Source organism: Urocitellus parryii, chromosome 14 (genome assembly GCF_045843805.1).
Source record: "Urocitellus parryii isolate mUroPar1 chromosome 14, mUroPar1.hap1, whole genome shotgun sequence".
NCBI lineage: Eukaryota > Metazoa > Chordata > Mammalia > Rodentia > Sciuridae > Urocitellus > Urocitellus parryii.
This window is the reverse complement of record NC_135544.1, coordinates 57,872,218-57,940,501: the sequence shown is the minus strand read 5'-3', so window position 1 is coordinate 57,940,501 and position 68,284 is coordinate 57,872,218. Positions and strand designations below refer to the sequence as shown.

The following is a 68,284-nucleotide window of genomic DNA, read 5'->3' as shown; positions in this document are numbered from 1 at the left end:
TACGCTGTGCAGACTGCAAATCTGCAAATAAGCAGTTGTCCCAAGAGGTCTTCCAGAAAAGTGCTATGAGTTCAAGAAGGAAAAGTCCATATTTTTTTTTTACCTTTATTTTATTTACTGATTTTTATGTGGTGCCGGGGATCAAACCCAGTGCCTCATATATGCTAGGCAAGTGTTCTACCACTGAGCTACAACCCCAGCGCCCCACCTCGAAAAAAAAGTCCAACTTTTAATTGGTTAAAAGAAGTGGTTGTTGGGGCTGGGGATGTGGCTCAAGCGGTAGCGCGCTCGCCTGGCATGCGTGCGGCCCGGGTTCGATCCTCAGCACCACATACCAACAAAGATGTTGTGTCCGCCGAGAACTAAAAAATAAATATTAAAAAAATTCTCTCTCTCTCTCTCTCTCTCTCTCTCTCTCTCTCTCCTCTCTCACTCTCTCTTTAAAAAAAAAAAAAAGAAGTGGTTGTTCTTGAGAAGGACTTGAGAGGTATTTTGTAATTGTCTGGGAGTTTTGTAGTTTTCAAAGCTCCTTCATTGACATTAACTGAATATAAATTCTCACAACACTATTGTTTGGTATTCCTATGCCCATTTTTACTTTTTTACATTTATTTATTGAGATACTGGGCATTGAACCTAGTGAGTTTACATTGAGCTATATTCTCAGTACTTTTTATTTTTTTATTTTGACACAGGGTCTCGATAAGTTGCTTAGGGCCTCATTAAATTGCTGAGACTGGCCTTGAACTTGCGATCCTCCTGCCTCAGCTTGGGATTACAGGTGTGCACCACCATGCCTGGCCTTATGCCCACTTTTTAAAATAAGACTCTAAGTCCCTGGAAGCAGGAGTGATTTGGCCAAAGTCCTGCTAGCTGGTAAGGGGTAAGCCAGGATTCAAACGCTGGCCTTTGGAGCTCAGATCCTTTGGGGCTCTCTACCGGGAGCCTGCTTCCTTCCAGTGTTCAGTCTTTGCCTTTAAACTAAATTTTACAGCAAGGCATTGAAGCAAAATAAAAATACCATTTAAAAATATTGGGCAGGTTGCTGTATGCAGATGTAGATCGAAGAAAGGGAGAGCGCACACCAGGTGCTCTGCTGACAATGAGGATGAATTGATTACATTTGACAGCATCCATACATCAAGGATGAGGGAAAGAGCTGGAAGGAGAATGGCTTAGGTTAAGAGACTATAAGCTCAGGCTGTGAGAAAGTTATTGCTGCTGCTGGACACTTGGACAGGGCCGGTCTGCAGAGACGTGACAATACCCTGTGAGCATCAAGATGGCATTGAGCACCGGAGTCCCAGGGGAGGCCAAGAGAGACCCCCCGGGAGCAGAGTCATGAACACACATGAGCTCCCATGTGCAACCTGTGAGTAACTCAGCAGAGGGGCTAGCAGAAGCGGGTATGTGCACTGGGTGGAGCATAGGCGTATTTCTGGGAGTTTATGGAATGTAAGAATATCAGAGCCAGTTCCCCAGCATTCGGATCAACCGCACCATCCTACAAAACTTTCCAGGAAGATGATCTGGCTTCTGAAGTAGCTGGATGCCTCTTACTCTGCGCACAGCATTTCCTAACCACCTACTATCAGGATACAGCTCCTCATAGTGACAGAAGGCTTAGATGTCTCCATGGGGCTGCACGAAATGGACACACTGTGATATGACCAGGCAGGGACACACTGTCAGCTTCTCATCTGTGAAACCAACACCTGGGTTTGGAGACAGAGGGTACAAGAAACATACGATGACCATTTTTCAGCCAATGTCCCAGAGTGATCCCTTGTTCCCTCTCTGGGGTTGTATCCCCACAATCTGATGGGCCCAGTTTCATCTTCCTTTTTAGAGACGAACTTGACCCCTTCCCCAGGTCCCTATGCTGAAGCCCTGCCCCTGGTACCTTACAATGTGACTGTCTTTGGAGACAGGGCTTTTGAAGAAGGAGTTAAAAGCAAATGAGACCATTAAGATGGGCCCTAATCCAATATGACTTGTGTCCTTATGAAAAGAAAAGACTTAGGCACAGACACCCAGAGAGATGACCGCGTGAGGACACAGGTCATCTACCAGGCGAGGAGAGAGACTTCAGAGCAAACCAACCTTGACCTTGGACTTGTGCCCTCCAGGATGGTGAGACAATAAATATCAATGGTCAAAGCCACCCAGCCTGCTACCTCCCTATGACAGCCCAAGCAGACTAATCCCTGCACCTGCCAGTATCAATTCCAACCTGCCACTTTTGTGCATCAGAACCTGCAATTTGTCCTCAGCATCTTAGCATTTTGTTCAAAAAAGACAAACATCGTGTCATCTTTCCTCACTTGAACTTCTCCTTCACCTCCAGTCTAATCTACGATGAGCACCTTATTGTCTACCATCTGGTTCTCTGATCACCTGGGCCACCACAGTGTAACCTGCACTGGCCTCCATTCACTAGCATATCTCTCGTCACCAAGACCACCGGCCTCTCCAAGGTAAGGACTCCTTCTGTTCTCACAGCACCCCTTCTCAGCTGGACACTGGGGTCATAAGTCGTACCTGTGCAAAAGCAACCACTGGCTCTTTACATTGAAATGGGTTGAGGATATAGCCCAGTTGGTAGAGTGTTTGCCTCGAATGCACAAGGCCCTGGGTTCAAACCCCAGCACCACCAAAAAAAAAAAAAAATGTACTCACTCTTCACCTTAAACCTTGCTCTTATGTCCTCTCATTCCAATAAGAACAGCCACCATTAAAAAAAAAACAGAAAAAGCATCAAGTGGTGGCAAAGATGCACCATGGAAATTAGTACAGACATTATGGCAAACAGTACTGAGGTTTCTTAAAAAAATAAAAATAGAACGACCATGTGATCCACAATCCCATTACAATGGTTATCAATTCAGAGGAATTAAAATCAGGAAGTGTGTTTATCACAGCAGCCAAGATTTGGAATGCATGCAAGTGTCCGTGGACAGGTGGATGGATAGAAATGCTTGATGTGTATATGATAGAATATTAGTCAACCCTAAAGAGTGCAATTCTGTCATTTGCAGCAATGTGGATGGACGGGAGGACATTGTGTTAAGTGAAATAAGCCAAGCAAAGAAAGTCAAATCCTGCATGTTCTCACTCATATGTGGAAGCTAAACAAGTGGCTCTCACAGAAGCAGAGAGTAGAATAAAAATTACAGAGGCTAGGGAGGTGGGGGTTGGGGACGGAGAGGGCTAGTCAACAGCTACGAAAACAGAGGGGAGGGTTAAGTTCTAGAGTTCTGCAGCACAAGGGTGACTATAGTTAAAAAAAAAAATTACTGTGGTTTTTAAATTTTTGAGAATATTCCCAGCACAAAGGAAAGCTGTTTGAAGTGATGGGAAAGCTAATCACCCTGAGGCAGTCATTTCCCATTGGATATGTGTATCAAAACATCATGCCATACACCATAAATACACAGTTATTAAGTATCAATTTTTTAAAAACAACCTACCTCTTATTGATCACTGAATTCCTCTTGCTGTCAGTGGTCCGAAAGCCCGCCCATATTTTGATGCAAAGTTAGGAAATGTGTCTCTGTATATTCTCGCCACTTGTGTTCCAACTTAAAAGTGTTTTTGAATGTGAAGTGTGTTGTCCTCTTTGGAAATAAGAAGCAGCGTTTCCAGCTGGGACTCTGCTACTCTGGTTACTAAGGAGACCGGTTGGATGTAGGAGCCATAATTAATAAGTAAATCAAGGCCTCCTGGACCCGGGAGCGAGATGCTCCCTGCCTCGAGAGGGAAGATCGCTGGGTGAGTGGAGAGCGTGGAGGTCCACGTGGGAGGTGGGTCTGGCTGCCTTCTCCCCTGGCTCATCCTCCCTGGAGATGTCTGAGGACCGTGCTAAGACCCTGCTCCTTCTCCTCCAAGTGCACCTGCGGAAACTGATGGAGTCACACTCTGTCCCCCAGCACGGGCTTTTCTGTTGCCACAGGAAGACAGGCTGCTGTGGGCAAGAGCGAACCTCTGCCCCCTCAGAATAAATCCGACAGTGTGACCTTCCCGCCAACTATTTCAACAAGTGCATCTTGTCAAAGAGCAGAGAGCAGCTGGCCCCTCCCTGACCAGTAAACAAGCCAAAGGGAACCTCCAGGTCTCCGGGCGCTCAAGGTCTTCCCAGGATCCCAAGGTTCTGGCCCTTTCTAGTATTCTAGAAGCACATGCTTTCCTGTGGGGCAGGGCTCAGCGCCTCCCCGCTCTCTGTCACAGGACACAGCCTGTCACGAGATCCGCCTCAGCACTTCCAGACCACCAAGTTCCATTCCTCCACTTAGCGAGCGAGGAAAGAAAGGTTCAGAGAAATGGCTTCTCACTCTTGCTTTTTCTTTCCCTCAACTGCAAGGGTAGAAAATCAGTTGCTACCAAACATCCCAGGGATGACAGGTAGGTCAAGGACATCGTGTAGGATGATTCTCCCTTGACGGGACCGAAAATCCAAATGAGTAGCTTCAACAAAAACATGGAAGGTTTTAAGTGTTTGGTTTTAGGTTTTGGGGGGGGGGGGGTTGTTTTTGGTTTTGTTCTTGTTATTTTCATGATATTGGGGAGTGAGCGCAGGAGCACTCTACCACTGAGCCACACCCCCAGCCCTTTTTATCTTTTGAGACAAGCTCTCACTAAGTTGCCCAGGCTGGCCTTGAACTTGCTATCCTCCTGCCTCAGCCTCCCAAGTCACTGAGGATACCAGTGGGCACTGGCACGCCCAGCGTGGGTTGACGTTTCTGATGACCTCAATGAATGGGATCTGTATAGCTGTCCCCTTTTGCCCTGTGACCTGGCTCTGGACAGCCTGGCGATGGCCTTCAGCCAGTAAATGCAGCCAAAGACAAGGAGCCCCTGCACCGAGGCCTGGGGAAGCTCTGCTCTGTGCTCTCTCCCTTAATGACTGTTTGCTCCTGCTGCACCTCGGCCTTGCCCAGGCAGCATGCTGGGAGCCGGGGAGGAGAACCAACACAGCCCCACTGCAGAAGCCTGAGAGCCCCGGTGAGAGCAGAAAGTCTGAAGAATGAGCCAGACGAGGGGTTTGTTGTTTAAGCCTCTGGCTTTGGTGCAGCTTGATATGCAGCAATTCGTAACTGAGGTTTTACTGATATCAGAAATGAATGCTTGCAATTTTTTTCTCAAAAGAGAGAGAGAGACAGAGAGAGAGAGATAGATATGATTGAAATCTAGGGTTAATGTGGTAGTTTCATCATCATAGGGGACCGGAATCCTTCTATCTTTATGCTCCATCATCCTTAGCTCTCATCCTCAAAGGTGTCTCATGATCCAATGTAGCTGCTAGAGCTCCAGTCAACAGATTTGTATTCCAGGAAGGAAGGAAGGAGGGAAAAGAGAAGGCCTCTTCTAGCTGGGTTAGCTTCCTTTAAAAGAACCTTCCTAGAGGACCCATCCAAGGACTAGTATCTTGATTCCCATTGGCTCCTTCAGATGACCAGGAAATGTACCAGTCTTTTAGCTGAGCACTTGGCCCCCTAGAGTAAAATCAAGGGTCGTGGTTAGTAAAGAAGAACCAGGAAATGGGTATTCACTAGGTAACCAGCACAATCTGCAGAGGAATGTGTGAGAACAGACTCCAGACCTCAAACCCCAAAATACATGGGGATGCAGAACAACCCACGTCATGCAGAGAACAGGCAGGTTTCCCAAAAGGCTCGGAGCGGTAGCCTTGATGTGCTGGGGAGGAGGGTAGCATCTAGGCAACGACAGCCACAGAGGAGTCGGGAGTGCCCTGATCTCCTGGGCCCTTTCGCTGTGAACACAGGCACAGAACTGTGGTTCCTAACGGGGGCGATGCTTTCATCCTTTCTGCTTCCTTTTTATTGAGATATAATTCCCATCACTTCAAATTCACCATTTAAAGTGGGAGGGATTTAGTATCTATTGTACAAACGCCAGCACAATCTAATTCCAGAGTGTTTCCATCACACTAAAAAGAAACTCTGTACCCATTAGCGGTCAGGGCAGATTCTACCCTTCATCCTCCCCTACCCCGTCCCAGGTCCACAAAAGAGCAGGACTTGCCCCTTGAGTGAACGCTGCTCTTCTTAGACGACACAGGCTCAGGCCCTGGGCTTCTGAGATAGATCAGAGCCTCTTGGGAAAACCAAGGACAAGGTCACAGTGCAAGTCACCCAAGTCGGAGTCTCCAGGGATGCTCCAGGATGTGAGCACTGCAGCCCGGGCTGCCTGGGCATTGCCTCCTGCAGTCTGCTTCTCCGCCTGCCCTGCAGCAGAAAAGGAGGCTCCATGGCCCGCCCGGAGCGGGACACCTTCAACAGCTTCCGGGCCCCTACACCCCAAGGTGCAGAAGCCGCTGGCCAAGCCCCTTGTGACCTGCTCTGGGAGGCGTCTAGACTCAGGGTACCAGTTAGTGTGGAGAGGGGGCGGGGGAGAGCGCAGCGCTAGATTCGCCAAGGGCCTCATTGTCCCCCTCTCCGCTGTCCAGGAGGACCACACCCATTTCACAGAGGAGGGCCTGAGGTTGGCACAGAGGAGGGAGAATTTCCGACACTCCTGTCTGAGCCCCGGCTGCGCTTTGCACTGCGCCACGCTGTGAGCACCTGTGGGAATGCCTCCTGACCCCGCTGTGCAGGTGGAGACACCTCCGCCAGTGGCCTGGCCCTTGCCGCCTGTAGGGCCCTGACATTGGGAGGGGGCTTGGCTTAGCTCAGCCCTGCTCCTGGGAGCCCTGGGAGCCGGTGGGAGCTTGGCTGAGCTCTTCCTCCCTCTGCCTGCTGCCTGCTCTCCACTCCTCAGGCAAAAAGGTTGCTCAAGGAGACTCCAGGATTGGGGTCTGCCTCATCATCGCTGCCGCCAGGAGTCTTTCCCTCCGACTGACTTGCCAGAGCTCCCGTCAGTCCTCGCAGTGCCTCTGGAAGAAGGGGAAGGCAGCCGAGGGATCCTGGCTGCACCGAGCCCAGGTGAAGCAGGCTGGAGCCTGGGTGGATGGGGGCAGGCATGTCACAGGTCTGCTGGCGGAGCCGGGGGGGAGGGGGACCGCAGGAAGGACGGCAGGTTGTGCTGTCTGGTTGATGAAGGGGGTCAGCGTGTGTATGTGTCATCGAGGTGGGCAGGGAAGGGGAGGGCTGTGCGTGGGGGAGGATATATATGCTGGTGTGGCTGACACGGAGGAGCCCAGCTCACATCCGAGGGAGCCCTGCGACTGACAGCTCTCAGGTAGGCAACTGCATGCGGCCCCCAGCCCCGACCGTGACCAGCTGCTGGAGTCTCCCGAGAGCAGGGCAGCCCGGGCTGGCTCCTCCACCCCTGTCCTTTGTCCAGTGTGGCTGCTGCTGGCCTCTCGTGAGATTATTTCTTCATTCATCTGCTTTCCAGCGCTCAGATGGTGGGGAAGGGGGAGGGCTGAGGGTTTCTCATCTTACAGAGGCATGCAGAAGAAGAAAGCTGAAACTTGCAAATGAGGAAAAGTTTTGCTTCCCCAGTTGTGGCCCCGACTTGGTGGTGGCTATCTGTTGAGAAGAGGTGGCTGCAGGAATGAGGTCAGGCGAGGAGCAGCACTTGGAGGGCGCTTGTCTCTGGGGGCAGCCCCCAGAGAGCCCCTGGTTCTCTCTCCGTATGGCTTTCCTCCTTCCCTGGTGTTGCGTTCAGGCTGCTCCAAAGGCATCACTGAACTTAAAGCCATTTGGCTTCGAGTTCTTAGTCTGGAGGGAGCCCTTCTCCCTTCCACCCTGCATAGAATCATCACTAATGATGCGGGAAGAGTCAGATCTGCAGGTTTGCTCCACCTGTATACACTGCCGAAAGCCGTGGCTGTGAGTGAATTTCCTAGAGCATGTCGGCAGGCTTGACCTTGGTCTCCCAGACCCTGCATCCTTCCCAGGTCTCCTTTCCTTCTGGGCATTGTTCCCCTCCTGCCCGGGTCCCTGCCCAGGGCACGTGGAATACTCCATTCACAAGTCGCAACAGAGAAACTCTCGCTGCTGGCTCTCAGCCTCATCTTTCTCCTCCTCTCTTTGTGCGTCTCCTTTCCCCTCCCTTCGCCACCCTCCCCTCCTCCCCTCCTCCCCTCCTCACTCAGAACGGGCAAGTTCTGGGGGAATTTCAAGTAAGGCAGGATGATTCGGGGAAGGGACTATTTAGAGCGAGCTGCTTTGGACTTGAGTACCCTGATCCTGGGCTCCAACATCTGCGTTCGGCTTCCTCGAGCAGCCCATAATTGTCCCAATTATAACCAGTAACATTGTTCGGCAGACTAACAAAAGATGAGCTTTGCACGGTGTTTGCCAGCAAGCCCAAATCAGAGTTTTCAACACAGAGAGAAAAAAGTAACTGCCTGGCTTCTTATTCAAAACCTCCCAAAGACAACACTGCTCCTTCTCCCTGCCTGTGGGTGGCTGCTGCACGCACCCCTTTTCCTCATTTATGAAGTCTGGCAGGGACATATTCTACAAGCTTCTCTGATGCCATGATACCAATAACAGAAAGAATTCGGGTTCCTTGGGCTGGTGGAGTCTTCGGCAGGGGCAAACATCCAAACTTCACCTTAGTAAAAGCATCAGCTTGAAAAAAAAAAAAAAAGCATCAGCTTTGGTTTTCCTTATGTGGCCTGATGCCTCCTGTCCAGGACACTGTGGTACAGCCTGGGGTGCAGTCCTGTTCCCCAAGGGGCACTAGCCCCTGCTTTATCAGCTGAAGGTTCTTAGGGATTTAGAAAATGCGGGAGGTTTTGCATTGCCAATGAAGGGAGTAATTGCAGGATTAAGCTCAGACCCAAGCTCCCAGGAGCCTGAGACGGGAGCTGTCACCAAGCTATTCCATCTTCAATCAATCAGGTATTTATCAGCTACATCCCACCAGGCAGGGAGGCACTGGGTCTCTGTAGATTCAACAGGGGTGATAATAACAGCACTTGACACTGTGCAATGATTTAGGTGCTTTCACACCCATTATCCAGCCCCAGCTCTGGGAGATGGAGTCATTATCTCAGAGTTCGCAGTTGAAGAAACAAGCCGAGAGAGGTCCGATGATTTGTTCAGCCAGTGGCCCAGACAGGGCTGAGTGCAGCTGTCCTGGCTCTGGCACACGTCCGTCCCCTTTACAGTCAGGGGTGTTATGAACTAATAGCAGGGACACAACACAAACACACCCAAACAATTAGAGGACAGTGTGGGGCTGCATGCAATTAGCCCCAAACTGCAGAGCACAAGTGCAGAGGAGGTTAGGGAAGAGATGCTTCCTCTGAGGATTTTTCTTTTCTTTGGTACCAGGGACTGAACCCAGAGGTGCTTGACCACTGAACCACATCCCCAGCCCTTTTTTATTTATTTATTTATTTTTTATTTTAAGACAGGGTCTCCCTAAGTTGCTTAGGGTCTCACAAAGTTCCAGAGGCTGGCCTCAAAATTGAGTCCTCCTGTTGTAGCCTCCAAAGTCACTGGGATTACAGGCAGGCACCACGGCTCCTAGCTTCCTCCGAGGATTCTGAGGATTCTAACTGGGTTGGGAAAGGGTGGGATTTGGATGGATCAAGAGCTTTAAGGAGGAAGGTGGCAGATGGGACAAAAGCATAGAAGGAGGGCAAAGAGATTACTGTTTCTTGGAGCCTACTGTAAGCCAGGCAGAGAGCTTGTCTACATGCTTGTTTCATGCCAAGAACATCCACGTAGGAAAGAGAAGTCCAGATGTGCTCTCCAGGCTTGCATGACACAGTTCAGTGGTTCTTTACTCCCAGCCCCCAGAGCCCACGAGGGACCTTGGAATCTTGTGTGTTCTGAATTGTGGGCTTTGCTGCTCATCAGGAATCCTAGGAAAGGCTTTGGCCCCTTCTCAGAAAACAGTCATCCATCATGTCAATCGTTTATAGCAGCTTGAATTGCTGGGAGCTCATTAGGCAAACTGGATTTTTTTCAAACGCTTTTATTTAATGCTACAGTTGTTCCCACTCTCTAACATAAAGGCTTCCTTCTAACCCACCAGCTTGCTGGGAAGTTTGGGGTACACCAATTTGGGGAGGTGGGGTGGCCATCTTCCATGCAGCTGCAATCACTTTCCTTCTGGACTTTCTGTGAACCCCCGCAGCTGCTCTGGCGTTGCAGAAGCAGGAGCTCGCCAGCCCTCAAGGGGCCGGCCTGGCTGGTGACGTGCGTAACTGGCCTGGCCACCCCACTGCCAGGACTCTGCTTTCTGCAGAGGCTCGGTGCCAAGCCCCCCTCTGCTCACACTGGTCCTGCGATCCTCCCCACCCCCACCCCCATTCATCTTTTCATTCATCCAGCCAGAACGTGAGTGGAGTTCCCCAGAGGAGCCGCGAGGAGCAGTGCCGGACGCACAGCCTGCGGAGTCCTCGGTTAGCTCCGACTCAGTCCATGTCACAAAATGTGCACAAGCTAGGCCAGCTGTCTCCAAAGGGGCTCGGCTGCCCAGCTACCTACTGGGTTCCCAGAAATGGAGACGTTGATTTTGTTTGATCTTTCCTTTTGGAATTAGCGCTTTAGTGAATTTTTATGATGTGTATAATTTGTGAATAAATAAATTGGGAATGTATGTTCAAAAGTGACTGCTCTGGTGGGGTAACTGTGGTTCATGGCAATTATTAATTACTTATTTCAAAATAGCTAAGAGAGAGGGTTTTGAATGTTCCCAACGCTAAAGAATGAGAAATGTTGGAGATGACAGATCTGCCAATTATCCTGATCTGACCATCACAGGTTGTGTACATGTACTGAAATGTCACAATGCACCCTGTAAATACATACAATTATTTTGTCAGCTAAAGGTTTTTTTTTTCTTTTAAAAACTGCTTGTTAAAGGTATAAATTTAAAACTTGAAGATTGTTCTACAGTTATTGTTCTCTTATCAATATTTTCCAATTTTTTCAAAAAGAACATCGAGTTTATAAAAGTAAATAAAAGCTTTTAAAAGTCCATTTAAATTATCTTGATGGTACATGTGGGAGCCAGAACCAGGAAGATGAAAGTCTAGAGTGCTTCCTTCCACTTTGTAGCCGCCACAAAGGCACATGCTCTAGGGCCCTTGGCGGCCCTTCCTGAAACCCCCATCCCCTGCTGCCCTGTGAAGACCTGTTTCTTCTGCCCCGTCCCTCTTTCCTAACTTGTCTTACCAGGGTAGGTCAAATATCTGGCCATTCCGAGAATCAAATATTAACCAACTAGTTCAGCTGCCTCTCTTACAGAAGGAGAGGCTGAGGCCCAGAGAAAGAAAGACCCTTGCCTACAATCCCACGTGTCTAGAACCCAGGACCCTGTCTCCACACAGGGCTCTTGCTCATTCATGGCTCCCCGCCTGGCATCCTGGCCCTGCATGCAGTGGGCAGTTGCTTAGTCCCCACCACCCACCCTATGCCATTCCCCTCTTTCCAGGTGGAAATTTAGGGAATGGAGACCTTTTTAAAAGTGTATCCATCAGGGGAGGAAAAGAAACTGAAGAAGCCTCCCTCGGTAATAACTGGCGAACACGCCAAGCCCCGTGTTGGAGCCCTGTCTACCGTGGGTCCAGGAGCCAGGGCACAGGAAGACCCAGCTTCCTCCCAGGGCTGTGCAGCTGGAGGGAATGACAGATCCCACTAGGAGCTGAGGAGAGGCCCAATTAAGAGGCCGTAATCAGACGAGGGGAGTCCAGGGCTTGGGACCAGAGCAGGTCCTTAGAGTGGGTTCAGCTCATGAAGACAAGCAGGGCTGGGAAGGTGGTCAGAGCGTGAGCCTGGGGAATCAGACAGGTGGGAGCCCCATCTGCCACTTAGATTCTGTCTCCTCCACTGCAAAATGGGGATAGTGGTACCTACACATAGGGTGGATGCTCATAAAGCAATGAGCACCAGGCCCAGCACACATGCTCTAAATGTAATAGTCACGGGATTTCTGCTAAACACAGATCCCATCCAAATGAGATTCCACCAGAATCCATCCCCTCCCCAAAGCAGAAACATGGTGTGGAGTTAAAGGCTGCCCAGAACACACAATTTGGAGTCAAAATACCCAAGTTTAACTCCTGGCTCTGCTCTTTAATAACTGGGTAACTTAGACAAGTTGCTTAACCTCTATGAATCATGTGTATCCGAGAAAGGGGGTAAAATCAACCCAGATCACAGGGCTGCGTGGGAATATGGAAATCATCTGTCCTCTGTATAGAACAATATTCTATTCATGTAGTTGATGAAGAGTAAGGGAACACACTCCTAGAGGGAGAACTACTTCTTCCCCTCTTCCCTTCTCCACCAGAAGCCCCCAAATCACAGACTTCCACAAGGTGGTGAAACAAAATTCAGGGTTTAGCATCAGCTAGAGCTGCATATGTAAGCCTCCAACAGGAAAGAAAAGCAACTAATTATATTGCCCTTGGAAGCCAGAGTATGTGTGAGTAGGTTAAGGCTAAACCATAATAGTATTTTATCTTTATAAACAGTGAGACACAATCAAATTTATGAGGTGTCATTATCCAAATAAGAGGTAATTAAACATTTCTTTATTCAATACAAAATGGCCTGATTATAGTATTGCCACACTGAATGGTTAGCTAAGCTTGGCTCAGAGATGAAATGCAAGCCATGTAAAATTCAAAACATACTCAGGTAAATTGTATTTACTGATGGTCACTGTTGCTGAGTAATAAATGAAAAAAAAAAACTGTCTTCATCCCCATCTTGCAGTTGAGAAGACTAAGGCTCTTGGAGGTGACAACTTTAGTTGTCTAAAGTCATACAAAGTATAAGGCTTGAACACAAATATAAGTCATGAGTTAACTAATCACTCACTTCATTTTAACTGCCTTCATTGTATGTACAGAGCTTTACGCCAGCGTAAGGAAGCAGTGAAGGTTTTTAAAAATCAAAACTCCTGCTGAGTTTTCAAAGTTCAAATGATCCAACTTAACGGAGCACACAATTGCACTCAGGGTTGTGAGGAGAACAAAGGGCACAGGATGTCCCCATTTAGAGACTGCAAACCCACCTGGGCCTTGGGACAGTGCTGTCCTGCCCACTTTGTGGATTCTTTGAATTGCAGAGAATGGATAATACCGAGTGGGTGGTTTCTAAATAATGGGGGGGGGGGGCACGTGTTCAGAGTGAGTGTGGAGCAGAGAGGAGATTGGGGACTGGAGGAGAATGTGTCACTGACCAGCACGGGGCTCCTGGCCAAAGCCCAGGAGAGAGGCCAACGGCCAACTGAAGGGGCCTCATGTTTTACACGCAGCCAGGCTATCAAATGAGTACGTGCTGATAGTCTCAGGACCTGTCCCCTCTCTTCTCCTCACCCCTAAATCCCATTTACCCAGAATTTGAGATAACAAATATCAGCCGAGCCACCCAGCACTTCCTGAACACGCAAGTCGCCTCTGTTAATGAGGTTTCATGAAAACCCTCAGCAGGAAAGCGTTTCATTAACATCTGTCACCGCTTATCAGCTCAGTTTAGGCCCACATTATGCATCGCAATCTCCTGATGGGAAGGAAAGGCCGCCCAGCCCTTCCCTCCTCGCTTCCCTTTCTTCTGTGACATACTGCCACTGCCATCATGTGGCTGCAGCCGGCACAGCCGCTCCCTTCTAGACAAATCCTGCAAACTGGTCTTAGGACTAGAAAGATCGGAATAAGTAATGCCTGGGGCTGGGGCTGGGGCTCAGTGTAGAGCACTTGCCTCGCATGCAGGAGGCCCTGGGTTTGATCCTCAGCACCACCCAAAAATAAAGAAATATAAAGACATTGTGTCCATCTACAACTAAAAAGAAATTTAAAAAAGAAAGAAAGAAATGCAAAGGCACTTCTCAAAGTAAACCAAAGGAAGTCTCCAGCAGTCTCGATTTAAGACTGGCTGGTGTTCTAGGACTGTATTTTCGTACAGTGGCCATTTGGAACTTGAGACGCATTTCCATCTCAGAAGAAGAGCAGGTCTCCCGCGCAGACCTAGCACAGAACTCTGTCCCAGGCCTGCCTAGTTGGCCCTTTGTGACCTCTTCTCCCAGCGGTGCACTGGTCTTCCAGCTTAGGATGGCCTCTTGCCTTGCTCTGCAACAAAACTTGTTCCCACCTCTTCTTGCTCCAACTAGACATTTTTCTCATACTTTGTGGGTAATCCAAGTCCTCAAGTAGCCCTGTGCTAGGAGCACCTTGGATCCCTGATGAGGCAGCTGCTCCCAGACATTCCTCACTCTCCATTTGCTGAAGAGAAGGAAGAAGGCTCCCAAGATCTGCCACTCTCACTAGGGAGCACATCCCAAGTGCTGCGCCGGAAATACAGAGGATCCCAGGACAGGAGTTCTGCCTTCCAGGGAGCCAGTCCAACAGGGAAATGGATGAATAAGTCCAAGGTTACATCAGAGGCTGCCAAGTGCTGAGAGACATGGTGATATCCTGGAGAACTTCGTGCGGCTCTCTCTTCTGAAAAGGGCTTGTGTATGCCAGGTGCTATATTAACTGCTAACAAACACGAACCCACTACTGGTCATATAAGGTAGGAACCAGAATTATCCGTTTTACAGATGAGGAACTGAGAGGCTAAGCAGAGCTAGCAAGACACAGGACCAGGATGAGAGCCCAGAGTCATTAGAATGAGCAGGTGAGACAATCAGTGCGCATCCAACTCTGGCATGGGTCTGGCGGGCCTGTGTGACAGATGAGGAGCCTGTGTGGTGGCTCGCTCTGCTGTGAGGGGCCGCTCTGAGAGGCCAGAGCAGCAGAAGAGACCGACAGAGTTCAAACCAGGGGCCGGAGATGGTGTCCCAGACAGAGAGTGTACGAGGCACGAGACGGAGAAGTGTATTCTAGGCAAAGGGATCAGATCGGCCAGTGCCAAGGGACAAAGACAACACGAGCCTGGTGTAGTTGGAACTGTACCCTCTGGGATGAGACTCGATACAAGGGTGATTGACAGGCAGTGAGCCTGTCAATTGGAGCCAGTACTCAGCCAAGTCCTTGTAATTCCTCCTGGAGGCCACGGGCATTATAGAATTAAGTATGAAGTGACATCATCGAATTTGGAGATAGCTTGGAGAGGGGCCAGATCTTAGATGGACTAATTAGAAGGTTATTACGAAAATAAGGCAATAAATCTCAACTAAGGCACCCACCCTTGGGATAGAGAGGGAAAAATTGAATTTGAGATGCATTCCTGGGTATAGATGTTTGTATTCGTTGTTGCTGGCCCGAGACAGCCCATCACCTGAAGGAGAAAGTGCGCCTCTCGTAGGGCAAGCAAGACCTATTCCACCTGGACCCCACCCCATTCTACAGGGACCTGCCTCAGGAGCGTGGGAGTGACCCAGTGCCCACATCTGCTTACCATCCACCTGGGGCTGTGATCCTGACTCCCAGCTCCTTTGGAATTGCTGTTTCCTGGGTCTCCTGGATGCCCTCCTGGCAGACTCTTTTTCAAAACCCAAGTCAAATGCCAACTCATTGGCTTAACAAGCATTTACCGAACATCCTGACAGTCTCCGTCCTCTTGGTCTGAAATGCTTCCATGATGCGCCAGGTGATTTCCCAGCATGGCCACTGGGTCATCTGCAGGTCCCCCCTCTGTCCAGTTCACATCCTTTTCATACCCACCCCTCTCAGACTTTGTCCTGCATATGCACCACCTGGGAATCTTCCTGAAAACACAGATTCTGGTTCCCTGGCCAAGAGGTGGGGACAGAGAGTCTGCATTTCCAACAAGATCCCTGCTGGTCTGCAGATACATTTGAATAGGAGGACCAACCGTATACATTTTCTTCAGATAGACCAATGAAAAAGCAACAAAAGCAATTATTTCTGACAATGAACTCTTTTTTAAAGGAAAAGTTACTTGAAATAAAATGCACAGAATCTAAATATTCAATGTGATGGTTTGACAAATGTATTACACCCTTGTGACCTCGAGAATGTTTATATTTCCAGAAAGTTCCCTCATTCCCCTTTCCATTTAATCTTCCAAATAAAGGTGGTTCAGTGGGGACCCAAAATAGTGTAGTCCAAGGAAGTAGCTTTCTGATTCAACAAGTTTGAGCCAAGGAAAAACATGTAAAGAGGAACAGGAGAAACTCCACACATCCGCAGGCCACTCTGCAGGAAGAGTGTAGATCCCCATCTAACTAATCATTGGAGCTACTGTCTTACAATAGTTTCTTTGTTTATTTTCCAAAACTAATGCCATATACCAGGCCCTGTGCCTGGTGTGGAATGACAAGGTGACCACCATGGCCCCATGGTCAAGAGGCCCACCCACTCTCTTGGTCTTTTCTGGCTGCTATGACAAAATGCCTTATCAACAACAGAAATGCATTTCTCGTAGTTCTAGAAGCAGGTTCATTATCTAGGGAGGACCTGTTCCCTAGGTCACAGATGGTACCCTCTTGCCTGTCCTCTCATGGTGTATGGGGCTACCGAGCTCTCCTGGTTCTCTTCCATAAGTGCACTAATCCCATTCACTAGAGCCCCCCCACACACACATGACCCACCCACATCCCAAGACCCCACCTTCTCTACCATTACACCCAAGGTAATCCTTGGGGGTTGGGTTTTCAACATATGAATCTTGGAGAGACCATAACATGGGCTCACCTTTGGCAGGAGCAACAGACAAGGAAACCCAGGAAGCTCCCTAGAAGAGATTTCAGGGGCATGAGCATTTGGGCCATCCCAGGAAGAGCTGGGGAGGATGACGGGAAATCCCTGAGTCGTTAATAAATGTCAGATTTTCCTCGCCCTTGCAGAGGACTTTATAAAACCTCCCTACCGATCTCACTTCATCGTCCTAACAGCCCTGTGACAAGTCAGGTGGCACTGTTCCCCTCCCACAGCAGTGGACACTGAGGCTTGATTAAAGTCACCTGCTGGACAGCTGCAAAGCAATGCCTTTAGCTCCCTGGAAAACTGTCCCTACCACCCCACAGCGGCTCCCTGAATGGAGTGGCAGGAATCTTGGGGCACTCTCCTCAGGAACCCAGACCCCAGCCTGTGCAGGGACATTAGTCCTGGATGACAGGACCAGACACGGGCACCCCCTGACATCTGCCCCCTCCTAGAAGATGAATCTCAGACCCCGGCACTATTCCCCCTGGGGGTGACTTTCCTGCATCCCCTGGGTTAGGAAGCCGCGCCCCGGCCAGCTGGCCTCCCCAATGGCTGTACTAATCGCCACCCCTTCATGTGTTTTAGCATCTGGCTTCCTGCATCTGCACCATGAAAATCATGCTTTGTGACCTCCTGCTGCTCAGCCTCCTCTCCAGCGTGTTCAGCAGTTGTCCGAGGGACTGTCTCACCTGCCGGGAGAAGCTCCGCCCAGCTCTGGACGGCTTCAACCTGGAGGTAGGTCCAGGAGGTGGAGAAGCCACCTTCTCCCCCTCCATCTCCTTCTGTCCACTGGAAAGCAGACCCTGGGTGAGAATCTCAAGCCTCTCCCAGAGAACAGAACTTGCCCAGTGTCATGTCACCAGGAGGAAACAGATGTGGACACTTTCCAGCCAGGAACCCCATGACCTTTCTACCTTAGCACCTTCAAATAAAGACCTGCTGATTGATGGGTGCCACAGCACACACCTGCAATCACAGCTGCTCCGGAGGCCAAGGCAGGAGGATTACCAGCTGGAGGTCAGCCTGGGCGACTTAGCAAGACCCTGTCTCAAAAAGTAAAACAGGTTGTGGGTGTAGTCAGTGGTGGAGCACTTGCTGAGCCTGTGCGAGGCCCTGGGGTCCATCCCCAGCACCACACACACTCACACCCCTGCTCATACTGCCCTACTGTTCCCAATATTAAAGTAATGCATTTCTTTAAGTTGTTTTATTTGTTCTTTTTAGTTCTACATAGCAGTAGACTGCATTCCAACACATCATACAAATATGGAGTATAAGTTCCCATTTTTGTGGTTGTACATGATGTGGAGTTACACAGTTGTGTATTCATGAACGTGGGAAATTTATGTCCAATTCATTCTACTGTCTTTCCCATTCCCATCCCCCCACCCTTCCCTTCATTCCCCTCTGTCTAATCCAGTGAACTTCTACTCTCCCTCACCCCCCAGTGCTGCTCATTGTGACTTACCCACATATCAGAGAGAACATTTGGCCTTTGGTCTTTTTGGGACTGGCTTATTTCACTTAGCATGATAGTCTCCAGTTCCATCCATTTATTGACAAATATCATCATTTCATTCTTCTTTATGACTTAGTAATATTCCATTGTGTGTATGTACCACATTTTCTTTACCCATTCATCTGTTGAAGGACACCTAGGTTGGTTTCATAGCTCAGCTATTGTGAATTGAGCTGCTATAAACATTGATGTGGCCATGTCACTGTAGTCTGCTGATTTTAAGTCCTTTGCATATAGTGAGGGGTGGGATAACTGGGTCAAAAGGTGGTTCCATTCCAAGTTTTCTGAGGAATCTCCATACTGCTTTCCAGAGTGGTTGCACCAATTTGCAGTCCCACCAGCAATGTATGAGTGTAATGATGCCTTCTTATTTCAGAGAATTTGGCAAATTTAGAAAAGCATTATTAAAAAATAAAATCTAAATCACCATTAATCCCAGCAGAGAAAGAATTGCATCTTTCCCCCATTTACTAGAGTCCACCAGGATAGTGCTCCCATGTCATGAAGTTATTTCTTTCTGTGAATGTAGCACAGCTTGTTTAACCCTTCCCTGCCTAGTGAACATGCCCTCCATTGTTGACCCTGCAGACCATTCTACAGTGACCATTCAATGATCTGAAATGTTCTGATAGATTTTAGATTTCCAACTTGTGGTGCAAATCCAAGGTTAAGCTATTATCCATTAAACTAATTTCTCACCTCCTCTGACTTCTGTCTAGAGAGTTATTCCTCTCCTGTTAACACCAGCATAATTCAATTACCGCTTCCTTTGAAGTCAATTAAAGCGTCTTTCAAGCTGCCAAACCCCTCAGCCTTTCAAAACAATCAAAAGCAGCGACTGTTCCTGGGGCAAATGTGCAAGCGTGGAGCCAGGGCCATGCTGGACTATCATGGGCCTGCTCTCAGCTCCAGCTCCTCCGGCCCCAGGCCAAGGCTGTTTCTGACCAGTAAGAGCCACAGAGCAGCCCAGGGGACTCACCCTCATTCCTCCTTCTCATCCGTCAGGTTTTCCCCAGAGACGGACCCTGCGCAGGGTCCGGCTCCGCCCACTGTCTCTCACTCAAGAAGGCCGTCCTCTCTAGGTTCTCGGGCCTCCTTCACCAGCCTCCTCCCTGCTCTGACTCTCCTTATCCCACTTCCTAGCCTGCCTTCTCTTCCTCTCTCCACTTGATAATCACAAGGAATTGCCGGGATGGCCGCTTCCCGGCTCCTCCCTCCCTCTAGGGTCCCACCTCAGTCCCCACCTCCTGGTCCCCCCAGGCTGCAGGTAACTCCCAAAGGTCCAGGTCACCTGACCGCCTCTCTCCAGGCTCAGCCCCACATGACCATTACCGGTCACTTTCCACAGCTCCTGGGACATCCTGCCTTCCCTTCCCTGCCATCTCCCCCCTCCCCTTTTGATAAAGCCTGCTCACACCTCAGAGCCCTGATTGTCTCACCTCAGAGGAGAACACTGTGCTGACTCAGCCTCGAGGTGGGTTTTCCTCTGACTAAGGCCAGAAACATGAGGAGGAGATTTAGGGGTGAAGCCAAAACACCAAGAAGGAAGAAAAGTTGGAGCCAGAGACTTCTAGGAGACCCAGCCAGAGACAGGAAGGTCAGGACCAGGCAGGAAGCCTAGACAGGTGTCATGACCAGGCTGGTGGCCTCCACCAGAGGCCCTGTTGCTTGGGGAGGCAGAACAGCAGCAGACGGTGGCTGGAGGTCTGCCTGGCTCCTATCCGATGATGGCATCCCTTCCCCACCTTCCACTCATGCCCACCTGCCCCATACCAAAGGCCCTGGACACTCACCTGCCACAGATGATGGACAGCTAGAGATGGCTACTGTAGAGCATGGAAAATCAACAGCCCCAGGGCTGATGGCTACACCGTGACCTTAAAACACACGAGCAGATTTAACCACTTACTTTCACATCCCCAGTTTCCTTAGCCAATCTGATCTTCCCCAAGCCTGATGAGAGAAGGAAATAAAGTTCTTCTTTCTGGGTGATGCTCACCAGCTGTGCTTGGCTGCCAACCCCAACCCAGTGGGTTCCGGTTGTTACTGGCACCTGCAGGTCTAGCTCTGACCCCCAGGTGTGAGCTCTGTGTGCCAACAGATCTGAGTTTCCCAGCACATGGCCTGGTGGGTGGCACAGAGGCTGCTGTGTAAAATGTCCCCTGGAAACAGATTCTAGGACACTTAGTCCTGGTGGGCACATCCAGTGTGGAGTTCTGACTTAAGAGACAATGAAGAATATGGAGCCTGTTTCCATCTCTTCATTGCATCTCAGATCTTCAGGGTCTAGAATCACTCATAACTTTACTTCTTTGAAACTAGTCAGAAAATGAAACAACAGACATCTCACAAGCAAGGGCAGATGCTCAGAGTGTCTGTGCCCCCCGCCCCTGCCCCACCAACCTGGCTGCCCACTTGTTTTCGTTTCTAGTTTGTGTCCACTTTTAATCTATTCTTAAGTTTAATGAAATGCCAAGAACACAGGACAGCACATCTCATTCCCAAACCTGGCAACCTTTGAGTGTGTCCACTCTGAATGATGGGGGAACTCATTTCAGCCAGGGTCACCTCACGGTCTCTCCATCAGATTATATAATTCTGAGCTCTTCCCAGGATCCTTTGGACTTTTGGCTTCATCAGAAATTTTTCTATTTCTATTCCTGGTAGTTGGTCCAAGAATGGCTGGCTTTTTTATTAGACTATAATTTTGGTTGGTAAATGACTCACACACCCAAACCCATTGCAATGTCTTGGCCTTTTACCTAATCACGTCAATTCATGAAGAAAAAAAAAAAGTAGATTCATTGAGTTGTTTTAGAAATGAAGAATAATGCAACTAACCCCTCCCCCCGAGACACAGTCTGGGGAAATATATTTAAAACTTCTTAAAACCCTACTGCAAAACAAACCACTTTCTGGTGGACCTCTCTTCATGAGATGAACATCCTTAGGAGATGATTTGTTCTTTGTGTGGTCTTCTTGTTGGCTGTGCCTCTGCTGCCCTACCAGTGTTATCCCTGGAATATTCTAGCAAAGCCTCCTAGAGCAAGTAGCTACCAAACATCTCTTGGACAGAAGTGGTTGAAGTCTAGCTCATGGCAGGAGCTAGACTGTCTCTGTGACCTTCTTCTTTTCCTTCCAGAGAGCTCCTGTGTCTGTTTCTCACACATGTTAGGCAAGTGCTCTACCACTGAACTACACTCCCAACCTGTACCCTCATCTCTGATCCAGACATCCAAATGGCCCTTTGCTCTGTCTCCTCACAAGCTCGCTTTGCAGATCAATTTGGCACCAATCTGGGACTCCAGATGCTCATGCAAACTTTGGCTTAATATAGCAATGTCATCAGCACGGGCTTCGAAAATGCATCCAGCTCACTTAATAGGCCATTAACCCATCTCTGGAAAGCGGCTGGTGAGGCCCCCAGACCACAGGGTTAGGCATTCAGCTCGTATGCCCATCTGGTGCTACAAATGCTGTTGTGAATTTGGATCCCTCCTATTAGGCCCCAAACCTTCTCCTAAATCAAGAATTGGGATGATTTGGTTAGCATCTAATTTACCTAACAGTGTCCAGTCTGCATATGGACTGTGGCATCTGGTTTGATCATAAAATTTCATTTTCTCTGATTGACACCAAATCTAATTGCCATCTGGGCTTACAAATCCAGGAGCTCACAGCAGATCTAGTCATATCTAGACTTATCTCTCCCACCTGTGTCTGTTCACAGAAGGAGCAGCACAATTCAATAAGCATTTGGGGTCCTACTCTGAGAGGAACAGGCCAAGCATGCCCATCACACTTTTGTGATGCTATCCACACGTCCCTGATTTCCCATGGATATAGTAGAGCAGGGATTTTTCAAATTCACCATTGAGGTCCACTTGTGGGGAACTGTTTTAGTGAGTTTCTTCACTGTTGTGACTAAAAGACCTGACCAGAACAACCGTACAGGAGGAAAAGTTTATCTGGGGGCTCCCGGTTTCAGAGGTCTCAGTCTGTAGATAGCCAGCTCCATTCCTCAGGGCTCAAGGTGAGGCTGAACATCATGGAGGAAGTGTGGCAGAGGGAAGCAGCTCACATGATGATCAGAAAGCAGCGCGGGAAGAGACTCCACTCTCCAGATATAAAATATGGACTCCAAAGCCACGCCCCCAAGGCCACCTCCTCTAGCCACACCGTACCTGCCTTCAGTTACCATTCAGTTAATCCCTATCAGAGGAGTAACTCACAGATTGGGTTAAGACTCCCACAACCCAGTCATATTTCCTTTAAACCTTCTTGCATTGTCTTACATGGAAGCTTTTGGGGGACACCTCACATCCAAACGGTAACAGGAACCATTCTCTGCATTGAAGGAGTTTTACTCATGCTTGGCCTCTAGGTGGCGCTAGCAGACACACACACACACACACACACACACACACACACACACACACACACACACACATAATGACGACCAAAATGTCTCCAGGTGCTAGAATGTCTACTATTTAATAGAAGGTGAAGACTCCTACAAGGCACTTCAATATAAGCGAGATGTGGCCCCTCGCTTGTTATACTCGGCCTTAGGAGATATTGCAATTATTTATATTAAGCATTAAAATTAAGAATTAAGAATTTTTGATGGGAACACGGAGGAAGGAATGAGCAATTCTTCCAGGTACAGTACCTAGAAGAAGGTATCATATAGGGGCAGCACTGGATTGTGGCTGGGTCCCCAGGGATGGATGGAAGGAAATCATTCCATCAGAGAATAAACAGTGACTAAAGGCAGTAGGAGCAGTCCTATGTACCTGGGGGCATGTGCATGGGAGGAATTGGAAGCAAGGTGTGCGCTGGGCCAGGTGCTAGAGGGACTGATCAGGAGTCTGGAGTATTTCATTTACAAAATATCAGACAGTTGTGAACGAGTTGTGATTAGAGTTATTTCTCAGGAAGAGTATTCTCCAGGGACCTAAAATGGACTCGGGAGGTAAAGCTAGAGATAGAGTGCTTAGCTAAGGAGCCACTGTGCCCTCAGAGGGAATGGAGAGGAGAAGCCGACCTGAGTTACTAAGCAGACGGAGGTGGGACGAGAGAGGTGAAGATATGCCCAGGGTTTACATGTCTGTCAACTGGGGAATAAGGAACCATCCAGGGAGAGACAGAGAAACCACGCAGAAGGGCAGACTCAGGTGGGGAAAAGATCAGTTAGAAATTGAATTCACCTGCTAGTACCAAAGACCTAAAGTAGCAGTGGCCTAAATAAGACAGAGAGTTGGTTCCTCATACGGAAGGGATTCCAGGGCTAACAGGACAGCTCCAGCTCCTGCGTCTTTCTGCTCTGCCTGCCTATGGCTTCCCATGCCTATGACTCCACCCTCCACAGCACCCCATGCTTTCAAGATGGACAGCTGAGAACCAGCCAAGATGTCCACATTGCAAACCTGAAGCTGGAGGAAGGGGAGGACGGAGGAGAAGGGGAAGTTCTTCCCAGCTCAGTCAGCCCTGCTTTACTGGAGGCTGCATCTGATCATTTCCATTCTTGCTGCTGGTCTCCTCATTCTGTAGGGAAGATTCAAAACTTACCTGTTGCCTTCAGGAAGAAAACAGTGTTCTGTTAGTAATGGAGAAGGGAGATGGATCCGGGTGGGGAGTTAGCAACCTCTGCCCCTGAAGGTGCCCAGGGAGCCAGGCCCAAGCTCCATAAGAGTCAGCTGAGGGCTGCCCAGCTGCCTGCTTGCTCACCCTGTCAAACATGGGCTGAAGGGGGTTTTCTCTAAGGCCAGAAACATGAGGAGGAGATTTAGGGGTGAAGCCAAAACACCAAGAAGGAAGAAAAGTTGGAGCCAGAGACTTCTAGGAGACCCAGCCAGAGACAGGAAGGTCAGGGCCAGGCAGGAAGCCTAGACAGGAGTCATGGTCAGGCTAGTGGCCTCCACCAGAGGCCCTGATGCTTGGGGAGGCAGAACACCAGCAGACGGTGGCTGGAGGGTCTGCCTGGCTCCTATCTGATGATGGCATCCCTTCCCCACCTTCCACTCATGCCCACCTGCCCCATACCAAAGGCCCTGGACACTCACCTGCCACAGATGATGTACAGCTAGAGGTGGCTACTGTAGAGCATGGAAAATCAACAGCCCCAGGGCTGATGGCTACACCGTGACCTTAAAACACACGAGCAGATTTAACTACTTACTTTCACATCCCCAATTTCCTTAGCCAATCTGATCTTCCCCAAGCCTGATGAGAGAAGGAAATAAAGTTCTTTTTTCTGGGGCTGGGGTTGTGACTCAGTGGTAGAGCGCTTGCCTAGCACGTGTGAGGCACTAGGTCCGAGCCACATAAAGATAAAACAAAATAAAATAAAGGTACTGTGTCCATCTACAACTAAAAAAAAAAAAATACTCTTTTTTTTAAAGTTCTTCTTTTATCTGATGCTCACCCAGCTGTGCTTGGCTCTGAAAACCTGACTAAGGATATAGCAGGGCGTAGTTTGGGGTGCCTTTATTCTGTGTTAACTTACTATTAACCTGGAGTGAGTCAGCCTCACCTCTGATCCCTGATTTCTTTGTTGGTAAAATGATGGAACTGGGCCAAATGGTGCTGTGTTTCTTTGCAATTCTGAAATTCTATGAACCTAAAAAAAAAAAAAAAAAACACTTTACATACACTACTGCATAGTTCTTGAGAAATGATGCTTCAGAAGCGTTTGCATCGGTGCGGACACAGATGACCCAGGGACTCAGCTCCTCCCTCACCTTGAACTCACAGAGGTTCCTGTTTCTTTTTCCCTTCATCCCCTCCTCCCCCATTTTTGCAGGTGTGCATTTTCGAGTGTGAAGAGAAGATCTTCCCCAGCCCTCTCTGGACTCCATGCACCAAGATCATGGCCAGGGGCCCCTGGCAGCTCAGCCCTGCTGACCCAGAGCACGTGACCGCTGCTCTTTACCAGCCAAGAGCCTCGGAGATGCAGCACCTGAAGCGGATGCCCCGTGTCCGGAGCCTGTTCCAAGCACAGAAAGAGACAGAGCCTGGCGTGGACGAGGCTGGCGAGGCAGAACAGAAGCAGCTGCAGAAGAGGTTTGGGGGCTTCACCGGGGCCCGGAAGTCGGCCCGGAAGCTAGCCAACCAGAAGCGGTTCAGTGAGTTCATGAGGCAGTACCTGGTCCTGAGCATGCAGTCCAGCCAGCGTCGGCGCACCCTGCACCAGAATGGTAATGTGTAGCCGGAAGGGGAGCCCCTCCCAGCTGCACTGGCCACTGCAACCCATGAGTGAGTTGGGCACCGATGAGCTGGGGGCAAGAAGAGACCCCACACACCCAAATGTCTTAGCCTTCCCCCAGGCCCAGAAGCACCACACACACACACACACACACACACACACACACACACACACTCACACACATACACACTCCAAGACTCCAGCTCCTGGGAGACTTGAGACTTGAGAGGGAAATTCACCTCCCTGCCTCCTGCCCACCCTTTTCCTGGGGAGCAAAGATTTTCCTAAGATTGCTGCTTGAGGCTGACCACTCCCATTTGGAGATTGGTTACCATGGGGATAATAGTAGTATGTTAAGATAACTAATTCCTCTATAGCTCTCCAGGAGCTTAGTTACTATGGGGACAGATAAGTGGACCAATTCTCTTATCCAGTTGCCATAGCAACCATTCAGCTCACCTTTCCTCAGAGACTATCTCTAGAAACCAATAGCTGAACCTACTCTTAGCCATTCAGAGGCCGATTTCTGTGGCTGTGATGTCGCTGTTTCACCTTCAGAGATGGCTCACGTCTCTCCCTTTCCTTGACACTGTCTCAAGGTGTCTGTGTTGACTCCATGAAAACCATCAAACTTTCCCATTTCCCCTGCCAAGGATTTCTTGTTAGAACCAGGAAGTTAATGCTTTCTGCTTTTCTTTCTTCCGTAAGCCATTTGTCCACCCTATCACCTTGCCTGGAAGATGTGGTCATTGGCATCATCACCAAGCAGGACCTCTAGAATTTGGCCCAAACTGAGCTCTTAGTCTGAACAATATGGACTCACGGATGTCTCTTCCTTCCTCCAATTTGCTTCTTTGTAGGGTACCATTTTTTTGTTTTGTTTATTTTTGTCTCTCTCTTTTCTCCCTTGTTCTCTCTTCTTCACCCCGGGCATGCTCATCTAAGTAAATATAATACGTATTGGATAACATACACCAAAGTCCTAATTAATTGCCCAGTCATTCCAAACTCAACCCTTTGGGCCCATTAACAAATACATAACTTTGAGTGGCTCTGGGAACTAGCACAGTAGAATTTTCTGAAATTTTAAGAAAAATCTTGACCGGGTGCCTTAATTTGTGTATGGGAATCTGATCATGTACAGAGTCCCACATGCCTTCTTAAACAGCCTAGAAACTTGGCCTAAAGCAAAGAACTAGCCGTATCAATAATCTTCTTCCTTCAATGTATGTTAATCCATATGTTAATCTATGGCGCAGCAGCAAACTACATGGATCTTTGCTGGTAGCCAGCTTGTTTGCAACCAGCCCATCCCCATATGGACACATGTATTACAAGTTGTGAGAAGAAGGCTGGCATGCTTAGTTACCAGAAGTACTAATCTCCCAAGGTGCAGAGTAGACCTGCACTGTGTTCAAAGTCATACTCCTGAACCGTTCACAAGAATTATGTTTCTTTCTAAGCTGTATTTGCACAGAATCTAATGACATTTCTTTCAGAAGTAGCATGGATTATTGGATTCTTAGAAATCTTAAAGACATTCTTTAAAGTGGCTCTTCAGGGACACCAAAGCCCATATCTAATTCTGAACCATCATAACATTTCTCCTTACCTAGACAGTTTAAATCAGTCCTATTAGCAGGAATCAATTTATTTGGTTAAAAAAAAAAAAAGAAAAGGAAAGAAAGAAAGGAACTACCCAGGCGATCAGCTTTTCTATTGTCCTTCCAACTGAGGAGCTAAACTAAGGCTGGTAACCAACTTCTGTCCACTGCTTTGCAAAGTCCTTGATAGAGATCTGGCAACTTTACCAGCTCATTTGGGCGTTAGTGATGGCTGTCTTTTCTCCCTGTACAGCCCTGTTTCTTATTTCTGCAGGTGCACGGCTGCTGAGTGCAGAATGGACACGTTTTACAAGTCAAAACAGGCAGCTGGAGTCTTGTTTTTATCCACAGGCACCCCAACCTGGCCTGTGTGCGATAGAGTCCACCATCTTGGCCGACTTTCATTGCCAAAATCGTTCTTGACTTCTAAGACATCCAGTGGGAGAGAATGGGGCTCCTGAACCCTGAATGGGATTAGGAGCCTATTCGAAAAGTGCAATGGGGTCCTAGAAGGCAGGTGTTGGGAAGCAGGCCCTGCCCTAGACAGCAAGGTGCCAAGGGACAACTGGTCTCGGGGATTCCCTTCCCCTCCCCTGACCCTATGCCTTTGACTCTTTCCCACCGCCTCAGGACTTGACCCTTGAGACAGTGGGAAATCAGCAGATTCCTTCGTGGCCAGGTATGAGTGACATCAGGCTTAAAGAGCCCTTGTCCTGTAAGAGAACCTCAGATGAGGACACAATTGAGCATGCATTCCGAATACCAGGGAGGAGGAGTTTCAGGGTAGGGGGCTTGTCACTCTGCCTTTCAAGTCAAAGCCCACTGACCTCCCTTTATGAATCCTACCAGCGAACTCAGGTGGGAGGACGGAGTGACATGTGGCATTAGGAACCTTGGGACCGTAGGAATCGGGTTGATTGCTGTCCCTGGCCTCCTTTTGATGGCTCTAGTCATTTGGGCAAATAGGATCAAAGGGACAAGAAAGCCATCAGGTTTGCCATTTTCGTTATTTCTGTCTCCCCAGGTGTCCAGGTGATCCCCAAAAGAGCATGTGTCCAGCCCCAGACCTGCCGGCTGGGAATCAGGATTCCTTCATCGCCCAGGCGCTGAGCACGCAGACCCGCGGGCTTTGCCTCCAGCTCCTCCCGCCCGGCCGTCTCCCCTCCCCACGGCATGTTTCACCACCGCCCGGCCCTCCCCGATGCTCCATCAGAGTGTATTTTTGTAACTCCTCCAGCTACATTCTAACGGCCCCCTCTTTCCTCCTCACCCACCTCTTGGCCTTCTAGCGCCGGGTGAGAGGAATATGGAATCAATTCTGGGGCTTTGACTCATCACTGCCATAACTTGTTTGTAAAAGAGCTGTTCTTTTTGACTGATTGTTGGAAACAACTATTTCTCCATTAAACTTCTACTGAGCAAATGGTTAATAAACTGGTTTGCTGCTTTTAAGTGACATGACTAAGAAGCACAGACTCCACAAACACGCTATAGGAGCCGCCTCTCCCAGGAGACAGAGGCAGAAGCTCACAGTTCTGCATCCTATAAAGTAGGGCAAGAGGCACTAGCAAAAGCAGCCCCAGGGCACTGTGCCAACGGTGGGAACTGAGGCACACAGCCTTGTGAAGGCACAGGCAGGAGGGACAAAGGGCCAAGGGTTCTCAGACCTGTGTGCATCTGCACCAGGAGGGGTCCAGGCTGCTGGGGTGCAGCCTGGTTTCTGAGTAGATGGAAGCTTGCATTTTTTAGCAAGTTCCAGGTGATGCAAATCCTGCCAAAGCTACTTTTGTCTCCCACTTAACACTAAACATGGTGAAGTGTGCGACTGTCAGAACCCGGCCAGGAAACATGGGGAGCACCCAGTAACTGAACATCTACAAAGACAGAAAGCAGGTCCTAGTCTGGGTTTTGACCCTATAAGAAGACACAATTAGTTGTCCCTCAGTACCCACAGGGGACTGGTTTCAGGACCCTTTGTGGATACCAAAACCCAAGGATGTTCAAGTTCCCTACAAAAAGTGATATATCTGCATAAAAACCTACACAAAACCTCCAATATGCTTTAAATTGTCTCCACTGATAATTCCTAATACAACGTAAAGGCTGTGTAAATAGTTGCAGAGTTGTATTGTTTGGGGAATAATAAGAAGTCTGTACATGTTCAGTACAGATGCAATTTGTGGGGGGCAGGGGGTGGCAGATACCAGGGATTGAACTCAGGGGACCTCGACCACTGAGCCACATCCCCGGCCCTATTTTGTTTTTCTTTTTTTATTTAGAGACAGGGTCTCAATGAGTTTCTTAGCGCCTCACTTTTGCTGAGGCTGGCTTTGAAATCGTGATCCTCATCCTCCTGCCTCAGCCTCCAGAGCCACTATGATTACGGGTGTGAGCCACCACGCCGGCAGTACAGATGCAATTTTTTAAAAATGTTTTCAGCCTGCAGTTGATTGAATCTTCAAATGCGGAACCCACAGATATGGAGGGCAAACTACCACAAACTGAGAACATTATGGGGTTTATTTGGCTTATAGTTCTGGAGGCTGGGAAGTCCAAGACGAGGGGCCACACCGGCTGCATCCTAACATGGCAGCAGGAAACGCAAGACAGAGGTAGGGGGAACTTCCCTGTTCATCAGGAGCCCACAACCACAGGAACTAACCACAGTCCACTCATGAGGCTGCAGCCAGGACCTAATTGCCTCTAAGAGGCCCCACCTCCTAATAAGATCCTTACATTCGCTATTAAATTCAACACTCAGACCCCATCTGCTGACTTCCTGTACCCAGAGGTACAGGAAGTCAGCAGATGGTAAGGCCTGTCGGGAGCTAGGGTAAGCTAGGGTAAGCTGGCAGGGGTAAGGGAGTTCTAGAACTCCTAAGTGCATCTCTCTGGAGCTTGCAGCAGAGGACAGTCATTCACACATGGGGAGCCGTGCAGTTCGGTACCCCCACTTCCCTCCCCTTCCCACTTCCCAAATTTGTTCTGGTGTCTCCTGCAGACCCCACCAGGAGCTGGAAAGCTAGAGATCCCCCTAATGCCACCACAAAGACCCCTATCACCAAGCCTCAAATGCATAAACCAGTCCCTGGGTGGGATATTTTTCTGCTTCAAACCCCTGCCCACTGAGGCCAGCTTTGCCAGCCTGTGGGCCTCCACAGCACCCAGAATCTATGACTTTAGCAGGTAGACCATGCTCAGAGTAGAGTGCTACTCTTTGGACATGTCTGAATATGTCCCTTAAAGGTGCCTGTGTTGGATGTGTGGTCCTCAATGGGGCAACTGGGAGGTGGCACCCAGCAGAGGGCCCTAGGTGTGTCCTAGGAAGGGACTCGGGGACTCCAGCCTCTCTGGCTTCCTGTTTTCCCAATGTGATCCATCTCTCTCTCTTACAAGAGCTGCCACCATTGCCATCTGCCATCAGGCAAACAGCCAAGGGGTGCCCTGCAAGAGCTTGACCAGGAAGTTTGGATTTCCAGTCCCCCAAACTGTGAGCTAAATAAACCTTTCTTCCTTTATAAAGTTAGCCTGCCTCAGATATTTCATTATAGTAAGGAAAAGATGACTAATACTTAGGGTATTAGACTTATTTTCTCCTATATCCCAAGCCCCTTCCTCAACACACTTGGGAATATGGTCCAGAATATATTCCCTTTGTCAACATGAGCAGTTCAAAATAGTTGCTGCCTGGATCACAGCCCTGGTGCCATTATCTCCCCATCTGTGATCTGGGCAAGATATTTAGGCTTGGTGCCTCCCTCTCCTCGTTTGTAAAGTAGCAGCAACAGCAACGCCCTCGCACAAGCAGCTGGCCCAGTTCCTGGCAAATGTCACCTACTGTTCCAGAGGGTGACATGCTAGCACTCGTCTAACACCAAGGACACTGAGACGCTTACTCTTTATAGGAACAGGAAGAAGAAAAAACACACCAAGTCAGACAATGTACCATTTTATTCCTTATAAAATATATTTCATATTGTTGCTGTAAAAACATTACATTTCACATTTTTTTAAAAAAATTTTAACAGTAAAAATAATACTTGGAAGACAGCTGGGCGGGGTGGGGGGGCGGGGGGTGCCAATAAAACAATTCACAAATGGGATTTATCTCCCTTTTTTTTTTTTTTTTTCTTTTTACCCCTGGTGAAGTCAGAACCTGGAATGACCAGAAAGGAACAGGACAGACTTCTTCCAACAGAGTTCCCATATCTGATACTGTCCTTCAAAAAGTCACTGACTGCTCACAAGTCGTTTGAGATTACACGATGGCCTTCAGAGAGGGGTTAAAAGTCACCTCGTTAACTCTAAGCTGTGTTACTGGAGAGTCCTTTGACCCTCCACCCGAGCCCTGCCCTGACCGCAGACAGGGTCTGGACTCTGCACTGAACACACATGGCGGACACCCAGCCCCACTGAGGCTGCTCCAAACACAGCCCCGGCTCTGAAGGCACCTCAAAGAGAACCCGAATACAGGGAACGTCACTGGACACCTTCCTTAGATAACTGCTTTGCAGATGAGTCCTGTTACTTTCAAACGCACACCTGCGGCACCTTCCTCCAGCCAGATTCTGCGGCCCAGGGGGCTGGGAAGCAGGGAGAGATCGCCAGGTGGACTCACCAGCCACCCCCACCCTCCCAGGAGAGACAAGCGGAGCAACCCCAAGGACAAGCCGCACGTCAGGAACCAACATAAGAGCAACAAGACGGAGAAGTGGGTGGACGGAGGGCCCAGGGGGCCCGCGCCACCGCAAAGGGGGAAGGAGCCGATGCAATAGGGAGGCCGCGTGGAAAGGAGATAAAGGACAAGAACAAGAAAGCCACCTCTGCTTTTAAAGTGTCCCATCAATTCCTTCTCTCTCTCCTCCTTTTCTGTCTTGGGTTCCCACGGCATGAGAAGCCGGCCTCACATGGAGAACACCTTTGTATCCAGTTTTTATCTCCAAGGTCCAAATGGAGGCAGGGATCAAAACAGCTCTGCTGACGGTGAGACTCAGCGTGAGCCGGGGTTTAAGACAGGGGGCCTCCTGCACAGTCCCCACGTGTCCACACGCCCCCCCCCCCCGTGCTCCCTTCCCCAGTAAGATCTGAAGAGGGACAAGGTGGGAAGAGAGGCAAGAAGGCCACCAGCTCTTAACTCTCCGTGCAGTCGAAGAGACTCAAGAGCCTGGGCCACCTCTGGCTGGCCTGGTTTCAAGCTTCACCAAGAAACAGAATCCCATATACATCTTTCTCCTAAAATATAAAAATATATCCCCACCCCCACCAAAGACACTCTCGCATAAGAGGGTCTGTCCCTTCTGTCATCAGCCCAGGCCACTACACCCTTCACCACATCACACCCCTATTCTTAGGTTTGCAGGTTTGGTGATGCTCCATGTGTCTCAGATTGAAAAACAGACATTTATTGCCCACGCGAAGCCACCAGCAGGCTCAGGAGAGGTGGATTGGTGGGACTCCCTAAGCCTGTGACACCTGGGACATCGGTCCAGGACTCATGTCCCCGGGTGGTCATGTTCAGCAGGCCACAAGCATGGCAGCCAAGTCGGCTGGGCGGAAGGAGAGGCTCAGACGACGTCAGGGCTTGGCCCACTCCGTCTCCATTCATCCTGAGTTGGCACTCAACTCCCTCAATCTCTGCCCTGGACAAGAACAGCCTGGCAGACTGACCTCTGCAACCCTCTCCCCCAAGGCCCTGCAGCCTCTAGAGACACCAAGGGCCGAAACGGCAGGAACGGCTCCCCCCCCCCCCCCCCCCCGCCTTCCTCTTGGACTTCCCGAATCTCACTCCCACAAGGACTCGCCTTGACCTTCTCCATCCTGCCTTCCGCACAAAGCAAAAACGGGGAAAGCCCTGGTGAAGCCCAGAGATGAGCGCGCCTCCAGAGGTTCTCAGGGCCACCCACAGAAAGGGCTTCCGAATGAACCAGATGAGAGTCAAGGGTTCTGGCCTGTCCTTCCCCACGGGACGGAAGGACCTCAGGGGGCTTTGTTCAGGCCAGGACAGTTCCCCGGTCACTGAGACCTCTAGCACTTCCTCCAGGACACAGAAGAAGGGTCAAGGTAGTGTTGAACTGCCCCGTCTCAGAAACCATCAGCCTGGGCTCAGCGATTTGAGGACCGTCTTTAAAAGCAGACTCGTCTGGGCTTTGAAAAGAAGTCATGTAGCTCTTGTTGGGGGGCAGCCCCACCTCAGAGGAAACCCGGATTCAAATGCTGTCACCTTGGAAGGGTTTTCCTCTTCCTTCCAAAAGCGGTTCAGACAGGAAGAGGAGCCACCCCCAGGAGGCACACGTCTGCTGCCCACCCCACCTGTGGTCCTCCTGCCTCCTGTCACCCCCAGCCAGAAACTTCCTCATTTTTTAGGAAAAAGAAATTCATCTTGCTTACAGTCCTTTCTGGAAAAGTTGAGAAAACAAAGGATCCACCAACTCGGCAGGAAACAGGACACACAGTCCAGTACAAACCAGTGCCCAGGGCAGGGCAGGTGGGAGGGACTAGTAATTCTTTGGTCTCTGGTTCGCTGCAGAATACCCTTCGTCAGTCTTGGCTCTCTCCTATTTTAGGGGAAAAAATATTTTCACTTCTTTTTTTAAAAAATAAAACGTTCCCACAAGGGGGAGAAAGTGTTTTAAGTGTTACACTTGAGCCAACAGAGTGGGAACCACCCGCTCGGGCTCGGCACCTCTCTGCCTCCCCCAAGGCCGACTGCCATCAGGCTGCCGGGCAGGGCCGGAGCAGAGCGGCTGGCGGCTCAGTCCAGGAAGCGCTGGCAGGCCTTCTTCCACCGGCAGGCCGTGCACCACTGGTCCCGGTGCTCAATGCCGTACACCTTGCGGCACTTCTTGGCCTCCCCACGGGCTTTCCTGTCAAAAGAAAAAACAAATGCAGAGTCACAGACCTGGATGGCACCAAGCAGGAAGCTGGGCAAACAGGCAGAGGCTGGAGGGTGCCCCCCAAAGGCCCGACGGGTCAGAGGCTCCGGGGTCAGAAGCCAGCCCTTCCAGTGTGTCCTCCACCCGGGATCCCCTCTGGGGACCGATCCTACTAACTACCGTTGGTTGAACTCAGGCTCCATACTATGAGGAGACGGGGAACAAAAACCAAAAACCAGCCAGGCGTGGGGGCACACGCCTATTATCCCAGTGGCTCAGGCTGAGGCAGGAGGACTGCGAGGGCAAAGCCAGCCTCAGCAACTCACTGAGGCCCTAAGCAACTCAGCAAGGCCCTAACTCTAGATAAAATGAAACAAAGGACATAGATGTAGCTCAGTGGTTAAGGACCCTTGGGTTCAATCAGTATTACCAAAAAAACAAACAAAAAAAGGCAGAGTACAGCAGCAGACATCTCACCTGGCACTGCCCTGGGCCCGGGGTGGAGAGGTGACGATCAGGTGAGACTTTGCTGCAGGTGGAGGCTGCGGCTCACTGAAGCTGAGTGACCGGCTCCGAACCTGGGCATGAGGAATGGGGCCGTAAGGACAGGCTGTGAGCACAAGGGCATCCTCCAGGACAGGAGGCCACACTTCCCGAGCCCCTGGGTGCACTGCTGGACCCCACGGCCAGTGCCAACACGGGAGGCACAAGGCCTCCTCTGGAAGGGTGCTGCGGGTAGAGAGGCTCACAGCAGCCAAGGGTAGGTTGGGGGAGGCTGCAGCGGAGAGGATTTAGACAGAGTTCCCACACGTGGAACAAATGAGGGCATCCTGCTGCCTCAATGGCACCTTTTAGCAACTGGATTTTGCAAAGTGTGACACCTCCCTGTGGCGCGTACTTGAGACTAGAGCCCGGCACATGTGGTGTCAACAACTTATGGTTCATTTAGTCCAGACGTAGCGACCGAAGGTGCTGGTCCACGCAGGCCTGGAGATTTCTGATCAGCCACACAGAGCTCACAGAGCCATCTTCTGACTGTCCCACATTCTCCCCATTCCTCTCCTCTTGGCATTAAAACCCTAACAAGCACCAACACTCAGAGGCAGGGAACTGACCCCAGCCTCCCCAGTGATCTTCTGGGCAGGTACCTGGCCCCAGCTTCTGAGATGGACTCTGACCAGCTGAGGAGTACTGGGCGGGGGAGGGACGACACGTGGAGAGCTTCACAAAGTTTGGGGTCCAGAGGCCCAGTGACAACCCCCACCGTGGACTGTGTACTGAAGAGATGGCCGGCGGCCCTGCGGGTGTGTACAAGAGCCCTGGCCTTGTACCCGTGCCCCAGAGTGCTGAAGGTCACTCACCGGAGAGAGTGGGGAGGCAGCGGCAGGAGCAGCAGCCCAGCTGATGCTGGTGTAGATGTGGGGAGAGACGGGGATCTGGAAGGATGGCAGAGCCTGTGAGGACAAGGACTTGTCAACTGGGGTTCCAGCTCAGAAAGTCCCCGGTCTGCCCAGCGTGCCTGTCACGTTCCACAGCAGAAAGTGCGCCTCTGCCCACGTGAGATGACTGGGAAGGTGTCCTGGGGCACAGCAGAGGGGTCCTCCCCGGAGCAAGCTCAGAGCACCCAGCTCTTCCAAGCAGTATCCTTGGTACCAGGCTCCAGCCTTGCTTTGGAGCCCTCGTCTCAGAGCTGGTTACCTGCCAGGTGGGTGACTCAATCCCGCAGGGCACTAACTTCTCGGTTAGATCACCTACCAAGAATATGCCACCGGCAGTTGCCAAGAAAAGTCTAAAACATCTGAGTGTGGGAGGAACTGGTGGAATGTAACACCGAGTCACCAGGTAACTATGTGGTCAGGGATGTTCGGTTTAGAGACCCTTATAAAAATACCAGACACACTGTCCAGGCACCACAGGGTCAGCTAGAGCTGGACACTGGCCAAAGGTGAAATAGCAAAGTGGCTACTCGCTCAATGAGAAGAAGAACCAGTGTAAATTTTTTTTTAAAGTTTTCTGATCGGAAGAACTACTTTTTAATTACTAACTCGCAAATTGGTCCAGAGTCTAAAAAGACCAAGCTGTGGGCACAGAAAGATTTTTAAACCAGCACACAGGAACCTGCATACATACCTACTGTGTGCAGGAAGATCATCCTAAAGTCACCTCCCTGTGACAACTTTCCTACCTGCTTCAGCATAACAGTGTGATCCCTCCTCTATACACAATGACTTCTTTTGCCTCCAGTAAACAGTACTGGCCTCCTTATTATAATTAGCCAGGTTCCACACATTTCCTCACCAGCTATAGCACACACTCCACAGGGTGGGGACTGTGTCTGATTCTTTCTAAAGGCTGACTCAGCCCAATGTTTGACACACAGCAGGTATTCAAAATAGGGTTGTTTGATTGACATAACTGTAGAAATCAAAGATCTACCCCCCAAGAAGTCCAAAGACACTACTGCATCACCTTGTAAACCAGAGATGTGGGACTGCGGATGTGGCTCAGTGGTAGAGCACTTGCCTAGCATGTGCAAGGCCCTGGGTTCAATCCCCAATACCAAAAAAAAAATAAATAAATAAACCAGCAATGGGAGGACACCCCAGCCCAAATCCATCAGCCTGGTCACGCAGAGATTCAGCTGGGTTCCTCAGAACCACTCCTGACAATGACTGATGGGAGAGGTCTAGGAATCCCCACTTTTACTAACAGTGAGGTCAGATTTGTTTCCTTTTTTGTAGAAGATTAGCAATGTGGTCCAAGTGCTCCGTCTTCAATCAGGGGGGTCAGGGGCCTGTGATTCGGCTGGCCAGTGACTGGCTGGGACCCAAGGCTGAACCCCTGTGAGCCGCCGCTCCATACCTGGTATGCATGGTCAGCCTGAATGTGCCAGAAGGAGCCAGGAGCTGACTTGCTGAGAGCACCCGAGGGCAGAGGAGACTCCAGACCAGAGTGTTCCGGGCCAGAGGTCTGGGCTTTGGACAGAGGCAGTGGAAGAGTGGCAAGGGATGGGCTGGTCACTCGAGGGGTGGGAGCTGGCTCAGCGGTGGGAGTCCCAGGGGCAGAGGGGACTGCCGCAGCCACAGCAGACTCCTCCTTCATCTGCACCTCTGTGTAGTAGAAATCCTCCTCCCGCTTGAACTGGTCAGAGTCCACAGTGTCCCTGTGCAGAAGGAGACGGGGTCATCATCGGGGACATGCAGCCCTCCTTCGCAGCCAGCGGAAACCAAGGTGTAAGAGGGAAGCCACTGCCTGGGGCTACCCAGCAAGTCGGAGAGGGAGCCCAAGAGAATGCCCAGACACCCTGTTCCCAACAAGTGTCACCAGGGACTACGTGTTCACACATCAGCAGAAACTGTTTTTCCAGGCACAAAGGCTCACCCTCACAGAGCACGTACGCACACCCACTCCGAGCGCTGCCCGCAGCACACTCCCTAACACTGAGTCAGTTCCTGCCAGGGCAGTCACTCGGCTGGCTCTGCACAGAGTCAAGGTCCTGGGGCCACCTCAGTGCTGATAGAGACTCAACTCCCAGGGGGAAGCAGGTACAGCATTGACCACTCCAAGTCTTGGCTACAGGGTCCATCAGTGAATGGACCAAATTACCCTATTTCTACCCAGAACTAAAACATCTTGCTTCCTACATGGGGCATGAGACAGATCCGTAAGGCAGGCAGGGCTCGGTTCCACAAATAGCATGGACATTCACCAGGAAGTGAGGGACCGTCCTCCCCAACAAGGACATCATCCTGACAGCAGCCAGGGCTCAGTACAGGGGTTCCAGCAAGTCATTTCCTCCAAAGCACCTGGGCTCTGGGTCTTGGGGAAGTTTCCGGGTGGAGGGACACCTGAATGGCATCATAGGCAAGAGGCCCTGAGTTCCGTACCTACCCCAGGTGGAGGGCTTTGACGTGTCGCTTGATGCCCACGATCGAGCGCAGAACTTTGCCACAGTTGGGCCACAGGCACTTGTACATCACCTTCACAGAGTTCTAGGGGAAAAAGGAAGTTTGGGTACCTGGCACACTTCCCCACCACCCCCTCGTTCATCCTCACCCCGTGGGGCCCTCTGCTGCGTGGCCCTCTGTAGGAGGACAGGGAAGAAGGCAGGGACTGGGGTAGAGGCTAAAAGGAAAAAGTGGTATCCAAGTGAAGGAGCCGGTCCCAGGAACACCACAAATTAGCAGACGCAGCAAAGGAGAACTGTAGAGGGGGGAGTGGTGACCATCTGGGGCCTGTGGGTCCCTGCTGCTCCAGAGCTGGCCCTTCCTGCTCGCCAGACACCTACCTTCCTTTTGCGTGGAGCTGGTTCATCCAACAGGAAAGAGTCAGGATCGGTCTCAAAGCCATGATCAGTTTGGGGAGAACCAAAGGCATCCCCCAAATACTTGGGGCTGGCCTGGGGGTGCGGCGGCGAAGGGGTGGAGATGCCGCTGCTCCCGCTCCAGTGCCCGCTGGTGGTGCTGCTGCCACTGTCTGACACATCGCCGCTCTCCTTCCACGGGTCACCCGAGACCACACGGGAGGCTGGCCAGATGAAAGAAGATGAGAGAGGACGCTCAGGGCTTGTTCCCAGGCACAAAGAAAAAAACAAATCAAAACAGAAAGTCCTTTTCAGGCCTGCAGCAAAAGTTAGGGAGCCGGTCCATTCACTGCAGCAATTTCTACTGGTAGAACTGGTCTACCCTGTTGGACACTTTCTGCCACAGCCACATCGGTCATCCCTGACCAGCAGATGCACACTGTAACTTCCTTTTGTGCAGGATTAATAATAATTCACTGTATATGCTAAAACGCAGGAGGGGGGGCCTCTCCTGCCTCCAGCCTGGCTGAGGAACACAAGTCCAGGAAGATCAGCCTAAATGTCACCTCCCTGAGACAACAGGGGAGACGATGCATGGCTGAGGAGCACGGGGTGGGGGTGGGGGTGCACGAGAGGCATCTGTTTTGCTCTAGTCCTGAAAAATGCCTTCCAATCAGGTAATCTATCAGGGAGAGGAGGGCAGGGAGCAGAATACTACATCTAGGATGACCAGCACTAGGGACAAAGGGGTCAGCCAGCAACAAGCTCTTTCTCAGAAGTTTTTCTAAGGAAGCGATACCAGATAAATATTCTATACCATGAGAACAAAGTACTCCTTTGCAAATGCATTGCAGTGACAGTTTACAAGTGAACTTTTAAGAAATACTTATGGGCTGGAGATGTAGCTTAGTGGCAGAGCACATGTCTAGCATCCACAAGACCCTGGGTTCAATCCCTAGTACCGTAGGAAAAAAGAAAAAGAAAAATACTCACAATCCCCTGTGTATACACACTCAGAGCACCATCCTAACAATACATAGACCAAAGGATGCAGGTGGTTTTTGTGCAAACAGTACTCATGATTAATGCAGTTTTTTTGGGGGGGTTTGGGTTGTTGTGTGTACCTCACTTTACAAACTTCAAATAATTAATTGCCAAGGAAGACTTACTTACTTTTATAAGTTCAATTATAAGATCAGAAGTATGTTTGACAGGGTTGGGGTTGTGGCTCAGTGGTAGAACGCTCGCCTAGCACGTGTGAGGCCCTGGGTTCGATCCTTAGTACCACATAAAAATAAATAAAGATATTGTGACCAACTAAAAAATAAACATTTAAAAAAATAAATATGTTTGAATGGAAATCTTTAAAAGACAATGAAAAGTTTTGTCAAAAAGGGACTGAAGCTAACAGGATTCAGGCAGGTGATTGGTGATATGCACGTGGGAGGATGAGTGTGTGTGAGTGCATACACACACTTCTGATGGGAGTTGGAGTCAGTAGTTTTCTTTTCCTTCCGGGCATTTTCCTGGATCTGTTGATCCCACCTCCCAGATCTCCCAGTGTTATGCTTTAGATGTGAGGTGTCCCCTGAAAGCTGACATGTGAGACAATGCAAGAAGGTTTGGAGGAGAAATGATTGGGTGACAGCTTTAGCCTAATCAGTGTGAATTGGCAGGGTGTGGGTGGAGGAGGTGGGCATTGGGGCGTGGCTTTGGTATATATATATATTTGTATCTGGCAAGTGGAGTCGCTCTCTCTCTGCGTCTTGATCACCACGACATGAGCTGCTCCCTCTGCCACACACTCCACCATGATGTTCAGCTCATCTTGAGCCCCATAGAAATGGAGCCAGCCTTCTGTGGGCTAAGACCTCTGAATTCGTGAGCCCTCACATAAACTTTTCCTCCGTTATACTTGTTCTAGTCAGAACCTTTAGTCACAGCAGTGAAAAAGCTGACTAAAACACCCAGATTTGCAGGACTTCCTAAAAACTAATTGACTTCCCTCCTCTGGGTTTTGCTCATCAAGCAGACATGCACTACTGAGCTTCACCTCTAGGTGTCCTCAGAGTGCAGAGACACCTTCCAACAGGCTTTGGGTGAAAAAAAACCAATTTGTCCTTCATATTCACTTCCTATCTAGGGAGACTAAATAAGAGAAACACCATGTAATGGGCACTTTCCTACTGGTACATGCTTAGAGCTAACTCTACATTACCCTAAGTTTTAAGTAGCTTGCTATTCAGTTAGGTCACATAGATGAAAAAGTCCTTCCCTGGGTGTAAGGTAGGCCAGCTCTATAACAAATTTCCAAGAAAACTTCAGATTCCCTACTGATCTTGTCAAAAAACTGATGCAATCTTTCTTCCCCTCATATCACTGAGAAAGTATTCTGAGGTTGCAGCCAGAATTTTGTTTTAATTTGTAAGTCTGAAGTCATACCATTGGTTTTTATGAAACAATGAGATTTAGCTGAGACTTTAGCTCACTGATTCCTGGTCCTTGACCTGTAGGCCCACACTAATTTGCAAGGCTGAATTAGGCACTTGGAAAAGCAGCATGAATTTTCTTGAGGCCATGAGGGGACTGTTTAGCGTATTTCTACCTCTGTGAATGAAATATTCCTCTACTGGCCTTGTTCAGGCCCCCATCAAAGTGCCACACTCACTCACTGCCACAGCAGAACTTACTCCAGTGGCCAGTTGGCTCAGTGCTGAGCTCAATCATCTCCACAGTGCACCAGGAAGCTTCTGCCAGATGAGGAAACTGAGGGAAAAGGACAGAAGCTTCTGACTCAGTGGCACTCAGGCAGTCTAAAGGGCCTCCGGAAATCCTACTGCCAAGCCACTGTGACCAGCTACTCAGAGCACAGGTGTCAGTCATCAGCCTCTGCATGCCCAGACCCTTCCGCCTCTGTTTGCTCACCAGAGAAGTTGGCCTCGGCCCCAGGAGGACTCTGCACAACCGGGCTGCAGGACAGCGATGTCAACACCATGGCCGCCATCATCTCGTCCATTTCCACCGCATCCGACTTCCTAGATTCAAATGGGTAGGTGGGAAAGTTTACTTCCTGGGCCAGCTGGTCTGCCATGCCCGGGGAAAGAGACGCCACTTCCGGCTATCCTCATGGGATAGTCTTACACTTCTGCCCTGTCCCCACAGAGCCCCTATCCAATCAGCCAGTGTGTGCTCCAGAAACAGCAAGGTCTTTCCCCCCTCTTCATGAAAAATGCTCCTTCTGAAAGATGTTTACAATATCAGCCCCAGTATGACAGGGTCCTCTGTTTCAACCGGGCTGACGCCCTGGGGCAGCCCCGTGCTCCCCTGACTTGGCTTTTAACTGCACGGCCTCACATGCAGCATTTTATTTGGGAAAAGAGAGAAGACACAGAAAAAAAAGACACAGCAAAGTTGGAAATGCAAGATGCCCACTGGAATCCAAAAAGCATGAAAAGTACCTCTTTTCCTATTCTCACCCTTAAATTTAGAGGGGAACATTACACAAATCAATATCTTCCTCCTCTCCTCCAAAACAAACAAGGCATTCTGTTAGTTTCTGAAGGTCAACGAAACCTCCTACATTAGCCAATGAGTAAACAGACCAGAAACACAAGAAAAATCTGGTGCAAATCTCCATGCTTTATACAGCAAAGTTCCACAAAGTTTTACATGTGATTTTAACAATTCATATTCAGTTATATTGTTCAAAAGAAAAATTAGGACTATCTGTAAGTTCATGCTAAATATTAGGAAAAGTTAGTCAGAAATCAACATCTAGGAGGTCTATTTCAAAGGACTGTATGAATTCATTCTTCACAATTCAGGTCTGTTAAACTAGGCAACTGGGTTTGAAGCAGCTAAACCAAGACCCACAATGTGTTAAACGTGTTTATTATATGCTCTTTGAATTTTCAAATTTCCACAGAATAAAAAAATAATTTATTTGCTGGTTTTCCACTGGAAATACTGTGGCTCTGGTCTCAAAACACCGCATCTCCCATCAATGGCACTAGCACCCACAGACAGAGAAGGAGAGGTGGCTCAGGGCTTAAGTGCTTGCACATCTTGTATATAAAACAGATTTTCTTTTTAAAACTTTTAGGGGGGCTATGGTTGGTTTGACATTTTAAATAGTTTTCAGGATCAAAAGAAGGATATTATTTCTTGACCTGTGACACATAAGAATTCTATTAAGTCTGAGCATCCATAAATGAAGTTTCACAGGAGCAGAGCTGAGCCTGCTGACTTCACTCATCATCTGTGGCTGCTGGGACGCAACCACGGGGGGTGCTAAGCTGCAGTGACTGGCCCACGAAGCCCCAATTATTTACTGTTTGCCCTTTCAAACCTGTCTGCTGACTCTTGATCTGAGCCATTTCTTCCTGTCTCTGCTCATGAAAAACTATGAACTGGGTTTGCCTTACATGCGGCAGGGGGGATGAGAAGCCCTTTGCTAAAGTAAAGATATGTCACCCCTAATAATGTTATGGGCAAGAAAAGACGCCTTCCTCCAAAGGATGCCTGCTCTCTGTATTCCCTCTGTCCCCACCATCCCCCCACCTCCAGGCAGCCCCGCTCACACCCCTCCCTGCCCACACGAACCTCTTTGGGACATCAATGTTCCTGGAGACAGGTCTGTAAGCCATTGCCTGGGCCCCATGCTCTGGAGGTGGCACCTGGGGCATCACGCCCTGCAGCTCCGCCAGCCATATTTCCTCCGCCCTGCAGCAGATCTGTAACTTCTGGTCCAACAGCCAGACCGTCACCTTGTCCTCTGCCCAGCTGTGCTGCTCCACCAGGCCTGTACACTCCTGACCGCCGTACCACACACAGACCTGCAGGGAACAACAGCCGGAAGTCAGCACACAGCAGTTCTCACCTCAAAGCTCTCGGGTGCCCGGGTCCCGGGAGTCGGGGTCTGCTCGCCAGAGACTGCGCTCTCTGACTCACTTATCCTTAACTCATGGGTGTTTTGGTCTGAACGTGATGGAAACCTAATCTCCAGTGCAACAGTGTGAGGGGAGGGACCTATCAGGAGATGATTGGGCCATGAGGACTCTGCCCTCCTGGATGGATTAATGCCACCACCATGGGGGTGGGTTAGATATGTCACCAGTGGGCCAGGTTGTTATAAGAGCAACTTCAGCCCCCTGTTACTATCTCTCCCTTGTTGCCCTCTCCTGCCCCTCCACCTTCCACCGTGGGATGATGCAGCAGGAAGGTCCTCTCCAGATCCACAAACCAAATACACTATGGTACATAATTACCCAGTCACAGGTGTTCTGTTATTACAGCGGAAACCAGACTAAGAGCAGATGTTCCCAGGCACCTGCTGCCCACCCGAGTACCCAGACTAGCCACATTGGATCAGTTCTTCCCCCAAAGAGGTTCCTTATTCACTCTCTAGACTGGAAGACAGTGAACATGTCAGCAGCTGAGATTTCTCCGAATCTGGAATCTGTACCCATCTTCCTGATCTCTTGCCCTGCTTATCTCTTGAAATCCTGCCTATCTGCTGGCACCCACCAAATGCTCCTGCCCAGAATTTCTCATACCCTGCATTCTTCTCTTCAGAGAATTCTCAGTCTCCCTGAGGATAAGCCAGAAAGGGGTAGAGGTAGGCTGACCTCTCTCAAGGGACACTTGGAGTTGGAGGTCACTTTATCTCATGGGAAGAGAGGCCTGGGGGGCACTTCTGTCTCGTGGGGAGACAGAAGCAGTCTCCATGGGCCCTTGAAAAGATGAGGACAGAGAACCCCAGGCATCTAGATGTAAGGATAATAACAGGCCGAGGTGATACTGGGTCCTGCCCCAGGGGAGGGGACACTGGAAATTCACATTAAACTCCGACTATACAAACCTCTTCATCTCCTAAAATACCCAAAACCTAATCTTCTCTGACTTTACAATCTGAGGTCCTTTCCCTTCTTCTGCAAAGCTGCAAATGGAGGCAAATTAAGAGACACTGAGCTAAGCCCACACTTCAGACTGAGGTGCGGAACAGCCCAGAATGTCTGGCCACCTTCTGCTCCAAACAACAGCCGAGGAGGAGCCTGGAGTCCGAAATGAGGCAAGCTCTCGCTCCAATTCCAGAGATGGAGAAAAAGGTCTGCACTCACACTAGTGGCTAGAGAGTTTCTGGCCTGTCACCTGGGGTGACCTCAGCCTGTCAGCCACAAGGTCTAGGAGATGGGACACCTAGCCACACTGGGATCAACCTACCTTCTGTCCAGGCTGAAAGGCCACTTGCTGAAGGCCAGTGGTGCCCAGAGCCTTGAGGACCTCCTTGGGCTGCTCCTGGCACGGAGGGTCCTTGGAGGCGAGGAAGGGCTGGGGAGCAGCCCCCTCCGGAACCTCTGCCTGTGGCTCCAAGGGCAAGCTGGCCCCTGATGGCCCATCGGAGGCACTGGGTCCCAACACCCGGGCTCCCAGGAGAGACCGCTTACCAAGGCGGCGAGACAGCACACTGGCCATGCTGCTGCGTCTCCTGGGGAGGCAAAGGTGACAGTGAGTCAGTCTTCTGTCACCATCTACAGGAATCAGAAGGTCACACAGAGCCCTGCACATGGAATGACAGGCACCAGTGAGTGTCCATCAAAGCAGATGAAATATTTTAAAGAGACTTTTATCTTTTTACCAATTTAATTCCTGCTCCTAGCAGGGCATTTAGAAAATACTGATGAGCACAAAGAAAACCAAATCACTCAGGAACCTGCCTCCCAAAGATGTCTTGTCTAAATAGCATCCCCCTCTCTTCTAAACATGCAATTTACATACTTTTATTTCTACAAAAATAGTATCATTGTCTAGTAAACTGAGTTTTCATCTAATATGCTAGGTAAGTTTTTACTATATCATTAAATGTTATTCTATAAAATAGTCAGTGGGCTGGGTGTAGCTCAGGGGTAGAGAGCCTGCCTAGCAGACACAAAGCCCTGGGTTCAATCGCCAGCACCACAGGGAAAAAAAAAAAAAAAGCTACACCATATTTTCTTAGGCAGATGCACAACTGCTGATTTATAAGTCCCTTTATTATTGTCCCTGAAAGCACATCCGATGTTTTGCTGTCTAAACTGTTCCTCCTGCTGCGAGAATTGTCTGAGTACACACGTCCACGAGCTTCCTTCTGTGACATTCCTGGGTACAGTACTGCCCAGTAAAGCACCAAGACACCTGTTGGTGACTTGCAGGTTCCCAAGGTAAACTGGCTTCAAAGCTGTGGAGAGCCTTGGAAACAAGCCAAGCTGCTCCACTCATCCTAGGAACCCTTAGCACCAGGTGACTTTCTCATGGTGACAAAGGTAACTGGTACCAGAGCTTCCAAAAGGGCTCACAGAGGGACCCCTGCCCTGCCCCCACTCCCAGGACAGGGTCTTCTGGTAGAAGAGGAAGGACCAGCACTTTGCCAACTCATGCTACCCTCCTCCACCCAGCCTCTGTGCTTCATCTCCTCCAAGGGCCCCACTCACACTGGGGTTCCAAGCCCCCTGCTCCCCCCTGTTTGTGTATTCAGTTGGTATTTTGTTGACTAGTGGGCATGCATAAGTGCATCCCAGGTGCTTTGGCAAATGTGAGACTGGGATCTTCAGGGCCCAGAACGCCCTGGGAGGCTCCTTCCACCCACTATTAGGCTAGGAGTCTCAAGAGGTGGTTCTGCTACATTCCTCCCCGTCCCCCCATCCCCCAGCCCCACTCACATAAAGAAGCCTGTCAGTGGAACTTTCTTTGAACAGTTCTATAAACCTTCTTCACTTTTCACCCAGTCCAAAAGCACCTCGGGGCTTGTTGGGGTCGGTCATCTCTCTATCTCCCAAATCCCAGCCCCTTTCCCAACTAGTCCAGCAAGTTCTGCTAGCATCTCTGCAATAACACACCATGAAGGGCAAAAATAACTTTAAAGAAGAACACGAAAGTTGCAAATATTGAGCAAAAGGGTCTGGCTGGTTTTCCCCAGAGTTTTACTAGAGGCCTCAAGGGCTGGAATCTGATAGCACAGACAACTCCATTGTGAATTCCTGAGAAGGCAAAGAACAGATCAGGAAAAGGTCAGAGTCACAGCACGCAGAGCTCCCTGATTAGGTGGCTGGTGACTTCACAGCCAATCACACTGTCTCAGAGCGCTTCACCATTGCAATAAGAAAAAAAAAAAAAAAAAGGTAGAAAAATGCAAGGAGTGGGGCTGGGGATGTGGCTGTAGCGCGCTCGCCTGGCATGCGTGCGGCCCGGGTTCGATCCTCAACACCACATACCAACAAAGATGTTGTGTCCGCCGAGAACTAAAAAATAAATATTAAAAAATTTAAAAAAAGAAAAATGCAAGGAGTAAATTCCTTATCACTATGGGGGAATATGAACAGCTAAGCTAAATGGATTTTAAAACTCAGTCCCCGGAGCTGGGGTGTGGCTCAGCAGTAGAGCACTTGCCTAGCACAGCGTGAGGCCCTGCGACCCATTCCTAGCCCTGCACAAAAAAATCTCTGTTGGATTTCATTGAGCTGATGGGAGCTGGAGACATGCAATGCCACTCACAGACATCAGGTGGCAGCACCGACCCAGAGAACCAACCAACCCTTTTCTGGCAAAAATCCCGGAGGCCACCCCCATCTCCAGAGCAGGAAGTTTGGGGTTTCTACCACTGAAAATGAAGACAGGGTAGAATTTCCAAATTCCTGAGTTTTCCAGTCTTCAGACAGCGCCTGAGATGTTTGGCCAACAAACTCCGACGATGTTTTTGTAAGCCTTTTTCTTTTCTTTTTAATTTAAAGAATACTTTTCCCTTTGTCGCGAGCCTGCACTTTCCAGAGCCCGCTAGGTCTGCACCAAGCCGTGAACCTGCCCACTTCCGCCTGCTCCCGCGAGGCTCCGCTCTCCTTCTTCAGCTAGCCTTTCCCCCGATTTACACTTGAAAATACGTTTCTGCCATTGGCTTTATTTATCATACTCCTAAATCTTAATTTTCTTAAGCAGAGAAGAAGGGAACCTGCCTTCTGTAAGTGCCCTTCAAAGCACTGGCTTTCACAAGCTGCATCTCATTTAATCCTCAGAGCACTGTGAGATAAGCACTTGGTCTCTGATTCCTGATGAGGCAACTGAGCTGCAGAGGGGTCAGGCTGCTGAGGCCACGGGACTAGGAACCCCACAGCCTTGGGTTTGATCTCATGGCTAGCTGGTGCCCAGGGTCACAGTTTTGCCACTAATTCAGTAGATGTGGGATCTCTCAAATTAAAACATTCAATTACGTGGCTTTTCATTACATGACTTTTTTTTTTTTTTCCCTCCCTTGTAGTGACCCTTGAGAGAAAAGACAGTGCCTGGCCCTGCAAGTCTAGAGTTCCATTTCCCCAGCTGGGAAAACCTCCCCTCCGTTTGCATATTCACCTATTCCCCACAAAATAAAGGCCAATGCGTGGGTCTGCCCTCCTTCATCTGCCCTCCTTCATTGGCCCCAGGCACTGTGAACCATTGAGAGGCTCAGGTTTGGGATGACCTCTACATACACAGCGCACAAAGGAATAATGTGACTGACCCAAACGGAAAAACTGTAGCCAAGTTTTTGTAGCATGGAAGTAAAACTGGGCAGTATCACCAGTCACGGCCGGATGCCTCCCATGTCATCAGCATGCTCCCTGTGCCATTATGGCCCTGGCTCTAGAGAGAAGACAATCACCAGGAGGCCAGGGGATCCCGAAGCAAACAAGAGCACCAACAAGGAGGGCTGTATGTGCGGATGGGCCCTAGGGCTCTGCTCCTGGACCACTGTCCCTGTAGCCCTGCATCCGGGTGCTGCCCTCCTTCCCACCAGGCTTCTCTGCCGCTCCAGCTGCAGCATCCTTCAAAGGTTTCTTCTCTCACCATTTCTACTCACTCCCCCATTTCTTGGGAGCTATCAATAGCTCAATACCAGCCAACCACTAATTAGACGTGTAGTTCTACAGCAGCCGAAAGAAACCAAGAAACCTCTATTTCAGGGAAACAATGATAATATTTCAATATACAGCCAAACACCACTTTATGGTTTTACAGTCTCGACTTACAGAATTCCTCGAAGAATTCGGCTAACTCCTGCTAAAGACCTCTCAGGATGGTTGCAAGGGGACCCAGAGCCCTCCAGAGCTTCTCATCCCTACCACTGTCACAAATAGGAGGGGTTGGCAACCCTAGAATATGTATTTTGGTCAATGTCCAAAAAGGGTTAGCCCTTGTCCGGGCTCAACAAACATATCCTGATGTGCTAATGGCCTTTAATGAGGACATTTGCCACCAGTTAAGTAACTGGAACTGACAGAACAGTAAAACAAACCCTCTCTGTGGTTCGGAGTTGCAAATTGCTATTTATCATGGGACAGTTGCTGGACAACTGCATGTCTCAGCACACGTACGTGTGTACACACATTCAAATACAGGGGCTGCTCTCTCCTGCCACCCAGGGACATTGCAGCAGGCCATGACATCACCTAGCCCACACTCTAAGATACAGGTCATAAGTTAGAGTGCTTTATCACACAACTAATGGACTTTTTTTAAAGTTAAGGAGGATGAAATTTGGAATAAGACTCCTATTTGCAAAAGCTGGGGTGCTTGCTACCTCTCTAATGAATAATTTATGGGTCAAGGTGATGGATAGCAACCCTCTGCCAAGGGCTCTGTTGAAGCTCAGCTTTCTGTATATTTAAGATCTCCATTGGTTACCACTGCACAGAACAACAGTTTTTAAGTTTTTGAGTTCTTGAGTTAATATCTTATGCATCATTTTTCAACTTTTATCAGAAAGTTTTATTTTCTTTAAAATGTATAAGATTTTAACTGACGTTTTCTTTCAGTGTCATCTTCTAAACTCAACCAAAGGCCAAAATGCTGATGGCAAACCACATCTCTTGCTTTACAACAGGACTCCAGGGAGAACAGGACTCCATGGGGAACAGGATTCATGAACGATTCCTTTAGCAATTCTTAGCCACTCACTCTGTTGATAGCTGCCATGTGTACTTGCAAGCATATTTATAATTATAAGCAAATATGTTTGTGGTCCTCCTGGTTTGGAGGTTGTCACTTTCCATCATCACCATCTGCTGGTTTTCAAAGTTTGTTTGCTGCTGTTGTTTCCCTTGGGATGTCTTCCCCAGAGAACATGAAAAACTACTTTGATAAGCACACATGAACTTTTCTTCACCTTGCTTTGGTTAGAAATCCCACTGAGAGCACTTCTACATGAAAACTTTTTAATCTCTGAAATCATTTGTCAGGTCCTATTATACAACTTTTTAAAATTGGTGTGGTATGTGTTTAACATTTTATAAGCCAGATGTGGAGGTACACGCCTGTAATTCCAGCTACTGGGGAGGCCAAGGCTGGAGGATCACAAGTTCAAGGCCAGTCTAGGCAATTTGGCACAACCCTGTCTCAAAATAAAAAGTAAAATGGGCTGGAGATATAGTTCAGTGGTAGAATGCTTGCCTAGCATGCATGAGACCTTGGGTTCAATTCCCAGTACCACCACCAAATATATATATAATACAAGCTTAAGATATATGAGAGAACATTTGTGATCAATTCAATATCTCTAAATCAGCTGGCCAAACATTAACATTTTGGATTCTCAAGGGATTCCAATTATTGTCTCTTTCTGAAGTTTTTTAAAGAACAGAATATATTACATCAGAGTACCACAGTTTGGACTACCAATAAAATTAGACTTACAGGTTCCTGAAAGATCATCTAATCCCCTGCAGGGCTGGGACCCTCCTGATAGCATCCCTGTACCTGAGCATCCAAGCTCCCACTACTGTGAGTAATAGGTGTAATAGAATAACAAGGGGAGAACGAAGGCCCCAAATAACAGGGCTATTTTCATATTCTAGCAGATGGGCTAGAGAAATAGGTCATCTGGTCTGGTTACAGTGAATTCTTTCCAGCAAATAGTAAATGATCCTGATCCACAAATACTTCTGTGGTCTGAAGGCACGGCAGACGTTCAATCAAGTAACAGAGACCACTTCTGTTTATAGCAGGAAGGGAAAAGGTCTTCACAGCTCTACCCTTGAACAAACGCACTTCCCCTTCCTTCACACCTACCTGCCCACTTGCTCTCAGAAGCACCATGCCCTTTGTTCACAACTATCCTGCTTACGCTTGTCTGCATCAAAGTGTCAATTCTGAGCACAGCACTTGGCACACAGTTAGGGCTCAGGGACCTACAACCATTTCTGCTACAGATTAAGCATCCCTAATTTGAAAATCTAAATGCTCCAAAATCAGAAACTCTGAGTGCCAACCTGATGCCACAAGTGGAAATTTCTACACCTGACTTCATGTGATGAGCTACAGTCAAAACACTGGCATAAGAAAATACTGTATAAAATCACCTTTGGGGGCCTGCTATTGTGGTTCACAGGCAGAGTGCTTGTCTCACATGTGTGAGGCACTGGGTTTGATCCTCAGCACTACCTAAAATAAACAAAATAAAGGTATTTTTTTTTAAATCAACTTTGGGCTATGTGTATAAAATGTATATGAAATATAAACGAATTTTGTGTTTAGATGTAGGTCCCATGCTCAAGATACATCGTTATATATATGCAGATATTCGCAAATCCAAAAAAAAATTAAAAATCCAAAATCAGTACAGTTCTGATCCTAGGTATTTCAGATAAGAGCTACATAGTACCAATAGGGCTGTGTCTCCTTAGACTGGAAGCCCTTTAAGGGCAGAGACCATATCATACCTAAATCCCATCCAGATTTTTAATTTTATACAGGTGACATTCTCAGGACCAGGAAAGCCCCAGATTCAGGAATAATGTGTTCTAAGAAAGACCTTCTGCTTGCCCTGAAAGGAAGACAGGCATCAGAAGCAGGGTAGAATTTACACAGCATTCAAACTAGATTCTAAAACAGTACTTTCTAATTTAAAAAAAAAAAAAAAGCAGACTGGTCTAAAGAACGGTATAAGTCCGATCACACAAGCGTGCCCCCTGGGTGAGGAGTCTGTCCAGCGTGGTTTCTGTCACGCAAGGGGGCAGGACCAGCATGCACACACACCAGAAGGAGTTGTTAAACCTGATTTAAACTGTGCTAAGACAATTCCGTGAGAGTCCGGGAGGCAGGGGGATGAATTGCTGACTTGGCACCCTACCAGAGTCAGGATGGGGGCAGGGATTGAGGAACGGAGCAGCCCCTGGGAAACCAAGTCCAAGAGAGCTGGGAGTGCTCTCCCGCAGTTTTCAGGGTAGGCTTCTAAACCCCAGCCCTTGAACTCACAGCAGCAAGGACTGCTCGAATGGCACGAGGGTTTACACGCACGTTAATACACACCGTTAGTGTTAGGGGCTTTTCTCTACTGACTTCCCAGTAACTCAGTAAAACATGGAGGAACAATGTATCCCCATTTGATTGCTGAGAAAACTGAGGTCCCTCAAGGAGGCTACTTATTTGCTCAAAGCCACAAAGCTAGCAAGCAGTGGTGTTTGCAGCTTTCCCAGCTCCTTGCTGGTCCAGTTCTCTCTTCTCCAGGATGGAATGGGGGAGGCTCTCGTGGGAGAGTCACTGGGAAGAAGGGATCGACTGGAAGAAATTCCATTAATGAAGCAACAGCTGACAACACAAGATCGCCATCCCCAGACATAAAACACAGACATGAGAATCTCAAAAGCCTAAGTCAAGGGCTGGTCAGCACAAGGCCCTGGCCAGGCACCCACCAGAAAGGGAAGCCTGAGTGGCTACGTCACCTGAGGTGCCAACCCTGAGGCTGACAAACAGGGTTTGCTATGTTCTCGATCCTTGAAGAAGGAAAGGGACAGAGATCCTAATTCGTGTATTTGTTTCACTTAAGTGTTTAAAGTAGAAACACTGTTTGGATTCAACAGTCCTTGATGAGGTCAAATAAATGAGAGTCACTACAGACAGTGAAATGGTTAAAGTGAAAAACTGGTTTTGGAGCTCAGGCGTCACCTCAGTGAATTGCCACATTCCCCCACAAGGCCAAATAAACAGGCAGTGGGGCCTGGGGGGAGGGCGAAGGCTACCTGGCCACTCTCCTGGCTGCAATCAATAGGTCATACAAAGTGCTGCCATCTCCTTAGGGGGGACAATGTGGATTGCAGGACCCAAGACTAAAGACCAAGAGCTGTGCACATACAGGTAAGGTGGTCAACGAGAGTCACCTCTCATGAAGAGTGAATAAACTGAGGTGCCACCCAAATACCCCTTAGGAATCCAAGTCTCCTCTGGGAGCCACCTGTCCAGAATGGAAGCTGTTGGCCAAAACCTTGGAAATAGTAAGTCACAAAAACCATGCTGTTAGGATGACAGATATCCTAGTGGCCAATAACATTTTAAAAACCTGAAATAAGCTGAATATTGGAACTCGTCTGTTCTAAGAGCCAGATGGCTGAGTAGCCAACAGCAATGGCTCTGTCTGGCTAGAAAGGGAGAGACCAGGTGTGGCAAGTCAATTTATAATCCAATTTTTGCTTTTATTCTGAATCTCCAGTAGCTATCTGTGTTTCATGCTTCAGGATAAGGACGGCACCCCAGCCCGTGACCCTGTCAGTCTCTCCTGGGAGCAGGGGACCTGAGGCCCTAGGACTGGCTCATCAACAAGGCTGCCAAATGTTCAGGAGAGGCTTGGCAGGGACACGCAGAGTCTACAACCAGACACACAAGCCCGTCACCTCCACCTGTGACCACCACCTCAGAGCCTCCACTTCCCCACGGCACCTGTGGAGTTGGGGATGTACACACCTCACAGAGGCCAGCCCCTACACAGTGCCTGGTACCTGGGACACAACAGGGGTGTTTCTGTCCCCCACTTCTGTCCCCTAGACCCATGCTTGAGAGCTAAATGAAACCACAAGAAACTCACAATACTTGGAAGCCACTGCTGCAGGCATCCAGGAATGGAGGCTGGGCCAGGCTATCCCACCAGAACCCACTACCGACTCAAGGAAAGCCAGAAAACGACCACAGGTGAATCACTAATTCATTGAAATCACAACCACTGATTTCAGAAAGAAAGAGGGACTGACACATCCAAGCTATTCCCTGTCAAGGCCTGCTGACCAAAACGAACCAATCCCCGGGTCCAGCGCTTAGAGCCCCTGGCAAAGTCAGAAGTCTCTGCCTCTGGAGCCCAAAGGCAGTGACCAGTCCCTGCCCACCTCCCATACCTCACTTTCAGCAACGGGCTGCCATCCTGCCCTGCTCCTCAGGCCTAAGTCTCAGTCTTGGTGCCCTGCCAGAGTGGTTCAAGGCCAGCTGCCAACCTCCCCAAGGCCAGGCCTGGCCAGCCTCGGGGAGCAGATCTGGCTCACACTGGCGCAGATCTGGCTCACATTGGCACAGATCCACACTTGAGTATCTACTCACTAGGAACCCAGAGCAAGAGGCACCACAGAATGAACCCTGGCACCCGCAAACGCCTGCTGAATGCTCAGCCCCTTTGGATGCACCAAGCAGAATGTTCAAAGCCTGAGATTCAGAGCCTGCCCTTGAAGAACCTGGGGCCCAACTGAGCTTCCACCTGGCTCACGCTGGTGCACGCGCACCTCGAGTGCTCAGAGCTACATTCATAAACTTGTGTTGTATAATGAGATGAATGAATGAGCATTTGCCTCTTTCAAGAAAATGCAAAAAAAAAAAAAAAAAAAATCATCCAGCAATCTGACACTGAATCCTGGAAAAAAAAATGTCTTTTAGAATTAAGCTCTTAAAGTTGGACAGATATCCATGGTAAGTTTTTAATTTTTTTGACATAAGTTAAATAAGTTGAAATAAAATATTATGAATCTAAAAAAGACCAGCCAAGTGACCAGAGCTGGAAGGAGACAGGCCTGTTGCCCCCACAGAAAGCAGAAAGTCAGCCTGAGTAAAGAGAACCAGACATCACACAGAAGACCATTGAAACACAATGCTGGAAAGCTGAAAGCTGGGGAGGGGACCTGCCCAAGGCACCAACCACTCTGAAAGGACCCTCAGGTGGCTCTCTGGAGGAAGTCATTTGAGGAATGTTTATGACCCAAAATTGTGGGGCTGAGAATGGGTAGGAAAAACAGGCTGAATGAGGGTTTATCCCACTCCTAGCTCAGGAGAGCCATTCTTGGATGTTTTTCCTGAAAATGTTATCAACCACTAGCAACAACATTAACCAGGTTAGATATTTTGAGCCCATGTGACAAAATAAATGCAGGTTGATCACCAAGGGCAGATGGCCCACACTCACAAGTTTTGAGAGCCGTGAGAGATGAAATTGACACTCAGGAGGCCAGGGGCCAGGCCTAACCCAGCCCAGCCCTGTCCTGTCCTGCCCTACCCTGCCCTGCCCTGGGAGGACAACAGACATCAAGTTTTGTACCAATATCAGGCGAGCAGGTGGAGAGTCATCTTTAGCTCAGGGGCCAGCAGACCTTTAGAGTTTCTGAAGAAAGGGTACTGAAATGGTCACAAAGATTAAATCACATCTACTTTATCAGAACTATTACAGAATACACAGATGAGAGCACAACAGGAAACCTCATATGTATATTATCAAAACTGATATTCCTTTAGGAATGTCCTAAGAGCTATCACTGATCAAAGACTTACATGCCAGTCGCTTGCTAGGCATTTCACAGACTGTACCTCCTTTAATCCCCCACAAATAATCTATGAGATAAATTCCATGTCATCCCCATTTTCCAGATAAGCAAACTGAGACCCGGGGCGGTTGAGCTATTTCCCAGAGCCACAGAGATAGAAAACAATAGAGCTCAGCTGTGATCTCAGAAGTGTCTGATTCCAAAAGCTTTGCTCTTTCTACTCTGCACAGCCAGAGAAAGCGTGCACAGAAGGAAAGCCTAGATGGGATGAACTCCCAAAGCTCCCTGCTCCTAAACTCCTGAGGTATGGAGAGGTTAATGTGCACTAGAGACTGGCACTGGGTTAGTCAGCTTTCTGTCGCTGTGATAAATATCTGGAAAAAAAAAAAAAAAAAAGGAGGAAAAGATTGACTTTGGCTCACAATTTCAGAGGTCTCAGTCCAAAGTCGGGCGGGCTCCATTGCTAAGGGCCCGAGGTGAGGCCTCGAGCATCACAGAGGAAGGGAGTGGCAGAGGAAGGCAGTTCAAGGCAGTTGGGAAGCTGAGAGGAAAGAGCTGGGGACAAGATATCATCCCCAAGGCCACACCCCCAAGCACCCACTCCCTTCAACTAGCTTCCACCTCCTAAAGTTTCCACCACCATTTTGTTAGAAATCCCTTAATGATTTTATCCACTGGGGAGGTCAGTGTCCTCCTGATCCGATCACTCCCGAAACCCTGTCTGAGCACTGCTGCACTGGTGACCCAGTCCACAGCACATGGGTTTTTGAGAGACACTTTAAATCCAAACCATAACAGGCATGGAAGAGAAAATGGGCATTTTGAAGCAAAGTAGCAAGTGCAAGCAGGAGTCTCCCAGAATCAAGCTCCATTTTTTTTTTCTTTTTTTTTTTTTTTGCAGTGCTGGGGATGAACCCAGGGATTTGCGCATAGGAAGCAAATGCTCTACCACTGAGCCACATCCCAGCCCTACAGTAGCTGTTCTTATGTCACCATTTACAGATACTCCAAAGAGAAGGCACATTGAAACAGCGTAGGTTGTAAAAGAGAGCTCAAATTTTGCAATTATGTGACACTGCACAAATGACCTCACCTCTCTGTGTCTCAGTTTCCTGTGCCTGTAAAATGAAAAAACACTGGCGCCTAGCCCAAAGACAATTTGGATATTTAATGAGACAGTGATTTTTTTTTCAAAAGTACCTTGGTTTTTAAGAGTCATGAAGCTCCTCTTCCTAGATATTCTGATTCCCCAGGTCCAAGGGAAGCATAATGAGAAAGAAAATACTAAGAAAATGCACATCAGGGGCTGGGGTTGTAGCTCAGTGGTTGAGCGCTTGCCTCACATGCATCAGGCACTGGGTTTGATATTCAGCACGATAGATAGATAGATAGATAGATAGATAGATAGATAGATAGATAGATAGATAGAGTCCATCTACAACTAAAAAAATATTTTTTTAATGAAAATGCACATCAAATCAGAGTACACAATAAGGGGTATTGACCAATAAATAAATAAGAACAGGAGCCAGGCACAGTGGTGCATGCCTATAATCCCAATGTCTTAGGAGGCTGAGGCAGGAGGATAGCAGATTCAAGGTCAGCCTCAGCAACTCAGCCAGGCCCTAAGCAACTTAGCAAGAGCCTGTCTCAAAATTAAACATAAAAAATAAAAGGGCTGGGGGTGGAGGCAAAGGGCCCTGGGTTCAATCCCCAGTACAAATGTGCATATGCACACACAAATAGGCACCAAACTCTAGGTGGTGGTGAAGAGCCAAATGTATGAGAAGATCATAGTGGGAATTTGCACAAATGGGAAAAATAGCACATTTTAACAATAACAATGGCAGTGTGAATGATCTAAGGGGAAAAAATCAAAACCTTGCAAGAATTCTGTGTTAACAGTCACAACCACTATAGGGACTTCTGTCACTATCCATCAGACTGCCATCTTATTATGATCACAAAGGCCAAACAGTAAAAATATCCTGCCCAACAATAGTGTAAAAGTACTAAAAAACAGAAACAAACCTACTGTCCACCCCGTCCAAATTAGAAAATTACCTACCTTAGAACAACGGTCACTGCCCATCAAGAAAGACGAGTTACAAAGCCAGAGAACGGTCAACCTGCACTTGCTGCAGGATGGGAGGGCAAGCTAAGAAGACACACCTCCGCCATCAGACCAGAAAGGTCAAGGCCAAGAGGGCAGTAAGATAACCCACCAAGTGAGAGAGGAAGGGACACTAACTTGGTCACCCAGCCTGAAATGACAGGAAAGGAGGCCCTAACGCTCACCAGAGCCCAGAGAGGAGATGTCTGAGCACCTCAAAGAAGGTAAGAGAAATGGGCTGCTGGGCCCAGACAAGGGTCCGGATGCAATGTGGGGTTCTCCCAGGGCCAGGACGTGGTGCGTAAGGATCTGAAGACCAAGGCACAGGAAATCATGAAGGCTGCAGAAGGCTGTGCCTCTTCCCAGCTGGGTGACCAGTGGCACCAGCACATAGCCAGTCTTGAAGTGTCTTGGGGAGGGACATGGCCACACCCTCCCTTGCCATCAGTCAGACCTGATGTCATTAAAATTCATGTTTTCCAGAAGTTCTGCAGAGAGCTGGGGAGGCGGTAGCCAGAAGCATAAATAACAGAGAGGACACACCATTTTCTCTAATTAACGTAAACCATGAGTAGCAGTACTGTGGCAGGGTTCAAGATGCTCTTAAAGAACACTAAAAATACTTCCAAATGCCTCAACTTCAGCTTGAGTGTTTAAGTCACACTTTGCATTTTAAAGATGGCCAGGAGAAGACCCACAGAAGCAATGAGGTATGTAGTTAATGAGTGGAGTGGGCCTAGAATTTATCATCCAGAATACCCAATGGACTATCCATCCCCCTGACTCTCCCCCATGCAAGCACTATCAATATACAGGCCAAAGTCCTAAAGGCGGGGACCAGACATAATTAACTGTGGGGCCCAGAAGAGACCTTCCCAACATCAACCCTTCTCACCAACCAGCAGAGACCTGTGTGGCCCCCAAGGGCAGGTGAGCACACACCCCACACCCGGCACATTCTAAGTCCTGGCCTAGTCTTCCAATGATTTAGCAGACTGCAAGCATCCCTGGGTCTATAGAAACTCTAAGCAAAGAAGTGTCCCTATAGTGTGCCTTTATCTGAACATACAAGTAAAGTACCCCCCTACCCCATGATTCCACTTTCTCAGAACCTACTCCAGAGAAAACTCACAGGTGCTGCAAAGAGCCCATGTGCAACAATGTTTTTTTTGTAACAAATATTTGTAACAGAAAAGGATCAGAAGTAACTTTCATGTCCATATACTAGGAAAGGAGAAACAATTGTTTAGCCTTCTATTTCTAAAAGAGATTGAGCAAGCAGGAATTAAATAAAATCAAGAAGACCCTGCTGTGGTCTATGAACGTGCAGTTCAGTGCACTTGACTTTCTGTAAGCCCTGGAGGCATAAATGTAAATATGCAAAGCATCTGAAGAATACCAGCAGCCCTGGGAGGGTGGTCAGCCTCTGGGGAAAGGACTGGGATTAGGAGTGGTGGTCAAGGAAGAAGCTAGTCTGGAGGATTTGCATTCTTTTCCCCTACAGAGAATGTGTTCATGTATTACTTATATAATGAAATTTTCATGCAATCATTTAATTTTAAAAAAGGAAGAAAGAAAAGAAGCAGACCCTGCTCAATACATTTTTATAATGAATTTAGGAGTGATCTTCTCAAGTCTAGTTCAGCTTGCCAGGAGGCTGAGAGCTGAGCAGCACGTATCTGCATTCCCAGCCAGCAGTGGGCTTTGCCACACAGATCTTGTTTCAATCTTACAAGCACAACTCTGCAACTCCATAACTCCAAGGACTCTTAAATTCATAGCCAACCGGTTGGAGGGAGAGGCAGGAAAAAAAAGAGAAAGCATGTCAGGGGACTGCTGGTAATCCAAAGGGATGTCCCAGGAGCAACTCCAGTTCTAATCCAGCAATTCAGCTTTCCAACACAACAAATTACAACACGCACAGGCACATAGGCGCACACATGACCACGTCTCCTCCACACAAGGATGAGCTGACTGTGCCTTATACTCTTACATCTGGGAACTGGGATTCCTTGCAATGAAAGGAAAAATCTGAACTTCTCATCAGACAAATGCTAAGACATTATTATTTACTTTCTGGGGTCACCTAATCATATAGGATACTGATGAGGTTGTTGTTGTTGTTGTTGTTACTTAGTTTATGCTTTGCAGTGCTGGGGGTCAAACCCAGGACCTCATGCAAGCTAGGCAAGCTCTCTACCTCTGAGTTACACCCCCAGTCCCAACAGTGATTTTTAAACACACACACACACACACACCCCTTCACCTCTTCAAAGCACTACTTAGAGAGTCCTTGGAAACATACAATTATAATATTAAAAACTGACCAGGCAAAACTATAATGATAGAAATCAGATATGTGGCACTTCCTGTAGGATTACCTGGAAATGGTCCCAAGGAACATTTCTGGGGGGATGGATATGTTTTATTGCTATATGCATTTGTCAAAACTGACTAAACAACAACCTTGCAATCTGAACATTCCACCATATGTAAAATGTGCCTCAATTAAAAAAAAATTTTATATATATATATATATATATATATATATATATATATATATATATATATACCAAAACTCAGCCTCTCTCCCAGCTACAGCAGAACTGTAAGCTGTCCTGTGAGACACTGGAAATCTCTTTGTGGTGCTATGTAAGGTGCATGAGTAGCCATAAACATGACTAACATGGACAGAGGACACAGGAGTTAGGACAGCACAGCAAGAACAATGTGAATGCAGCAGCAGAAGAAAAACAGAGGAGAGCAAGTTTTAATTCCCTGCACTCAGTTACTGGATATGGTTGTTTTTACTAAGAATTTTATGACTTCCCAGTACTCAAAGGGGAGAGGGGGAGGCTGAGAAATGTTCTTTCTTATTTTGTTCTTTTTAGAAAAAAAAAAAACTATATGTTGGTCTAACTTTTCCCCATCCCTACTATATGTGGCCCAGGAAACCAATTCAATGCCGTTCACCAAGCCCAGCGGATGTGACAGACAACACACATGGCAGAAATGATGCAGAAATAAAGGAGGCCATTATTTAGCTCTAAATAGCCAAGTTCTGCCTAAGCGTGTTACACACACCTAAAGCTGCTATTCCTTGAGTTGATGGGCCCCCAAAATACTCTCTTCCATGTCAAAAGAGAGCACTTCCTTGCCAAATACCAATTTTTCAAATGCCAGAATAAGAGCATGAATCACATGGAGACAGAAATCATCTTGTGATCTTCTCCAAGGATGAGATAAACCACTATGCACTTTGCAGAACTCAATAAGCTCTTGCAATGTGAGTTAGCCCAAGCACTGCCCCCCAATACAACAACAAAATTAAAGAACCAGGGTGTATTTTAAGTAAACCTTATGTAAGCAAAACTTGAACAAAGTTAAGCTTAATCAAATTTTCCACGTGTACGCTATAAAGCATAAAAATTTTAAAATATTTAATTCAAACTACAAACTTCCCATTATTAACTAGATACATGCCTACCTGCAAAAATCCTCATCAAAAGTCTCTTTAAATGTATCTTCCCCTTATTCTCTCTGTCACTAAGCTACAGAGTAATCAGAAGGTTCAGTCCCATCTCTGTGTCAGGATGGTATTGAACTCGCTATTCTGGTGATTTGAATCCACAGTGTGACATGAAGGAGCAAGGGACACTCAAGGGTACTTCCAGGTCCTCCACAGCCAAGCGAGGATCCAGCATCCAACCCTAGGACTTCATCTTGATTGAGTCAAGAACTGGCCAATCAATAATCACATTATTTTGTGATAACCTATTTGGTTATTATCTAAACCTATTTGGCTCATTATCTTCTGCTTCTTCCCCCAGTTTCTTACTTTTCCTAAGGACCAAATTTCATTTTCAGCAGCCCAGGGGCCACAAACTGAGTCCCAAGCCACATTACAATCGCTAAAATGATCCCAGAGTCTTTCAAAAATGTTAGGAGCAGCGCTAGGTGTGGTGGTGCATGCCTGTAATACCAGCCACTCAGAAGGCTGAGGCAGAAGGGTCACACGTTTGAGGTCAGCCTTGGGAATTTAATGAGATTCTATCTAAAATAAGAATTTTTTTTAAAGGGCTGGGGTGTAGCTCAGGGGCAGAGCACCATGCCTAGCATAGGCAAGGCCCTGGGTTCAATCCTTGTGTGTGTGATCATGCACACACAAAGAAACTTATTTATTGGAACCTATTTTTAAACATTTTTTTTAATTACATGATGTTGATTCACACTATGCCAATGACGGCATGTCCTCTATTCCACGTGATCTTTCAGCTTCAACAAGTCACATAACAAATGACCCTGGGGACTGGAAGTGGTTTGGGAGGTCTGCCTAACTCCTGCCCTCCTCTTCCACAGCATCCCCAATTGACCCACTCAGCCCAACTTGAGTACTTCCAACAGGAGGCTCAGTGCTTCAAGGGCACACAGGTCCACAGTTGAGCAGGTCGGCCAACTAGAAAATCCCTTTACGATTGATATCTGTTCTCCCCATCTTTAGGGGTAAAGAGAACCTTAAAGTCCATCATCTGCAGCATAATTCTACAAAAAAGGAATCTGCCACTGCAGAGGGTAAACAATTGGTCCTCCTGTGGGTCATATCCGACACCAGGAACAAAAGCACCGAGTCCGCTCATTCCCAACCCCCAACAACCATGGCAGTGTTGGAAGGTGCTACCGTGTACCCGGCCCAGGAGTGTGCTCCAGTCACTCCCTAGTCATCATCCCAGTCTCCCTTCATAGATCATGTCTCGCTGGCTCTTGTTCCTTTTGAATTGTGATTCCCCAGTTGTCCAAACTTAATGACCATGGTCATGAAGAAAACCTTCTGATTATGAATGCTGAGTATTTAAAGCCTCACCCCACTCCTGGCTCACATTAAACTCATGACCTGCCTCTCTCAGTGGCCTGCACCAACCTCAGGTCAGGAACTGAATCTTATCTGGTGACGCCTGTGTCCAACCCAGGGGTTGACACACAGCCATGGCTTCCCGACAGTCATCACTGAGCACACCGTCTATCCCATTCTATCAACAAAATGTTTTTAAAGTAGCAGTATTTTTCCCCCTGGCAAATAATTAAAATGTGAACAAAAGAAGCTGAGCATGGTGATAAACGCCTATAATTCCAGCAACTTGGGAGAATGAGGCAGGAGGATCACAAATTCAAGGCCAGCCTAGGCAATGTAGTGTCTCAAAAAAAAAAAAAAAAAAAAGGCTGGGGATGTAGCGCCATGGTAGAGCATCCCTGGGATGACCCCTAGTACAGGGGGGAAAAAAAAAGTGACTAAAAGAAAGTCATTCACCTTGACCCACCTAGAAGCAAGCAACCAGTATCATATTTTTGGTATTAGTATATTAGTCTATTTCCTTCCAGTCATTTCCTACATGCATTTTTTAACATTTGAAATCATATTGTTGATGTACATTAACTTTTAGCAGAAAGATTCTTCCCTGTTATTTCAAAACTATTTCTACATATTATTTTTTGTAACTTCTTAACACTTGTCATAAAGACACACCCATCAGAATTCACCTGTTCATTATCTCCAACCCACACCGCTGAATGTTTAGGTTGTTTCCAATTTTTCACTATAGATTTTTGTTGTTGTTGTTGTTATTTCAAACTCTGAATAATCTCTGTGCATAAAACATCATCTACATCTTTGATATGGTCTCAGGTATATCCTCAGAAGAGAAATTCTCAGAATGCATGAACATGATATAGTAAGCGTTCACAATTTTAAAATTAAATCACACTTTACATTTATTCCTTACTGACATTTTCTTTTTTCCTTTTTTAATTTGGACTTCTCATGCTCAATGATTTTGAACCTTGAGTTATCTGTTAAATAAGCAAACCCTCCCATGTCCGTGCCACCAACAAATCTGAGGAGCACAGCTTCTGTATCTTCATCCACAACACTGGGAAAATGCTGAACAGATCAAAGCCAAGAACAGAACCCTATGGCACTTTCAGACCTGGTTCCAGGCTGACTCAGGGCCAATAATTAACAATTTTTGCATATGACTGTCAAGTTAAATTAATAACACCATCCAGCCCACTTTACCACTTCTGATTTAATATGGACAATTGTGTCTCAGGAAACCGTTCAGTGCATCACTAAAGCCAAAACATACCACAGCTGCTACCTGCTTCCCCTGGTTAGTAACCAAACCATCCTGCAAAAAGGAGATGGATTTACTTGATATGATTCAGGTGACTTCTGGTTAGCCTTGTAGCCTATAGCCACATATTTTTAAGCAAAATGTATGCCAGCCTCAATTTTAATTTTTAATGTTATAAAAGCAATATTTTTAAATAACTGAACATTGTCCTACCTATAAAGAGCAGGATGACCACTAATCAGTCCCTCTGTAGCTCACCTGGGAGGAACTCTGAATCATGGGAGGTTATGGATTCCTTGGAGTACACCAGACTGATCTAGACCAGAGACCTGAACCTAGGTCTTCAGGTGGTTCCAACCACGCCAAGTTTTCCGGAACCATTTGCATCAATACCTGTGCCTGAGCCAGCTATTCCATGATCATTATGAGTCTCTCAGGATCCTGGATGCCTGCCTCCTGGGGTGAGACTGGGAGTAAGGAAGAGGAGAGAAAAAGGGCCCAGCCCTTTTCCTGGTTCTTCCTTTAGCACTGGCTCACAGAACCAAAGCTTCTGAGAATCTAATGTCATAAGGCATTGACAGCCACAACTCACAGCTCACCAAGTTATTACCCCAACATCATCCTCTGACACAACCATACCAGCCAGAAATGGGAAACAGGGAAGTCTGAGAGACACTGGCATCACTGGAGATCTGCCCACCATGCAGAACACAGGTCAAAGCCCTCTCTAACAAATACCATTTAAATAAATACCACTGTAAAAATACTTCCATGTCCCCAATAGCATCTCCTCAGAAAGTGCCGCTGGCTTGCCTAAAACAAACTGCTTGCCCATAAATATTTCAGATTCCATGTTACACTCTTTCCAAAACACTCCATGGCCACCGGAACCCAAAAGATAGCTGGCTTGACATTCGAGGCTCTTGAAAACGGAGGTGACAAAGCCAAATATCTACAGGCTTCAGCAGAGAACGTAAAGAAATTGGACCAAGGCCACAGAAAGCATTGGGACCATGAGAACTGGGAACCCTAAGGTCTTGTCCAGAAGGACAGCCACCCCAGAGCTCCAGATGACTGCACGAATCCTTGACTGTTCCCAATAGTTTTAAAAACTTCTGTGTTGTCCAAACTAGAACCTACCTGTAGACTTAAAACATTCTGCAGGCCACCCCTTCACAAACCCTGTACTACCTAGGACCCTAAACCACCTTTCCAACCTCATCTCTCACTCTGCTCGCACAACAGTCTTCAGTTCTCACACAAGCACTGTGTATGCGTTCCTAACCCCAAGCTCTGGCTCCCTCTGCACCACGCGGCACCAGAAGACACCCCAACTGCTCATCCCAGACTTCCTTCCTTTTTCCAAAGAAGTTTTCCAAGCCACACAGTACACATTATTCCCCACTTCTTTAAATCCTAACATGCTTATATTTCATTTTGGCATTTAATTGTCTTACCTTGCTCCTAATCTAATGTATACTTCGTCTCTCCAACTAGACTGTGAACTTTCCATCTCTCTCTTACGCCTCCTTCTACCTTCGGCACTGGGAAGGGTAGCTCTGCACACTAGCAGCTTAGTAAATACTTACTGAATGTGAAAATTCTCTCTGGGCTCTTTAAACGGTGGGTTATGCTCCATTAGAGAGTGGTTAGATCAACTTGGTGGGAGACAATAGCATTTTTTAGTAAGAAAAAATAGAATAGGCAGTAAAAATGTCAGAGAAGATTATTACCCCAACCAAAGGAAAAAAAAAGGCAGTACTTCATAAACTAAGATTTTTTTTTTACATACATGATCATATATGGTAGATCACAATGTAAATTTTAGTTCTTAGTGTAGGTCATGGTCAAAACAGGGCAGAAAACACTGCTCTACAGTAAGTAAGTGAGCTCAACCACTGCTCCATGCAATTAGTTTTTCGATGTTCAGATATTCCCTATAAAGGGAAAAAATATCTGTTCTGTTCCCCCTTAGGTTCCCCTTCTAGGTCTTCTTCCCCTGCCAGTTCACTCATCCTGCATCTCACAGAAACAAGGAGGCTAAGTAACTGTAATTACATTCTCAGCTCATTCAGCAACCTTTTGCAATCATCCTTCAAATTCAGATGTTTCAAGTTGAGGCTTGGGGAATTTGTTCAGCAAATCACCCTAAATCACCCTTGCAACAAAAAAGCAGAATTCAGAGCTCAGGAAAAATGGCACCAGCTAGCTCCCTTCTGCCGCAGGTCACCAGAAGCAGGGGAACTGGCAACTGGATCAGGTTGGGATGGACCAAGCCCTATAAAAGGCAATATCCTAGGCCCAAAGTTCTCTCCCCTTTTTTTTAGATCATCTAGATGCTCCATCCTCCCCTGGCACAAATGGGACACTGGGACTAACCCAACGAAGCAAAGTTCAACATGCTTCAGAGCCCAACAATTTACACCTTTAGCAAATTCCATTCTAACTTCTCTCCAATTCCACTCTCATGATTATGAGACTAAATGACCCCATTTTCCTAGGAGCACTAATTACCAAAAGTTGCTTCTCCAACCTCAAGGTCAACAGCAGGCAGTGCCACGTGATTTGCAATGCAAGAGGGATAAGCAGAAGCCCTCCAAGTCAGAACCTGTGTCCAACTCACATACTTAGCCGGCTGTCTGGCCAAGAAGAACCCCCACTTATTCTGAGTGCCTTTCCTCTCCCTCTCCCTAACTATACCCCCATGGGTTCCCACCAATCTCAGAGCCTCAGTTGCTGGCAGGACACCTCCATTTGAATATTGTGGCAAACACAGGAAACTTCTCTACAGGCTGAGTGTCAATTTCTTCTCTGTACAACACCCATTTCCGATTTCTCAAATTACCAACTACAGCAATTCCAAGGCCCTGGCGTATAATCAATTTCCACAAAGAATTAATTTCCATTCATCTCTTCCTTTTGCCCTACCCCGGACAACAGATGATTTCAACAATAATGTTTCTAAAACTCACCCTCCTTTCCAGTTCCAATTAAACCCAGTCCAAATTCCTGTGCACTCCACAAGCACAACAGCCTACTAGCTGATCTGTCTCCTAATATTACTTTCAAAAACCTTTCCAAATGCTGTTTCCTTACATCACTCTCTGGCCCCCAAAAAAACTTCACTGTCTCCCCAGTACACACAGGGTAAAGTGCAATTCCCCATTCTGGCTTTCTAGGACTTTCACAATCTCAACCATTGTTCCTCTCCATCTTTATCTCCTACTGTTCAGGAAACATTCCAAGGTAGCCAAGGCCATCTCCTTGTCTCTCCGGAAAGCCACGTTCAGTACCATTCTGTGACCCATCTCATCTTCCAAGAATATTGTGCTGCAGTTCCTGCCCAGGCTCCTTTCTCTGACCCCACAAAGCACCTATATCTACACCTCAAATTTGGACAGTTAACTGTGTCGTATCTGGAGGTCTTATTTCACAGGCTCAAGTCTTTCTGGGTCCTGTATGAGATTCTAAACCCTAGAGGAGGTCATCCCACAGATCTTTTGTAGCCTTCCTAGCTTCCACTGTAGTCCTTCTCTTGACTCTGGGTTTGTCACTGACTTAATCGGAACATGCAAAATATATTTCAAAACCAGTACTCCACATCCTATCCCCAATTGTAACATTTCCTTTACCTGCTTATGCCCCCATAACGTGCACTAACTTAGGCAGTCATACCATTTTACTTTGAACTTGAGCTCTCAAATCACTTTCACCTAGTCGATAGACTTCCTGAGGCCTTAGATTTCATTTGTGCCTCTTGGCATCTCCCAGAGACCACAGCAGCTCCTCAAAAGGATCTGTGGAGTTGAAGGTAATGCTATGTTTCCAGCTTCCTCCAAACCAGGAACTTCTGTTTACACAACACCTCGAGGAGGGTGTTGGAAAGCCTTCAATACCTGTTGATCACTCACTTTGAAGAAACTGCCTAGCTGCTCCTTTCTGCAAAGGGGGTGCAGAGAAAGCAATGACTGCCTGGTGGCCTGGCATCATGGGAAGGAAGGTCTGGTGGAAGTCCTCCAAAGCCAGAGAGCCGCCCGATAACAGGAGGCAGAGCACACCTCTCGCTTGGCAGGTGGGCTTCTTGAGATCGCTAACTCCGCCCTAACGCCAAGAAACTGAGCCCGAACTCCAAAGCAGGGAAGAAAATGCTGCCTTTGAAATTGTTTGCACACGACAAACTCCAGGTCCAGGCCCCCACCCAGGCACCCCATATGTCCACAGTGCCACCGCCAGGAAAAGACAAGGACCTGGGGTAAGGAACAGGCAGGCTGAGAACACGGGGACTGAGAGGGTAATCGCCAGAAGCGGTTTGAGAGAGGGTGGGCGACAGCCAGCCGGGTGGAGGGTGTGTCGCGCCGCGGGTCAGGCAGCCCAGCGCTCGCTCGCTCGTCACGGGAGTGGGCAGGAGCGCCAGGGGCGCCCGGCTGGCGGCCCAGCCAGAAAGGATCCGGGAGGACGCAGGTTAATCGATCAGTCAGTCTCCCTCCGGAGAGGCGACTCCGGACCACCGCTCAAAGTTGGGAGGGGGATCCGATGCGAGCGCCGGCAGCGGCGAGATAAACAAGGCGGCGCACCGGAGGGCGCGCGGCCACCCCAACCCGGCCACCCGGCCAGCGCCGGCACTGCTGCAGCGGCCCCGCGCCCCACCCGCCGCTGCCCCGGCCGCGCGGGCCTCCGGGCCCCCGGCCGCGGTCCAGGCCCCGAGGGCGTGCAGAGCGTGGGAAGTTCCCGGCCGCCCCCGTCCCCGGGCTGCAGCGCCGCCAGGTCCCCGCGCAGCTCACCTCGGCCCGCCACGAGCAGCAGCGCGGGCCGGGCAGCTCCCGCTCGAACCGCTCGGCTCCGGGCTGCAGCCGCCGCGGCCCTGCCCGCCCACCGGCGCGGCCCGCAGCCCCGCTCCGCTCCGCTCCGGCCGCCCTCCCGCCGAGGCTCAGTTCGCGCCCACCTGGCCGGCCTGCCCTCCCTCTCCGGGACACTGCGCTCACGTACGCGGCCGCGGCCACAACCCGGCCCGGATTCCCCGCCCGGGAAGGGAGCGCAGGAGCAGCCAGACTGCGAGCGGACGGGCGAGACTCGGGGACAGACACACCCACCCCGCGCCGCCCAACCCGCGCGCCCCCAGCCCCAGGCGCCGCGCGTGCACGGGCCTGCGCGCCCCTCCTCGGCCTCGCGCACTGGCCCCCCCACCGCCCCCGCACGCCAGGGATACACACCCCCAGTCGCCCGTAGACAGTCGGCGCTCAATAAGTGCCTGAGCAACTCCTCAGCACATGCGCACTTGAACCTGACCGAGTTGTGACCCACCCCCGCCCCCGCCCCCAAATCGGAACCAGCAGCTGCAGCCCCGAACCAAACTTGAGTGTATGCCTCTTTTTTTTTTTTTTTTTTTTTTCCACTGAACCGCAAACCCAGCCAAAGTTTCTC

General features: G+C 48.6%; 2 protein-coding genes across 4 annotated transcripts; one reads left to right on the top strand and one right to left on the bottom strand.

The window, feature by feature from the left end:
- The first annotated feature begins 17,155 nt into the window (after window positions 1-17,155).
- On the top strand, window positions 17,156-25,275 carry Pnoc (prepronociceptin). Its single transcript, XM_026398898.2, has 2 exons — window positions 17,156-17,281; window positions 24,871-25,275. Exons 1-2 carry the CDS (start codon window positions 17,156-17,158, stop codon window positions 25,273-25,275), a joined length of 531 nt encoding a protein of 176 aa, XP_026254683.2.
- A 5,669-nt stretch (window positions 25,276-30,944) lies between these two features.
- Window positions 30,945-68,080, bottom strand: Znf395 (zinc finger protein 395). Of its 3 annotated transcripts, none has more exons than XM_077792415.1 (10): window positions 68,074-68,080; window positions 44,274-44,538; window positions 42,654-42,886; window positions 40,977-41,086; window positions 38,037-38,275; window positions 37,640-37,740; window positions 36,611-36,911; window positions 35,110-35,202; window positions 34,226-34,326; window positions 30,945-33,739 (listed from the first exon to the last, which is right to left on the bottom strand). In XM_077792415.1, the coding sequence occupies exons 2-10, from the start codon at window positions 44,523-44,525 to the stop codon at window positions 33,628-33,630; spliced, it is 1,542 nt and encodes a 513-aa protein (XP_077648541.1). In that variant the 5' UTR covers window positions 44,526-44,538; window positions 68,074-68,080; the 3' UTR covers window positions 30,945-33,627. The 3 variants fall into 3 exon arrangements, with proteins under 3 accessions (XP_077648541.1, XP_077648542.1, XP_026254655.1); XM_077792416.1 differs by lacking the exon at window positions 68,074-68,080 and adding an exon at window positions 67,850-67,919; XM_026398870.2 differs by lacking the exon at window positions 68,074-68,080 and adding an exon at window positions 67,645-67,717.
- Between the last annotated feature and the right edge of the window lie 204 nt (window positions 68,081-68,284).

Coding starts and splice junctions, on each gene's coding strand:
- Pnoc (XM_026398898.2), top strand. CDS start 17,156: ATGAAAATCATGCTTTGTGACCTCCTGCTGCTCAGCCTCCTCTCCAGC. Junction 17,282..24,870: donor TGGACGGCTTCAACCTGGAG/GTAGGTCCAGGA, acceptor CCATTTTTGCAG/GTGTGCATTTTCGAGTGTGA.
- Znf395 (XM_077792415.1), bottom strand. CDS start 44,525: ATGGCCAGTGTGCTGTCTCGCCGCCTTGGTAAGCGGTCTCTCCTGGGA. Junction 42,887..44,273: donor CCTTTCAGCCTGGACAGAAG/GTAGGTTGATCC, acceptor TGTTCCCTGCAG/GTCTGTGTGTGGTACGGCGG. Junction 41,087..42,653: donor AACATTGATGTCCCAAAGAG/GTTCGTGTGGGC, acceptor ATTTGAATCTAG/GAAGTCGGATGCGGTGGAAA.